Genomic DNA, 72,089 nt, shown 5'->3' on the forward strand with positions numbered 1-72,089 from the left:
ATATTAATGTATTTTTTTTAGCAGCTGGTTTTGTTGATGTTGGGGAAATCCAGCATGATCGAAACAATGGTTGAAATTGTGATTTTAGAGACGTCATAAATTAACAGTGAGCTTTGTAAGCAATGCAAGAATGAAGATATTCCAGCTTCAGAGTTGATAAAAATCATATCTATGATGATCAATCATAAATTGACGGAGCTGACACTCAAATGATTTGTCAGATTCATAAATAAAACTTCTGAGTTTGTTATGAAGTCGCATAGGTGTTCTTCATATAAAAACAACTATTTCAAATTCTAACATGAAGATCTACACTTCTTCCTTGCCCAATCATTCAAGTTGTGAAGGTTTTCGAAGCTTATGAGATTTTTGGAACAACTCTCCTAGGAGAAGATGACAACAAACTTGAAAAAACACTGCTTGTATCGTGTAATTTGAAAGGTGATAAACCCTTTAAAATATTAATTACTGAAGAAATTCATCTATCAATTAGAGAATGAATCAATAAGTTTGTTGAGACAACATTGTCCTAACTAAAAGCGTAATTTACATATATTTACAATATGTTTGATGTGAACTGTTCTTGGAAATGATAGTTTGGACATTCTATTTATACTATTTGTTAAACTTTTTATGAAGAAGGGTTGACGAGAAAGATGTAACTGGAGGAAGAGTGTTGATCTTGGAGTTTTGAATTTTATAGCTAAGTAAAACATGGGTTTTGTAACTTCATTTTACTGGTATAGGAATGCAATTGAAACGGTATTGGAACATACATTACTTTTTTGTTTGTTTTAGAATAAATAATGTGTTCTGTATATTCGATTGATACTTGTTCTTTTTGAAGCATATTTGATGTTATATATCTCATTACCTCCGGAGAAAGCAAAATATGAAAACAAGGAGGACAACTCCAGACAATTTATTTCCATATTATCATTCAAGGAAGTGTACAGTAAATCGAATATGCATGACATAAGGTACCAAAAATGAGATTTTGGATTGACAAAGAAATTAAAGAGTATGTTCTTGGTTTTACTTTCTGGTAATACCCCTGGGTTTCCGCTTGGATTAGTTCTTGATGCATCAACTGTCAAAGAGGCATACATTGGGTGTTGGGTGTTCTATCTTCTGCATACTGGGTGCATATACATATAATTGACTCAATAAATCCTCAAGACATGTGCTGAAGTTCATAAAGCTTTTTGACTCAATTGTTGTAATGATACCATTGTTGCTACACTACTACTTTTATCAGCAAAGAAGTGAATTACAATGGATAAACAATTTTTTGGAAAAGAGGAGCTAAGTTAATCCATTTGCTATATTTAAGTGGATTAACTTGCCTCAACAGGAAAAAAACGTAATGTTTGCTATGTTTATCCTGCCCTTCTTAATATATTATCTTCAGTCATTATCGTTTATTGTTTAACTTATCTTCTTAATATGTGTTTTATATGTAGCGATGTGGTATATATTGTTCTGCATTTGCGGAGTATTTCATTGAAGCAAGGAGTTCCAGATGACAAGAACATGTTTGGGATCCTACACGTCTTACGATTAGATATGCAGCATTACTATACATTTATTAGTAAAAGAAGCAGTTGAATCTTTTGTTAGTGAAGATGAGTCTCACAGGAAGATAGATAAACCTTCTGTTTCACAAAGCGAAAGAGATTAAGAACAAGAAATAATTTTTGTTTCTCTTTCAGTAATTGCTACATACTTTTGGTATGAAATGCAGATTATTATTGCTACTTATTATATAGAATTAAAGACTATTTATGTGAAATTTTTTATGAAGGATACAACCGTTATATTACTAATGAAAGAAGTGCAAAATGTGGAAATTTGGTATCTAGAATAATAATACCGTAATTACTAATTTAATATTTGTATCTCTAGTAATTAACTGTAATTCACTGGAGATTTTTAGTGTAAAACCACATTCTGTATTTAATACTGGATGGCTCAATACTCCAAATTTTATGTTATTAGATAATTTGAACATATACTGGAACGAATATAATCGCAGTATATTATAATGGAGAAGTGGAACAAATAAGTGGAAAATATATGTAATTGAATAATTTTCTTGGAATTAATGAATTTAATACTTTAGTGTCCTGTATATATATTATATTGAGTTTGTTTGGTTCCTGTATATTTTAAACAGGAATCTCTTACCGGTTAAGCTTGGTTGCAGTATATTATATGGAAAACTAGCATCGTGTTATTCGTTGGTATATTAATATTTAGCGTCCTTGTATAATTACTGTGGAGTTTATATTGTAAAAACCACTATATCATGTAATTATTACTGGAAAATGAATATTGCTGAATTTTATCCATAATTCATTCCAATTTTTTATTACATGCTATAGTATTATGCTGGAATCGTACTCTGAGGAATATTAATCCAGTATATTATAATGGAGAAGTGGAAAATAGCTGGAAATTTGAGTGGTATATTAGAACCAATTTGCTGAAATTAAATTAATGTTAATTTTTAGTTTCCTGATAATTTGGCTGGGAGTGGTATATTAGTATAACCAACTATATCCTGTACATTAACTACTGGAATGGAATAATGCAAATTTTTCTTATCTATTATTCATCCAATTTTTATTACCTCCTAAGTACATGCTGGAAATCGCTACTCATGAAGAATATAATACAGAATTATAAATGAAGAAGTGGAAAAATAGTGGAAATTGTATCCAGAATAATTTGCTGGAATTAAATAATTTTAATATTAGTGTCCTGTATAATTTTACTGATTTTATATTTGTACAAAACACTATATTCCTGACATGTGTACTGCGAAATGAATATTGCTCATTTTTTTGAATCTATATTCATCCAAATTTTTTATTACCTCGTATATTATATGCTAGGAATCGCTTACTCATGAAGGAATATATTAATCCAGATATATTATAACTGGAGAAGTGGAAAATACTGAAAAATTTTCTGTAATGAGAACAATTTACTAAAATTAAATATTATATTTCATTCTGATATATTTACTGGGAGTTTTATATTGTAAAACCACTTATATCTGTAATTTTACTATGGAATGAAAATAATGCATATTTTTTTATCCTATTACTCATCCAATTTTTATTACCTTGCTATAGTACATGCTGGAATGGTACTCATGTTAGGAATATAATCTCATATATTATAATGAGAAGTGGGAATAATAGTTGAACATTAGGTTTAATACTTAGAAACATTTGTGAATTAATAATCTAATTTTTGAGTTTCCATGTATAATTTGCTGGAGTGTTAATTGTATTAACCACCTATATCCTGTAACTTTACTACGCGAATGGAAATAATGCCAAAATTTTTTTAATCCTTATATTCATCCAATTTTATTACCTTCCTGATACATGCTGAATCGTATCATGAAGGAAATAATACAGAAATATAATAATGATGAAAGTGGGAAAAATTAGTGAAAACTTGGTATCCAGAACATATTGCTGGAATTTAAATTAATTTAATATTTAGTGTCCATGTATTAATTCTGGAGTTTATATTTGTACAAACACATATATCCTGTAAATGTTACTGGAAAGAATATTGCTCATTCTTTATATCCTATTACTTCCACATCTAATTTTTTAATAACCTCGCCTATATTCATACTGCTCGACACCATCGCTATCTAGAAGATATAATCCAGTATATTATAATGGAGAGTGGAAAATTACTGCAAATTTTGTAATTAGAACAATGACTCACAATTAATAGATTTAACTCATTTCGTTCCCTGTAATTATACTTGGAGTTTTATATTGTAAAACCACTATGATCCTGAATTACTCACCTGGGAATGAAAATAATGCAGATTTTTTTATCCATATACTCATTCCATTTTATTACTGCATAAGTAATGGCTGAATTGGCTTACTCATGTAGGACAATTATAATTAGAATATAAGGAATAAGTGTATAAAATAGTTGAAATTTAGAGTAATTAGAACAATTGCTTTGGAATTAAAATAATCTAATTTTTAGTTTCCGTGTATCAAATATTACTGGGTGTTATATTGTAAAACCAACTATCATCCGTGTAGTTACGACATTAGTGACATTTTTGTAATCAAATCAAGAAAGCAAAGAAAAAAAATACACAGTATTAATATTTTGAAAAACAAAATATGAATATATATTATTCGGATTACATCAGCCCAATGCAAGTTTATGTATATATTCAATCATTTTTTTCCTATTATTAATGTCTTGATAAGGATGAACTACAGTAAGAATTTGGTGCAATTTTGTTCTGTATGCCCATATTTTTTGCAACGACTACATTTCTTGGTTCCTTTTTAATTCTGTACGGAAACATGTCGAATTCTTCTGTTTCTTCCTAGCAGTATACTTTGGCAGCTGGAGGCTTAGTGATTCCGGATTAATTAGTGTCTGGTATAACCCATGTGTTGCATCAACCTTACAGATTTTACTTGCCCTTCATACGTTTCAACCAAAAGTCCCTTGAAAAACCTAAGGTGAGCAAAGGCCGATTTCTTTTGATGTATACTCTCAATTGCAGCAATTGCATGTTCACATGGCATTTCATCTAGCTGAAATTCAGAACAATCACATGTTCTTTTGTCTAGATCAACAATAAATTCCATACCACCTTCTTTGACATTGAATTTGAGTCTATCAATGGGCAATACTCTAAATATAAAAGCTGGTTGAATTTTTGCTTCCAATGTTGCTTCTGCCCAATTTGATATATCACGGAATATTCCTTCTGCAAGTGTCCTTCTTTCATAGAACCAGCTTTGCAATTTTTCTTGTATGAAATCCATCATTGTTAAAATTGGCAATTCTCTTGAACGTCTTAAAACATTATTCATTGACTCAACAATATTTGTTGTTAACATATCATATCTTCTTCTGGGACAATGTGAACGAGCCCACCTTCCTGGCGGTTCCTCCATCAAATAATTGAAAGTTTTCTTATCAACAGCAGCTATTTGGGACATGAAGTCATCAAATTCTGATTGAAGGTATACTCTTGCAGCACTTTGAAAGAGATTTATCACAGTGTTTCTCACTCTTCTTTGCTTCAGATTCTTTTCTAAATGATAGATGCAAATTCCATGCTAGCACTCAGGGAAAACCTTTGCAATTCCATTTGCAATAGCCTTGTGTCGATCTGACAAGAACATTAAATCATTACGAATCCCAATTGCTTTTCTTAATTCCCTGAAATACCATTCATATGATTCATTATTCTCTTTATCCACTACTCCAAAAGCTATAGGAAAAATCTGGTTATTTGCATCTTTGGTAACACCCACTAATAGAACACCTCTATATTTATTTTTTAGAAATGTTCCATCAACAGCAATTAGTAGTCTACAATACTTCCACCCAGAAATTGATGCCCCATACATAAAAAATATGTAAACAAACCTGTAAAAAGAAAAGTAAATAAAATTCAGTTAACTTACACAGTATAATATACTGGAGATAAAGCTCATGCCACACGTCCTGTAAAATTTACGGGCATCAAACAAAAATTAACTATTTTATAATATTCTTCCAGTATAACATACTGGAGTTCCATTAACATCCAGTATAATATACTAGATAAAATAAACTAAAAATACAAAATTTTAGGTTGCACAGAACTCACCCAGTATATTATACAGGACAAAAAGCTTATAAAATACAGATATCCTGTAAAATATACTGGATGACAACCACTAACATCCTGTATAATATACTCTACAAAATCAAATACAATAGATTGAAGAGAAGTCACCCAGTATAATTTACAGGAAAGAAAGCTTTTACAATACACACGTCCTGTAAAATATACGGGAAGACAAACACTAACTTCCTGTTTAATATACTGCACAAAATGAAATAAAATTGAAATACATAACTTAATATTTTGTTTCCTGTATATTAAACTGGAGTTATATACTGCTAAACCACTATGTCCCGTATTTAATAATGGACATAAAAAATCACTCAAAAAAAGTAATAAATAAAAAGAACTCATCCAGTATAATTTACAGGAAAGAAAGCTTATACAATACACACATCCTGTAAAATATACTGGACGCAACCACTAACATCCTGTATAATATACTAGACAAAATAAAATACAATAGATTGAACAGAACTCACCCAGTATAATTTACAGGAAAGAAAGCTTATCATAAATAAGAAATTCCTGTTTTCTTCATCTCTCACAATATTTGTATATGATCCTGGATTTTTTTGTTCCATCATATACAAATATGATGGCAGCTGCTCATAATTGTGTTCAGTTGTTCCTCTTAACAAAGATAACCCCTTTTGAATAGCATGCCATGCTTTTCCATAACCAACATCAATTCCATGTGCTTTTCCTTAACAAAGATAACCCCTTTTGAATAGCATGCCATGCTTTTCCATAACCAACATCAATTCCATGTGCTCTTTTCATCTCTGAAATGATAAACTTAGGTTTTACCTCAGTAGCTATGTCTCTTAAGTTGTCAATCACGTAATCTCTAATCACATTTGAAGTTGCTTGCCTTTGATCTGATTTTCGAATATCAACTGAGCACTCATGTGTTCTCTGAAATTTAACTATTTTAAAAAGTGTTGATTCCTTAATTCTTGAACCTCGAACAGTCCAAGTACACTTTTTATCAGTACATACCAAAGAGTATGTCGTGTTACTTGACCTGTTAACATAGAACTCAAAATGCTCCTTTATAGCTGCTAAGCAAAAACATCTAATCATGGCATTTTTATCTTGAAAAACAGAACCAAGTTTTACATCATCCAGTGATGCATTTTCCTTCAATATTATTGATGGAGATTCTTTTGCCTTTCCTTTTCCTTTCCTTTTTCTTCCTTCAATACTTTGTAGTGATTCAATGTGCTGATCTTCCACAGGAATAACAATTTCTTTTTCCATTGTAATATCATAAATTGGATTCTCCTGCTCTTCTTCAACTTGAGATATCAGCAACACTTGCTCTTCCGGACCATATGTGTTTCTGTGCAATAACTGTTGATTATCAATTTCCATTATTGCATTACCTTCTAGTTGTTGATCTGGTTTTTCTGATATTTCAACAACAAATTTCGAATCTTTATAGTATGGATCATTTTTTAAAAGAATCATACACATAATAAGATCTTCATCTTTTGTCACTTCTATTCCCTTAGAAGTACCTAGGTTGATATTAAGCCATACATTTGCTTGAAACTTTTTGTTGTCAAGCTCTATAACTTCAAAAATTTTTCTAAGGAATTCTTCAAATGAAGTCCCATCATTTACAGGAGGAGCTTCGTTTTATGATCCAAGTACTTGTAATCTGCTGTCCATTTGCCATCGAACACAATAATCAAGAAATTTGTATGCATCCTGTATTTAATGAACCCAAATAATTAGATATCTAGAAATTATACTGTTTAAAAATATAATATTCATCCAGTATAATATACTGGAGAATAAGCTTACATACATGTGATGTCCCGTAGAATATACTGTATTAAAACAAAACTCAATTATATTCTAGTCTTAGAACTTATCCAGTATAACATACTGGAGAAAAAGCTTAGACACAGGCGATGTCCCGTAAAATATACAGGATTAAAACAAAACTCAACTATAATCTAGTCTGAAAACAGAATTCGTCCAGTATAACATACTAGAGAAAAACATTACACACAGGTGACATACTTTAAATTATTCTGGATTGAAATAAAACTCAACTATATTATAACATAATATCTACATTAACGAAACATACTTCAAGTGAATTACAATACATTTTTTTATGAGATTTCCAATATAATAAGCTGGAAACGTCCAGTAAATTATATTCTAGTCTAAATAGAACTCAACGATATGCTACTCTAAATAGAACTCGTCCAGTATAACATACTGGAGAAAATTTTAAACACAGGTGATTTCCTGTAAAATATACTGGATTGATATAAAACTCAATTATATTCTACTTTATGCAGAACTTACCCAGTATAACATACTGGAGAATAAGCTAACACACAGGTAATGTCCCGTAAAATATACTGGATTCAAACAAAACTCAATTATATTCTAGTCTTAGAACTTATCCAGTATAACATAAAAAATATTACACACAGGTGACGTCCCGTAAAATATTCTGGATTCAAACAAAATTCAATTATATTCTAGTCTTATAACTTATCCCGTATAACTTATTGGAGAATAAGCTTATACACAGGTGATGTCTCGTAAAATATACTGGATTCTATCAAAACTCAATTATATTCTAGTCTTAGAAATTATCCAGTATAACATACTGGAGAATAATCTTACACACATGAGATGTCCCGTAAAATATACTGGATTAAAACAAAACTCAATTATATTCTTGTCTTAGAACTTATTCAGTTTAACATACTGGAGAATATGCTTACACACAGGTGACGTCCCGTAAAATATTCTGGATTCAAACAAAACTCAATTATATTCTAGTGTTAGAAGTTATCCAGTATAACATATTGGAGGAAAAGCTTACACACACGTGATGTCCCGTAAAATATACTGGATTCAAACAAAACTCAATTATATTATAACATAATATCTACATTAACGAAACATACTTCAAGTGAATTATAATGCTTTTTTTATGAGATTTCCAGTATAATAAGCTAGAAAAATCTTCGCTTTAGATATTAATTTAGAAACGTGCAACAAATTATACTGACGCTATGTTCTACATTGAGAAAATTAGACAATAACACAGATTAAAGCATTAAAAACAAATCAAAAATTCGAAAAATTAAATTTTTTTACTGATACTTTGAATTTTATGGTTTGAATTATTGATCGTAGAAGAAATTTAAATAATTAGACAATTTTAGATAGAACTTACTTCGATTTGCAGATTGGCGACGGAAATTTTGCTAAAACTTCGATTTGCAGATTGACGCAGAACGATTTTGCTAACACTTTGATTTGCAAATTAACGCCGGAAGATTTTGCGAATACCTCGATTAACGCCGAAATATTTTGCTAATATTTCGATTTACAGATTGACGGCGAAAATTTTCCTAATAACTCGATTTGAAAATTAATGCCGAAAGATTTTGTTAAGTTTTGTTAAAAGAAGAATTTAAGGTGAAGTCGCGTAAATTAATAAAAAAATAGGGGTATTTTAGTCAACAAAATATTACCGCACTAAATTAGTGGCTAAATTTCGTTGACCGGTGATTATGTGGCTACATTTGATTGACCAGGCGAAAAACTGGCCATTTTTGGATTTTTCACAGAAAAAATGCCTAATTACCAGCAGGATGTAACTTCATAAATGCATGCCCTATGTCGATAACCTGCTGGATCAGGGGCGGATCCAGCGTCGCGGTTTCGGGTTCATTTGAACCCAGTATTTTCGGCACGGAATATAAATTTATGCAAACTTACACAAATGTCCCTAATAAATCTCAACTTACTAACCTCTACCCATTAGTCATAGACTTACCAAAACTAGCCAATAAAAATTAAAAAACCAAATAATAGGGTTCTTTCTCTCAAAGAATCACATGCAAAAATCACCTTCCATATTTTTAAGCGTGATTAGCAACATTAGATACAAGACGAAAAAGAAATTTCATGGACGGTGTAGCAAATAAGGTGATGAAATACAAAAATCTATACAATATTCCAAAAATCTAAACAAAATAGGAACTTTTTCAATGGGTATAGTTGAAATTCATTAAATTATATAGAAGTCAATATACAAAATTTGAGGAAGATTGGAGGTGATTTGGACTAGTTTTGTATCAAAATTCGTAATTAAATCGAGTTCAAAAAAGTCTTCTGCGACACATGTATCACACACACAGGTATACATGGATATACATGTGATACACAATTGATACAAATATGATACATATGTGATACACAAATGATACGCAATGTGATACACATATCATTTTTTTTCATGTTCAGCTTTTACTTCGAATTTTCAATTCAAACCACCTCAAAACTTCACCAAATCATCCCAAAATCGAGATTCAAGCTCCTTAAGTTGTGCCCAATCTATTCTAATAACACTCACTCAAAACAAAGCAAAAATTTGATATTTTTTTTGCTACAAATAGCTAATTGGCTAATTTGGCTAATATTAGTAATATTTTATCAATTGGCCAATTTTTGTAATGAGCAATTTATAAATGGACATAGCTGGTAATTTCCCTAATAATTATCTAAAATAGGAACAAATTGTAGATATAAATCCATAACTTTAACAATATAACGTGTTCAATACTAAATTTTTTAAAGATTGAACCTATAAAGTTCAAATTTTTGATCCACCTCTATGCTGGATATAACTTTATGGGACCTGTGATCGAGTTTATATATATCAAATTGGGAGATTCTGATACTCATTCATGTGATGAAGCTGGTATAAATCATCTATTATTAGGAGCATTAGTGTCATTGATCTGAACTCAACAACTCTAGGGACCTTTCTTTTTCCTTTTTGAACTGTAGGGACCTGCATTTCAAATTTTATAATGAAGTACTACAAGTGAGTTTTTAGCCAATATTGTTCCTCAACTATGGAAGTAGGTATATTTTTATCCCTTAAATATACCCTCATAATATACAAAAATGACCCATTTCTAAATTTGATAACAATTTTGCTTAAATTTACAATTCTACCCTTAATGAGAAACTTTTATAACCACACAAATAATCTGGGCCCCTTTTTGACTTATTTAGGACCACAAATTCCAAAAGTCTTCATTTTTTCTTAAACTCCGTGCCCAGTCAAACAGGTTCACGTAAATTGGAACGGAGGGAGTAACATTTGAAATAAAAAAAAGAGTTGATTCATTATTGAATCCAAAAAATAACCTGCTAGTTGCCTCTTGCTAATTAGCAAGGCAACCCTTGGGTCTACTCTTCTTATATATTTACTTTAGTGATCCTTACTCTATCCTATCAGATTTGGCTTATTTGACTATTGTTCATTAGAGTTTTTGAACAGATTACTATATATATTGAGTTTAAATAGAGAAGTCTTCAAAGTTCACGTAATTATGTTTGAAATAGCATAAAGGAATACTCAATCTTGTACAAACTAATACTTACATTATTTCAAATTTAATGTCTTAATTAGTTTGAATTTGTATGAGTACGAAGAACCGTGTTAAAATTATCTAACCATCCAGAAGTTGAAGTATACGCTTTGTTATGATCAATTAGTATAAACTTGTTTATTTTTCTAAAATATAAGAGTAAAATAAGTAAATTTTATGTCAATTTTGAAGGTTACTCCTTTGCGGAAGTTCTTGCTACCAATAATATCATCGTCGAATGTGATTCTTTACCAAACAGCAATCGAATAAATGCTGAAAATTAGGATCAGTCACTGCACATAATTGAAGATTATTTGCAGGTACTGCATATATTTTGGTAAATCGCCTAGGTTCTCCGTTCTTTTTGAATGTGTATTGATGTGTGGCTATAATTCATAGTTTAGCACATTATGTGCCTTGCATTTTACATGCTTTAATGATAAATTATACTTTGTTTGAGCGTAATGGAGTCTATTTTATGTGTAGGTGAATTGGAGATGAAAGTAGAGCTAAAGGGATACTTAAACGTCGAAAGTGCGCTCGAGAACAGTGAAAAGGAGAAGCTAGTCAAAAGCCAACTCAACCAGGCTTTAGCCTGGCGAGGCCAGCTTAAAGCCAGGCCCAACCAGGCATTAGCCTGGCGACGCAAGCTTAAAGCCAGGCTGAGGCTGGCGTTAGCCTGGCGACGCCAGGCCTAAGGCCAGGTCCAGTCCGAGTTTTGAAGGCTTAAATTGTTTCCCGGCTTGACTAGGAGTTGACCTACACGTTAGGGCTTGTCCCAAACATATAAATAGACCCCAAAAATGCCACTTTGAAGGACTTTTGGAACCAGAGGCAAGAATAGCTCGTGGAACACCACTTGGGAGTTAGAATCATCGATTTCTACATCCTTTATCTTTACTCTGTAATTTAATTATGCAAATTACTTTGGATATTGTTACTATGAGTATGAGTAGCTAAACTTCTAATCTAGGGTTTTGATGGAACCTGTTGAAGGATGATTTTATCGTTACGTTAATATAGATTTGCCGTAGTATTCTCTCTATTTGTTCAACTATATGCTTATTGTTGTTGATTGAAGGGCCCTCAATTAACTGTTCCTATTTAGTATGTATTACTCAGGAGAGAGTGCATATAAAGGTAGTTGTTGAACAACATCACTCCTTACTTATATGAGGGATCGATACGAAGGGTTTAAATGTGGGAATAGGGATAACGAAACCTTGGGTGCGATCTAAGTGAGCTGTACATAAGGCTAGCTAGCGTAATTCGGGAGAATATTTCTAGTATACTGTTGTAATTACCCGGGAGAGAGTTACGACAGTCAGAGTGCTCATGATCGATAGAGAAGACTTAGGCAAATTTATAGCAAACGTAGCGGAAAGGATTCCGACAATAGGGAAAATCAGAACCTTCGATCATTCCAATTCTTGTCTACAACTCGTTCGTAGTTAGTTCTTAATTATTGCATTTTCATTACGTAATATTTAGTTAGGAAACATCCAATCTATTACTTAAATATTTCTGAAGATTGAATACGTGAATTTGTGTGAGTTCAATAGTTGTGATTGATAGGTTAATTTCCTGCGGGATTCGACTCCGGACTTGTTAACCGGAATATATTTGCAGCGGCCGCTTTGTCCTTTTATAAGGCATAGTTAGGCGTGATCAAATTTTGGCGCTGTTGCCGGGGAATTAACGGTGTTATTAATTACAGCTAAAAGAAGTGCTAAAATTCTTGGTGTAGTCAATTTTCTTCAATTTGAACTGAATACATTGAAATTATAACGTTTGTAGTCTTGGGTGTTACAGGTACATGCCTAGAAACTCCTCAAGAACTGGTGAATTGTTCGAAGCATTATCAGATCCAGAGAAAGTTTTCAAGGCATTGAATCGTGCAAACAAGAAGGGCAAACAGCAACAGAACTCAACAGATTAAATCGAACCAGACATGGAAGACGATAATCTAAACAACAGAAACAACATGAATGACCCGAACAATCAGGGTGTGGTGCCTCTTGTTCCAGAAGCAGCATTGTATGATTGGGCGCAACCCACTACTGACAACTTAGCAACCGCAATTGTAGTCCCTCAGATACAAGTAGAATCATTCCAAATCACAAATAACATGATACATTTGTTGCAGAACAAGGGACTGTTCTCAGGGTCATACGTTAAAGATCCTCGGCAGCATCTGAAGAATTTCCTGTCGATCTGTGCCACGCAAAGGCAACAATGTGACAACAGAAGCAATACGGCTGTTGTTGTGTCCATTCTCAGTGACGGGAGCGGCTCAAACTTGACTAAATTCACTCCCCGTAAACTTCATCACTACTTGGGAAGAATTAGTCAAGCAATTTGTGAACAAATTCCACCCACCCAATAAGACTGCTCAACAAATTAATGAGATATTGAGCTTCAGACAGAAACCAACAGAGACATTACAAGAAATGTGGGAGAGGTTCAAGGGTCTGCTAGTTACGTGTCCACACCATGGTATTCCGGAGCAGATGTTGGGGCAGAGGTTCTACATGAGATTGGCAGATAGCTTGAAGGCCAATGTTGATGCTTCAACAGGTGGAGCATTTTTTAGCAAAACATTGAAAGAAAGTAAGATCCTACTTGACAAGATGGCCCAAAACTCAGGATGGACGACAACAAACGCTCTAATCACTCATGTGGTTCACTCAGTGGCTTTAGACCCAACTAACTTCATAGCTGAAAATATGGCCACTCTAATGACACAAATGAGTATCCTCACCAAAAAGGTTGATGAATCAGGCCAGAAGGAGCAGGTACACATATTTGATGCAACCAATGGGGGCTTATGTACATCATGCATTAATCAACCATATGTCTGCTCGTGGAGTGCGGAAGGTGAGAACCAGCAATATCAGGAGAACATGAATTATGTGGCCAACTATGGGGGACAGAGACAAGGTGGTCAGAATTGGGGTCAGTAGAATCAACAATATAGACCAGCTCAGCATCAGTACAACAACAACAACAATCTTGGGGCTATGCGACCACAAGGTCAAGTGGTGCCTTACCAAAGGCAACAGGGTTACAACCAGCAAAATCAGCAGCAGGCTTATCAACAACCTCAACAACAACAGACTCTGAGACACGAAGATGGGTTTGCTAAACTTGAGGGAATGATGCAATAATTGATTGGGTCCACTGGAAAAAATAACTGAAAGAGTAGACTCACATGAATCAGCGATAAAGAATATTGAGATCCAATTAGGACAGATTTTGATGACTTTAAATAATCGTCCCCAAGAGACGTTACCTGCAGACACACAAATTAATCCAAAAGAGCAGGGCCCGAAACAACTTATGGCAGTGAGTCTATGAAATGGTAGAGACCTAGATCTGGAGCAAGAAATTGCTCATGAAAGCAGACCTACTGAGACACTGGTGCCAGTACCCATTGAGATAAATGATTCAGTAGGGTTAACTGAGGTGACGGTACAGCATGCACAAGTGAACGCCAACAAAGAAAAAGAGGTTGTGAAAGAGACTGAGGTAGCACAGGAACCAATAGTAGAAGCAGTTCCTGAACAAGAAAAAAATCAAATCACATGGAAGAAGCGACCTCCAGCACCATTCCCACAGAGATTGGCCAAGTATTAGAAAGATGAGCAGTACAAGAAATTCTTGGAGATGTTGAAGCAAATTCAGGTAAACATTCCATTGATTGATGCTTTAAAGGAGATGCCTGATTATGCGAAAATGATGAAGGACTTGATGTCCCGCAAGTTCGACTTTCAAGAACTGGCCACGGTTACACTGACTCAGACTTGCAGTGCTGTTTGACGAGACCCATAGCTGGGAAGCCGTCTGTCCCAGGGAGTTTCACAATAGCATGCATAATAGGCAACTTTGTATTTTCTAAGGCACTGTGTGATCTGGGAGCAAGCATCAACCTTATGCCCCTAGCTATCTACAAAAGGCTAGGAATTGGAAGAGCTAGACCCACGTCCATGTTACTTCAGCTGGCTGACCGGACAGTGAAGAAGCCATCTGGTATTCTAGATGATTTATTAGTAGAGGTTGGGAAGTTTGTGTTCCTAGTAGATTTTGTCATTATTGACTGTCGGGTTGACGAGGAAATTCCCATAATTTTGGGAAGACCATTCTTCGCCACTGGGAGAGCTTTAATTGACTGTGAAACTGGAGAGCTCAAAATGAGATTAAATGATGAAGAGATAACATTCAACATGCAGAAATCTATGCGGCGACCAAGTGAATTTGCTAATTTCTCTCTAATAGATGCCGTGAATGTAGTTTTGGAGGAGGAAGATGAGACATTGAATACTAAAGACCCTCTAGCAGCCTGTCTCATGAACTTAGATGAAGCCAATGGAGAAGACTTGGCAGAGTGGGTACTTGCTCTTGAAGGCCAAGGTTTTTGGAGAAGGGAGCTCAAATTTGAGCCTTTGCACTTAGAGGAAAGAAAAACTCCTCCAGCTAATCCATCGATAGAAGAGCCATCAAAGTTGGAACTGAAGCCACTGCCACCTCATCTCAGGTATGCGTTCTTAGGACCTAACTCAACTTTACCTGTTATTATCTCATCTAGTTTGTTAGATGTGCAGGCAGAACAGCTTTTGCAGGTACTGACGGAGTGCAAGATTGCAATTGGTTGGACCATTGCAGACATTAAGGGTATCAGCCCGGCCTTCTATATGCATTAGATTTTACTGGAAGATGGGCACAAACCTTCCAGAGAACATCAAAGAAGGCTGAACCCCAGCATGAAAGAAGTGGTGAAGAAAAAAGTGATTAAGTGGTTAGATGCGGGAATCATATTCCCCATCTCCGATAACAACTGGCACAACTGGAAAATGAGACAATGGCAACAGTTAGTTAGCAACGGTTACTGAACCGTTGCCATAGAAACCTATGGCAACGTTTATAACCGTTCCTGTAGGCCGTTCAACCTATTAGGACACTTATTAAAATAAACCGTTGCCTTATCAGAATAATCGTTGCTATACCGTTATCTATTGTGACAGTTTGCGTAATCGTGGCAGTAGGTTAGTTTGTGGTAACGGTAATCTGAAAAAATATCCTGTGGCGACGATCAATGTTTCCCACCTCGTTTTCCCTCCCTAAATTTTATTAAACCCTATCGGTCCCACATTTTTTTTAAGTGGCCTAATTTTGTTATTTTCTTTTTAGCCCCAAAAACACCCAAACCCCTTATTCTATAGGCGCTTCATAAATATCGAAATACGCAAATATCAGATATTACCATCTCTTCTCCTTCTCCATCAATGAGATAGCCTCCTTCTCCAGCGCTAGCTGTTCACTCTTTGATTTTACCAACTGGGTTTTCCTCTACTGACCCAAATTGAATTCTCTTAGGGCTTATGTTTCTCTTGCCCAAGACTCCTTTTGTCCCAACAGGTTTTTTTTTTAATTCTTTGTTGCTTATTTTATTCTTTGTTGTTTATTTTATTCTCTGTAGCTATATCGATTAATAATAAGGAAAAAGCTATACTGGGTTTTCTTGTTTCTTGTTGATTCTTTCTTCCTTACCATCTTTTTTTTCTAATAATTTTTGTTTGAAAAGATTAATTTGGTTGGGGGTTGAAAATTTGCTGACAATTAAGATTTGTGTATGGAGTAGATGTTTTTTGGTAGTCTACTGCTATATGCACAAATAGAGCTGTGAGATAGTGTTGGTCGAATGATTGGATTGTTCTTATGTAATTGACTGAAGTATCATTTTGAGTGATATTATTTTGTTTTTCTGCCTAAGTGATATGAGAATCATAGAAGGTAACAACATGAGATTAGTATAATTTTGTACTCCTCGTTTAGTCTCTCTATTTGTTTAAAACTCAACGAAGGTAAAAGAGGCAAACTTGTTCAACTATTTTCAAAGAAGTACGTTTTGCTTGGGTAAAATTGGGTTGTTACAAGATGAGATTAGTATGGTAAAATCATATACAATCTTAATTGGCTTGTATCTTACTAAAGTAGGATGTATGCTCGTTTCTAGTTAAAAATTTGTTCTTATCTTAAAGAAGAAAGACCTACAAAAGGAAATAGGGTAAAAGAGCCGGATGTTTTTTTACTTTATATTTTTTAAAGATTATGAGTTAACCTGTTGTCATCTACTCCATACAATAACATTGTCACTGCTATGTCTTGATGTGAATCGACAACCTCTCAGTCCCTTGTCTTCTCTATCTGTTTGAAGTTTAGTTTTGTTAATTTATAGCAGAGTTAGTAGTTTTAGTTAGGGCTCAAAATCTGTTGGGTGGAGGTTGTATGTCTTTTTGTTGTTAATGCTGCTAAAGGAAGAATGTTGGTTAAAGCAGTCACTCATTTATAATAATTCCTTAGCGGCAATATTACTTTTGCATACATTTAACTTCAAGAAAGTCCAATTTTCCTTCAAATAACTATGTGTTTGGAATAGAGTAGTATCTTCAACTAATTCTGTGTTTGAAATAGAGTAGTAAAAGGAAGTCCATTTTTTCTACAATGACTAATTTTCTTCCTCCTTGAAATTTTTTGTTGAAGATACTGACATGGTATTGGATTATTTTTTTAAAAATCTCTTTGTAAGCATATGATACTAAATTTTTGGATGTTGGGTTTAGAAAATTTCTAGATACTGTGTTCTATTTTCTTACTTACATTTTCTTCTTTTAGCAAATGTGTGTGTGGATATTTCATATTGTTTACACTAACCTAACTGCACTAAATTTGTAGGGAAAATATGATATTCATGAAGATGCAAAAAAGTGAATTTTTGACTCAATTAAGAATGCTTGGAGAAAGTATAAAAATCAGCTAAAGAAAGACCATTTTGAACCCTATGAGAATGACGAGCTTCGAATGGAGAATAGGCCGGTTGATGTTCCGGATTCTCAATCCATGCGTTAACTCATATACCATTTTTCTCCTTGGACTACCAAACAAGAAGGTACTGAAAAGCACAAAAAATAGACTTCCAAAGATTGCAAGTTCAAGAACTGGACAACTAATTTAGATGTGCATATGGATTTCATTGACTAACTGAGATGTGCATATGCATTTAAGTACCTGTAGAGCCTCTTTAAAGTTCTTTTTCAAGTTCCATCACACTACCAATCATATTTAAGATATCTACTTGCAATTCTATTTGTAGCACAATGCTACTAGTCTACTAGTAATTCTGGTAAAGCAACAGATTTTATGGTTATGTTTACATTTATTTGCAGCTTGCTTTCGTTTTACTGTCTGAAAACTTGTTAGGATAAAGAGTGTTTTACTTATTTATAGGCTTTGTCGTTGCGTAATTCTGTGGTTTTGTATAGTTCTTTGTGTGTTGTTCTGGATATTATAATCTTGCCTATTTATTTGTACCAAGAAAGAAAATTTACTGAATGCGTATGTTTTTGGGTTTCTTGTACTGGCAGCTGCTCTCTATACTATTTTGGGTGAGAATTTGGTCTGCAGAGCTGCTAATAACTGAATGCATATGTTTCTGCAAAGCTGCTAAAAGCTAAAAAATTTGCTAATGTTATTGCGTTAGTCTAAGTATGGTTCTTGTGCCACATTTTTTATTAAAATGTTATTTTTAAGCTGTTTGTATTCTCTCAATTTGGCATTGCTGTGACCTTTAGGTATTTTGTTTGGAAATTATGGGTTGAAGTTGACAGATAAGCTGCACTTATGTTCATTAGGCATAATCCCAACTGCAGTAGGTTCATATCACAACAGTTTTTTTGTTGCTAAATGAAACTGTAAGTCCATAGCAAGCTGTAGTCGTGAAAGATAATGAATGACTACTGTGTTTGTCCATCTTATTGCAACTTTTTAGCACGATGAAATAATTTATTACCTTATATAGCTATACATGTTCTTTACTCCCATTTAAGTGGAACAAGTTCAAGAACTCGAAATGTGTCCGAATGGATCATTGATGTTTGGGTGAAGTGATAATGCTCGTTAAAAAGTGTGCCCTTTCCAGTATTATCATAATTCTTTGGGGCAAATAGATAACATGGAGCTTCCATTTTCGTGCTGTCCATGTTTAGTCTGATATGAGCTATGTCTCAATATTTTTTCGAAGTCAATATTGCAAAAATTCTGTTTCGATATGTATTTTGCTTGACTGTTTTTGCTATGCTTCGCATGGAATGTATCCACTTTAGATTGTTACTTGCAAAGAAAATAAAAAGTGCTATTAGTTTGGTTTGCTACCGAAACTGTTAGATTGTTCATTTGCTTATGTTTTTATATTTGAGTTGGTTCAAAATGAGAAAATCACACAACTCTCAATTTGCCTGAATGCATATGCTTACAAGTTTGGTTTTGATGATTTAGATATGTTACTGAACTTTGGCTTCATTTGTGTGAACTTGTTTCTTTCTCCTGAAAACTTTGTGCTTTATGCATTGTTCATGGACTATACCCATTCTTATAATGGTAAACCAACCCTTGAAAGGTAATGACTTTATTTATCTTCTTTTGTAGGTGGAGCAACTGAAGAAAGGGAAGATGGAGATAATGAAGATCTAGACCTTACTTAATAATAACTTTGAATTATTGTCGATGTTCTAGGAATCTTTTGTTATCAACATTTGAAACTTTAACTTTTGATTATGAAGTATTTTATCTTTTTATTTATACAATTTTCAGGTTATTACAAATATTTACATTTGTAAATGTTATTTACAACCAGGGCAATTATGTCAATTAAACTGTTACAATAGCCTAATAGAACCGTTGCAATAAGCACAAATGTTGTTGCCATAGACAATCTAAATTGTTCCAATAGGTTTTGCAAACCGTTCCAAAAAGTGCGACTAACCGATACAATAGGCAATTCAAACCGATGCAATGGAAATAAAACCATTACAGTAGCGTAGTGAAACTGTCATAATATCTATAAATAAACTTAGCAATAGCTTACATAATCATCGCAATAAATTATATGGTAACGGTTACAACCGTTGCAGTAAACTCTATGGTAACGGTTTTAAACCGTTGCAACTGAAATGAATACTCGTTGCTTCAGACAGAGGAAAAACCGTAGCGATAGATGGCACTATAGCAACGGTTTTCTTAACTGTCACAAGAACCGTTGCTATAGATCTATTGGCACGCGAGCGGATGGGACGGTCGCTGAACCGTTGCAATACAACTATAGCAACGGTTTACCTATCATTTGCAACGGTTTTCCTGCCGTTGCCATAGGCCCATTTTCCAGTAGTGTGGGTTAGCCTGGTTCAGTGTGTATCAAAAAGGGGAGGTATGATGGTAGTGAAAAATGAGAAGAACGACTTGATCTCTACACGAACAGTCATAGGTTGGTGAATCTGTATGGATTACAGGAAGTTGAACTTGGCTACCCGGAAAGGCCATTTTCCACTGCCATTCATTGATCAAATCCTGGATAGATTGTAGGGAGGTCCCACTTTTGCTTTTCTAGATGGGTACTCGGGGTATAATTAGATCTCTATTGCCCCGGAGGACAGAGAGAAAACATCGTTCACCTGCCATTCAATGATCAAATCCTGGATAGATTGTAGGGAGGTCCCACTTTTGCTTTTCTAGATGGGTACTCGGGGTATAATCAGATCTCTATTGCCCCGGAGGACAGAGAGAAAATATCGTTCACCTTCCCTTATGAATCTATGATTTTCGAATAATGTCGTTTGGCCTATGCAACGCACCTGCCACATTCCAAAGGTGCATGATGGCCATCTACACGGATATGGTAGAGGAAATAATGGAGGTCTTCATGGATGACTTCTCGGTAGTGGAGAATTCATTCGATGATTGCCTTATGAACTTGAGAAGAGTACTGGAGAGGTGTATCGAGACAAATCTGGTACTCAACTGAGAAAAGTGCCATTTCATGGTACAGGAAGGTATAGTCTTGGGGCATCTAGTGTCAAGTAAAGGCATTGAGGTAGATCGTGCAAAGGTTGATGTGATAGAGAAGCTTCCACCACCCACTTCCGTCAAAGGATTCAGAAGTTTCCTTGGGCACGTCGGTTTCTATAGGAGATGTATAACAGATTTTTCCAAAATTATGTAAATTGCTTGAAAAAGATCACCCTTTTGTATTTTTTGATGACTGCAGGGTAGCGTTTGAGGAATTGAAGAAGAGACCGATAATAGCACCTATCATAGTTGCCCCTGACTGGGAGCAACCATTTGAGCTGATGTGTGATGCGAGTATTCTATGGGAGCAGTGCTTGGGCAGCGAAAAGATAAAATCATGCATCCAATATACTACGCAAGTAGAACGCTGAGTGGAGCCCAGCTAAAATACACTGTGACCGAGAAGGAGATGTTGACAGTGGTGTTCGCATTTGACAAATTCAGGTCATACCTGATAGGCTCGAAGGTAATTGTTTATACTGACCATGTTGCTCTTAGGTACTTAATCGAGAAGAAGGAGACAAAATCGCGCCTGATTCGATGGGTGCTACTGCTGCAAGAATTTGATTTGGAAATCTATGACCGAAAGGGAACGAAGAACCAAGTAGCTGATCATTTGTCTAGGCTGGAAGGAGCTGAGAAGAAGGTTGAGGTAGAAGTGATTCTGGAAACTTTCCCAGATGAACAACTACTAGCCACGAGTCTTGAGGAAGCGCCATGGTATGCAGACATTGCAAACTACCTGGTGAGCGATATTGTTCCTTATGACCTTTCCTCTGTCCAAAAGAAAAAGTTATTTCGTGATTGTCACATGTATTATTGGGATGAGCCTTATCTGTTCAGGATTTGTATTGATAACATGATCCGGAGATGTATCCCCGAGATAGACCAGTCTTCTATTTTGCAGGCATGTCACGCGTCACCATATGGTGTCCATTTCGGGGGAGTAAGAACAGCTGCGAATGTCTTGGAGTCAGCCTTCTACAAGCCAACATCAAAGATGTACATTTATGGATAAAGGGTTGCGATGAATGCCAACTAACCGAGAATATTTCCTGCCGACATGAGATGCCTATGAACCCAATTCAGGAGGTAGAAGTGTTTGATGTATGGGGAATCGATTTCATGGGGCCTTTCGTCAGCTCATATGGCAACAAGTACATACTCGTCGCTGTGGACTATGTGTCCAAATGGGTGGAGGCTGCAGCGCTCCCTAAAAATGATGCAAAGGGGGTAATTGGTTTTTTGAGAAAGAACATATTCACTCGATTTGACACTCCAAGGGCAATAATCAGTGACGGAGTCAGGCACTTTTGTAATCGAGCCTTCGCGGAGTTGTTAAAGAAGTATAATGTACGCCACAAGGTGGCCACCCCATATCATCCACAAACGAGTGGGCAAGGGGAAGTTTCGAACAGAGAGATAAAGAGTGTGTTGACCAAGACTGTGATGCTACCAGAACGGGTTGGGCGAGAAAGTTAGATGATGCACTTTGGGCTTATTGAACCGCTTTCAAACTCCAATCGGCATGTCGCCATACAAGTTGGTGTTTGGGAAGGCGTGTCACTTACCCGTGGAGTTGGAGCATAGAGCTTGGTGGGCGTTGAGACAGTTGAATCTCGATATTGAAGATGCGGGAACAAGTAGAGTCACGGAGTTGCACGAGCTTGATGAGTTCCGATATCAAGCTTTTGAGAGCACAAGATTATACAAGGAGAGAATAAAGATGATACATGATAAAAATATTATTGAGCAGAGTTTTATACCCGGAGATACGGTCTTGCTATACAACTCAAGACTGAGGTTATTTCCGGGCAAATTAAAGTCAAGATGGTTAGGGCCATTTCGTGTGGTTGAAATTCACCCCACTGGTGCCATAGAGATTGCTGTAGAAAATGACTCTTGCAAGTTCAGAGTCAATGGGCACAGATTAAAACATTATGTGGGCATGGATGAAGCGAAGGTAGTGTCAGTGACCCATTAGATCGAGCCTTCGATGTTGAGCGTACCTTAAATGCGCTTACCTGCGTCGTGCCACGACGTTAAATCAGGCGCTGCATGGGAGGCTACCCATTGTACTATTGTACTCATCGTGCCACGACGTTAACTAAGGCGCTTTTTGGGAGGCAACCCAATTCGTAGTTGATTTTTAGTGTAGTTAGAATTTTCTTTTTGTTTTTAGGTACTAACAATGGTGAGTTTGGGCGAGTCGAGCAGGGTTTAAGCGTCACACGAAGCCAGGGTCAACCAGGCCTTAGGCTGGCGACGCCTGGCTAACGCCAGGGTCAACCAGGCCTTAGGCTGGCGACGCCTGGCCAACGCCAGGTAAGTGTTTTCAGCCCTCTTTAAGTTCTTTCTCCTTATTTTGGTCGAAATTAACCTCACATACACGCCCCCACACACTGAACACACTACAAAGCAAACCATAACCTCACTTAAACCAACACACAACAAGCTCTACAAGAAAATTCACAAGAACACAAACACGTTGCACAAATTGCTTGCTCCCCCACACACAATCACCAGCACATTACCATCCACATAGAAGTCAAGCCTAGTCTTGCTAGTCTTTCACACTCATCCAAAATTCTCAGGCAACCTACTCCCCACAAAGCTTCAAAGGTATGATTCTATCTCTTTCCTTTGTAATTTCGAGTTGGGTACAGGTATTGAGTTGGTGGTTGTTCTTCATTGTTGGTATTTGTTCTTCATTATGGGTGGTTGTTCTTCATGGTCATATTGTGTTTGTGTGCTCCAATCCCATGAACCCCTTAGGAATGGTGCTGTGATTATTAAAATATATGGTAATACGGAACCCCCAAGCCGATTTGGGAGGATGAGGCAGTCCCTCATTTCCACAAGAACTCCCATCGCACTAGTGCTTGTCAAGTGTTTGATGTAATGCCTCAATGGCATCCTTAGTCCCCTTTGGAGCCAGAGTCTCCGGGATTAATAAACTAGTGTTATGTAATCATGCACCACATTAAAATCTTAAGTCTGGGGTGGCTCACGGGTAGCCCATGTGTTGTGGTTTGATTCTAATGTTAAGAAAATACGAGGTGAATTCTGAGTAACCTCGGCAAGTTGAGGAAAATTATGCGTGTAGTATGTAATGTAGCGTTATCTGACTACTACTCATTTGTGTAGGAACGAAGATGCCTCCCAGAAAAGACACAGGCAAAGGAAAGGCCACTTCAACTGCCCAAGCTAAAGCAAAGGCGACCTCCGCACCTCCTCCAAAGAAAAGAAAAGAGGGAGAAACTACCTCTAGTATGACTGGTGCACAAGCGGTGGCAGCTGTAGCTCCCATGCATCATCAACCCCCAAGGCCAACAGGAGTTTGGCATAAAAAGCATACCTCCGCATACGAGGGATTGGTACAAGCGTTGTAGGCCTAAACATGTCCATCCGGAGGGAGCTATCCAGGAACGCATCGTGAAAGCGAAGTATCCAGCGATTTGGAAAGGCATCCAGGATTTGGGGTTAAGCTATGTTTTTAAGAACACGGGGGACATCAATCTCAACCTAGTCAGGGAATTCTATGCGGGGTTTGACCCACAAGACACTGAGGAGCTGGTGCCAATCCGTGGACGCTTGATACATTTTTCAGCCAAGGCCATATGCGACTTTTTAGGTGCTCCAAATGTTCCTGTGGAGCCATTGGAACAATTCATTCGCTGGCCTACATATAGAGAGCTGAGGCACACGCTCTGCGGGGTCGACTCTACTGCTGCATGGGTTCAGGACAAGCTAACAAATCGTCACAGGAGGTTCCCTAAGAAGGAGATGAAGGCGGAGGCTCAGGTGTGGCTCAAGTTGATAAACGCACGGCTCCTACCGTGAAATCATGACACGCTTATAAGCGTGAGAGGACCTGTGTGCTATATTTCCTTATGACAGGGCAGAGGGTAAATGTGGGTCACCTGATCCGCTACCAGATGGCATCAGTGAGAACGAGTAAAAAAATTGATCGAATTCCATTTCCTAATTTCCTGACTCGGTTCCTACAGCATGAGGGGGTTGAGGAAGAGCCTGAATTTGACCACACTATCGATCAGCTCATCTGACAAACAGACATCACTAATCTCCGGCTGAAGGACAAGGCTGGTACGCCTTCATTGATAGGTGCTGAGCGCAATGCGCGTGATGATAGTTTCATGGCCCATCTTTATAGGATGATGGATTTGCAGCTGCGGATAAGGGGTCGCCCGGCTACATCTGAGGAGAGAACTGAATTGGAGCAGCGATACCCGCTCAATGCTCATGCTCAGCAGCTGGTTGGTGTAGGAAAGGGATACAGACTCCCCGCTAATGAGGATATCAACACACCGGAGCAGTCTGAGGCTGATCCAATGCAATCAGATGGTGAGGGAGATGATGATGAGGAGGATGAATATGATGAAGAGTGGAGAGCGTCAGAGGATGACGACGCTGCTTGATCAGGGAGTTTTCTTGCACCCTACTCTTTTTATTTCTTGTTTTGTCTAATTATGCATGCACTAAGGACAATGCATGATTTAAGTGTGGGGTGGGAACTTGTAGATATTAGTAGTTGTTAGCTTTTTTTTATTTTTAGAATTTGTTATAATTTGTTTTGTTTTTGTTATTATTGTGTTTTTCTTGTTAGTTGTTTTTAGGCAGAAATTATAAATAAAAAAAAACATAAATATGTTGGACTCTTCCTGACGATACATCTCCTAGACAATTTTCTTGAGGGAAGTAAGTCTAAAGAAAATACCAAAAAGATTTTTTTTTAGGTAGTGTAGTAATTCCCCCTTGGTTTTTCTTTGGGCCGGGGTTGTTTCCAAGGATTTTTAGTTGAACCGGGTGTAGGTAGTTTTAATTTTTAGAAGTAGGAACCACGTGGCTATGCATTTAATCGCAGCAATATCTCTGAGCTTTGTGATGCCTTGAGAATAGTCAATACTCTGGTTGTGACGCTTAGGCTCAATTTTGACTCTAGGATAACTACCTTAAATTGTGGATTCTTAAATTTGCTTAATTGCTTTGACTGGAGTGTCGCGATACGAACCAATCCTGAATGAGTTATGTGCCATGTCTGTGTGAGGTTTGTATGTATTCTGTGCATTGCATTTGATGTCTAGAACTTGCCCCGTGTGTGTGCAAAGCGAAATAGTAGTCTTGTTCATTCTGAGAAGTGATATAGGCAGTTCTTTGTTAATCCAGATATATATAGAGTACCCACCTAAATGTTATGTATCGTAGTTAACCCCTTTGAGCCTATAATCCTGTTTCTTCGATAACCACATTACAAGTCGTACCCCTTTGTTTGAATCAACCATTTGAACCTTGTCACCTCTCATGAGCACTTGAAATGTGATGAATTATGGAAAAGTTAAAGTCTGGGGTGGTTGGTTGGCTTTTGAGTGGAACAAATGAAATAAGGAGAAAGGTGCACCGTATGAAAAAAAATGTGTCAATAAAAGCCATTTGGATAAAAAATATGGAGAAAAGAAAATTAAATAAATAAAAAGAAAAAAAAAAAAAAATATATATATATATATATATATATATATATATATATATATATACATACATGTAGTAGCTATAGTATATGAGGAAAAAAACAAAAAAAAAATAGTTCCAGATGGTGGTGGCTTTTGATGTATTGGTGCTTAAAGAAGTAGGGGGTAAAATATAGTGAAGTTAAGGTGGAATTTTGGTTTGACATAAGTATGGGCTTGAAGGTTAAAGTGTTTGTATTAAAATGCTTAAGGGAGGTGTAGTCACTTATATCCAAATGTATCCTACCCGACCCGCAGCCTACATTACAACCAATGAAAGTCCTATTTGACCTTAGACTGAATGAACTCGATTACTGGAGTATTATACTAAGAGAAAGCTTATGGTACGTCATTTGGGGCATGTGAATGTTATTTCTGGGAGCGAGTGAATTTTTCCTATCTTGAGTTCCTACGTTATTAAAATTCATGGTGTGTGGAACTAAGCTCTTTGATTGGGTGAGGGCACGTGATTCATAAAGGAAAGGTAATGTTGTTGACCTCCATGTTAGAGTAAGTAAGTGAATTGTGAATAAAGCATGGTATTTGTAAATTGATTATTGAGGCGAGGATGTCACACCTTTGTGCTTAAACTATTTTAAAGATTCATGGTATAATGAGTTAAGGGAATTGCTTAATGGGTTGTGTCCATGAGTGTAGTTTGATTGCTCGAGGACGAGCAAATGTTTAAGTGTGGGGCATTATTGTGTGGTTATAATTCATGGTTTAGCACATTATGTGCCTTGCATTTTACATGATTTAATGATAAACTACACTTTGTTGAGCGTAATGGAGTCTATTTTATATGTAGGTGAATTGGAGATGAAAGTAGAGCTAAAGGGATACTTAAACGTCGAAAGTGCGCTCGAGAACGGTGAAAAGGAGAAGCCAGGAAAAAGCCAGCTCGACCAGGCTTTAGCCTGGTGAGGCCAGCTTAAAGCCAGGCCCAACCAGGCATTAGCCTAGCGACGCCAGCTTAAAGCCAGGCCCAACCAGGCGTTAGCCTGGCGACGCCAGCTTAAAGCCAGGCTAAGGCTGGCGTTAGCCTGGTGACGCCAGACCTAAGGCCAGGTCCAGTCCGAGTTTTGAAGGCTTAAATTATTTCCCGGCTTGACTAGGAGTTGACCTACACGTTTAGGGCTTGTCCCAAACATATAAATAGACCCAAAACTCCACTTTGAAGGACTTTTGGAACCGGAGGCAAGAATAGCTCGTGGAACACCACTTGGGAGTTAGAATCATCGATTTCTACATCCCCTTATCTTTACTTTGTAATTTAATTATGCAAATTACTTTGGATATTATTACTATGAGTATGAGTAGCTAAACTTCTAATCTAGGATTTTGATGGAACGTGTTGAAGGATGATTTTCTCGTTACGTTAATATAGATTTGCCATAGTATTCTCTCTATTTGTTCAACTATATGCTTATTGCTGTTGATTGAAGGGCCCTCAATTAACTGTTCCTATTTAGTATGTATTACTCGGGAGAGAGTGCATATTTAGGTAGTTGTTGAACAACATCACTCCTAACATATATGAGGGATCAATACGAAGGGTATAAAGGTGGGATTAGGGATAACGAAACCTTGGGTGCGATCTAAGTGAGCTGTACTTAAGGCTAGCCAGCGTAATTCGGGAGAATATGTCTAGTATATTATTGTAATTACTCGGGAGAGAGTTACGACAGTCAGAGTGCTCATGATCGATAGAAAATGACTTAGGAAAATTTATAGCAAGCGTAGCGGAAAGGATTCCGACAATAGGGGAAATCAGAACCTTAAACATTCCAATTCTTGTCTAACCCGTTCGTAGCTAGTTCTTAATTATTGCATTTTCATTATGTAATATTTGGTTAGAAACATCCAATCTATTACTTAAATATTTCTGAAGATTGAATACGTGAATTTGTGTGAGTTCAATAGTTATGATTGATAGGTTAATTTCCTGTGGGATTCGACTCTGTACTTGTTAACCGGAATATATTTGCAGCGATCGCTTTGTCCTTTTTATAAGGCATAGTTGGGCGTGATCATGTATTTATAAAAAACTTTATACGATCCCTATACTCTCCTTTTCTAATATTTAATTTATATCTAAAATATATTATTCTATTAATTTCAATTTATGTGACACATTTTCCTTATTAGTTCGTTCAAAAACGAATGCCACATTTCTACGTTCGAAAACAATTTAACTTTAAACTTTCTATTTTACTCAGTTTAACTTTAATAAGAATCTTTTATAGTCACACAAATTATTGATATGGCCCACATAAAGATTTTACCCTTTAAACTTTCAACACGGAAATTTCAAAAATTCTTAAAATTCGATGCCGAGTCAAACTACGACATCACGTAAATTGAAATGGAGGAATTGCTATTACTATCCTCTAGTATTAAGCAACAGAAAGTTGAACTCTGTGACTGATTTGCCCATGAGTTGACATACTCCACATTCAACAAGTACTGCACAAAATCTAGGTATCTTTAAAGATTCCATGTAACAACTCCAACTACGTACACTGATTAATATTACATGACATGCCCATGCTTTAAAAAATGACAAACATTAACTTTTCATTATCTTACATGCATGTAACCTCAAGGTAATATATTCTTTTCATTCTACATGCTAGATCGGTAGATCCTACAGCTTGATTTAAAACAAAAATAGTTGATTGATTAAATGGACTTTCGCGGTATTATTGTATTCTATGTCCAAGATTTTTGCTCATGTTGTCAAAATGCTAGCACTTAATATTTTCTCAAGGTGATTTTCATACTAGATTATTTTGCTGTTAACTGGGAGAAGATGACAAATGTTGTAATTTCATATGGAATAGTTATGCATTTGTTTGATCTACGTCTTTAAAAATTACTTATATTTCAGAAAAGGAGTGTTCGTGACCAATTTGCACATCAGAGGCCATCATTACATATCAGTAACTACTGCAGAAGATAACAATTAATCCTTAAAGAATCCATCTAACTGCTAACAGCTCCAATTTAATTTACTGATGGATACATATCGTATAATTCAACAAAATGACATACATTAACCTCTCATTATCTCACATGATGACATGAAGCCTCAAGGTGACATTTTCATCTAATTATTTATATGCCAAAAAGATATTGTTTCTTCATTAATTCTACATGCTCTTCTGTAGCTTGATTTAAAAAAAGAGTTGATTGATAGATTGGTTAAAAAGGTGTGATCACACTATGTGTATATTAGTGTTTCTATGTCCAAGATTTTTGCTCGTCATGTCGTCAAAATGCGAGGCAGTATTTTCTTAATGCAATTTTCATACTAGATTCTTTAGTTTAATTTGTAGCATATGACAAAGTGGACAAAGAATGAGAGAGGGAAAAAAGTGTAATTTCATATGGAAGATTTAAACATTTGTTTGATCTACTCTTTATAAGGCACTGCTGGTAACAAATCTGCACATGAGTTGCCAAACTACACTGATTGTTACACACTCCATTTCAGGGGTGTACCTATATAGCCTTCTAATACCGGGTTCAACCCATAACTTTTGACGCGGTGCATGAGTTCATGTGTAATAATCTACTACAATTGCAACAAATAGTATATATGAACCCGTAATTTTAAAAAATACTATGAGTCAATGATAAAAACTTTAAAGGTTGAACAATAGAGCTTGAATCTTGGATTCGCCTCTGCTCCATGTAACCCATGCTCCAGAAAACGACATACATTAATCTTTCACTATCTCACATAAAACCTCAAGATGACAACCTCATCTATTATTTATATGCTTGAAATTAAGTTGCTTTCCTCTCATTCTACATGCTCATTAGCATGGGGAAAATCATGGAGTCTGAAGCTGAGCAGCCCTTGTTGGCTGCTCATGGAGCAAGCTCCGAGCTTGAGGAGGTTCTCTCTGACTCCCAATTACCTTACTCTCAACGCCTTAGGTCTGCCTCTTGGATCGAATTCCAGTTTCTTTTTCGACTTGCAGCCCCTGCAGTTGCAGTATACATGATCAACAATGTTATGTCCGTATCTACTCGGATATTTTCAGGACAACTTGGGAACCTTCAACTTGCAGCAGCCTCTCTTGGCGATCAAGGCATCCAATTATTTGCTTATGGCCTTATGGTAGTGTACTTTTATTATCTCTGAATTTCTTTCTTAATTGATCACATGTATAAATTTTCTAAACTATTTTTTCCCCTTATTGATTGCAGCTAGGAATGGGGAGTGCAGTGGAAACACTTTGTTGACAAGCATATGGAGCTCACAGACATGAAATGCTAGGAGTTTATCTGCAAAGATCAACAGTAGTACTTTCCTTAACAGGGATTCCACTAGCAGTTGTGTATTTGTTTTCCAAGAATTTACTGCTCGCTCTTGGTGAAGCAAAACCAGTGGCATCAGCAACATCAGTATTTGTGTATGGCCTAATTCCTCAAATATTTGCTTACCCCGTCAACTTCCCTATACAGAAATTCTTGCAATCTCAGAGTATTGTAGCCCCTAGTGCCTTTATTGCTCTTGGGACTTTGTTTGTGCACTTATTGCTCAGTTGGATATTTGTATACAAAATTGAACTTGGATTAATAGGAGCATCACTTGTGCTAAGTTTTTCTTGGTGGATTGTTGTGGTGGCTCAATTTATATACATATTGAGAAGTGAAAGGTGTAAGGCTACTTGGACAGGTTTTCGATGGGAGGCCTTTAGTGGATTATGGCAATTTGTAAAGTTATCGGCTGCTTCAGCTGTTATGTTGTGTTTGGAGAATTGGTATTTTCAGATTCTAGTGTTGCTTGCTGGTTTACTCAAGAATCCTGAGCTTGCCTTGGATTCTATCTCTGTTTGGTGAGATTTTGTAGCCTTCTATTTATTTGTATGCTACCAAAAACTGCATGTCTGTTCATGATCCCATAAGACTAGCTAGTTATCATAGTGGCAACATCAAGAACTTCCACTCCATTTCAACTGTGACTTGATCTTCTTGGCCAACATTTAGAACATGGAAATGATTTGTACTAAGGAGAAATGATTGCAATGGCACTCGAAATGTCCATTGTTTTTTAAATCTTGAATCCGCTTCTATTAACATACGAAATTTAAGTGACTTGCTAGTTGCTAATGAGCTAAAGTCTATCTTTTGTTTTATTTTTATAGCATGACAGTGAATGGGCTGATGTTCATGGTTTCATTGGGGTTCAATGCTGCTGCTAGGTCAGTTTTTAGCTATTTTTCTTTTCTTGATTATCCACTAACCATTCTTTTCGTGTATTATTCCATTTCTATATAAAGAGTAAGTGGTATTTTAGCAACTGATTTCTATCGTAATTGTTGTGCGAAATTGGCCAATTGATGATCAGTGTAAGGGTGAGCAATGAGTTAGGAGCAGCACATCCAAAGTCAGCAGCATTCTCAGTGTTTGTGGTGACATTCATATCATTTCTCATAGCTGTGGTGGAAGCCATAATTGTGCTGTGTTTGCGCAATGTTATCAGCCATGCATTCACTAAGGGTGAAACTGTGGCCAATGCAGTATCTGATTTATGTCCATTTTTAGCTGTCACCCTCATTCTCAATGGTGTTCAGCCAGTGTTATCTGGTAACATACTTGTCTTGTCCTTAATCTCATTAATTATAAGATTTACTTATATACACTTGTAAAGAATTTTCTCGTTATCAGTACAATTTAAGCTATTATAGCAGATTACATGTCTTGCTCTTTAGGTTACTAATCTCAATATTCATGAGTAGATTTCTTTTCTATATTTTCAGGTGTTGCTGTTGGCTGTGGATGGCAGGCGTTTGTTGCCTACGTGAATGTAGGGTGTTATTATGGTGTAGGAATTCCAGTGGGATGTCTTCTCGGATTCAAGTTTGACCTTGGTGCTAAGGTTTTTTAATACACACAATTCATAATTGCAGAAGCAATTTATACATATTTTAAAACAAACACACATGAATATATGTATGTCCATAGCCTGGCTTGCATGACATATTAGCTGGATTAATGGCAGGGAATATGGACTGGGATGATTGGAGGGACTGTGATGCAAACCATCATTTTGCTTTGGTTCACATACCGTACAGATTGGAATAAAGAGGTAACTTACAGTCAATAGTTACAAAATTGCACAAGAAAGTGGTAAAGTTTGTAACTGAATTTGGGGTTCTTTTTTTCTTTTCCAGGTTGAGAAAGCTAGAACACGTCTAGACAAATGGGAAAACGTAAAAGAACCTCTAAACAAGGAATGAAGGTGGTGAAGAACATTAGGACTAAGAATAAAACGAGGAGATGAGGTGCCAAGTAATTCTTGCAGTAACCTGCCAGGCCAAAGAAGTGATCTACAGTTCAGATTACCAATGGTTCTGGCACATCTGCCAAAAGAAAGTTTCACTCATCATTACCTTCGGTCAATTTCCATCAATTAATCATATCAAATCTGTCAAAACCATTGTCTGTATCTGCCAATTTCTTGTTTGAATGTGTTACAAAAGTGAACTCCAATTCTGCAATTAGGCCAACAACGTGCAATCAAACTGATACCATGAGCGTCTAAACAGGAAAAAAATGAAAACACAGAACGCAGTAACGCCCTATGCTTACAATTTTCCTCTTAACACTCATGTACGCCTAGACAGAATAAGAAAGGCAACTACATTGCATATGAAGAGTATTTGCACTACTCACAACAGAGAACAATAACAACTGTTTACAGAAAAAATCTTTAGTTTGTTTCTTAATGTCCAAGTACAAAATGTTTCTCATATCCAGCGTGTGTTCCCTCCTATGAGCGGTTAAAAACAACAAAAGCAGCAGAAACTCTGTATATAATCAATTTATATTTTGAGGCTACAACGGTAACACAGTGACTTAGGGATCCGTATTATGAAGAACACAAAATTTGCATAGACAACAAAATAATACTACCCAAAATAGAGAATGACTTAATTTTATGTACCAGAGATAACTCTCAATAAGCCTCTGGTGGGTGAGACGTACTCAGCCTCAATCACAATTAATCTGATCGTTTGTCATGCCTGCTCCCATATTTGTTACTCGTGCAGCTTAATCAACATCCATGCCATCCTCCCTTTTACTTCTGGGATCCGAGCCTGAACCATCTTCAGTTTTTTGGGGCGATGACTTGTGCCTCATTACATGCTTGCACATCCTGAAATGTGTTTCACAATATTATTGCACAATAGGCAAGGAGAAAAAGAAAGATGCTGGAAAACACAAAAGATGCAGCAGAAATCAATAAGCTGCAGATCTCTCAAGAGTACTTGCTAGGCTCTTCCTAATTGGGTCTTAACCATAACTCCTAACCAATCAATCATAAATTCAAACTAATTAGTTAAGGAGTAAGAGTAGAGTGGCTATGCTCTCAGGGAAGCGACTCTTTTATGTATGTGGTAAGTGTAGGCAGAATGATGACGCCTTCTCAAAGTCTGAAAAAGAGTGATGGCGTACACGTGTGCATGTGGGTGTTCGGTATACCTAGATACATACTAGATAATTAGTATGTATCTAATTATTCCTTCACTGCCAATTAAATAGCATAAAAGAATTTTCCCTGGATTTTCAAAACGAACACAACTAGGGTACAACTCCAGCCAAAGAGCATGAAACAGGTGCTAACGCAAAATTATATCTTCTCTTCAAATATCATCACCTTTATAAAACAATCTAACTGCCTGTCCACCCAAATTTCAAAAATTAATATTTTGCTTACCCAGTACAAGAATATCACACAAATATGAGTACAAAACGACAACAGCTTGGCAGGAAAGAATTGCACCTAGAAACAGATGTGGTTTATTCTTATCAAAAGAAACAGATTTATTTTAAATAACTAATTGCAGATTTAAGAAAAAGGATAACTTTCAAATCTGCTCCATTTCAGGAACGGAAATAATGTAAAATTACTCATACAATATTTCCTTATCTTCTGCAAGTATACAGAATGTACTAAATAGCAATTTGCTGTTTCCTGAGTTGATTCACTACAATATTTAAGATGAGTAATCATAAAAAGAAGAATTTTCAAGATTGAATAAAATAGGTAACTTTTGCCGAGTCATTCTTAAAAACTTGAAAATTGGACCAAAAAAAAACAGATAGATGGAATAACTTAGGCAAATTAACTTAATGAGATGGTTACTGATCATGTCAAGAATGCAACCTAGTAATTTATACCCCTAAACTATGAAGAAACAGATTGCAGATATAAGAAAAAGGATAACTTTCAACTCTGCTCCATTTCAGGAAATGAAATAAATGTAAATTTACTCAGAATTTTTACCTCATCTTCTTGTAAGCATACAGAATGTATTAAATAACAACATACTTTTTAAGATGAATAATCATATAAAGAAGAATTTTCAAGATTGAACAAAGTAGATGACTTTGGCCGATACTTAAAATTTGAAACTGATCACGTCAAGAATGCAACCTAGTTATTTAAACCCCTAAAACTATGAAGACTGGTCAATCAAAACTTTCCACCACTGTGATGACCAGCAAACTAAAACATCGCACACAATGCACAGCCAAGAATGCAATTTGAAACATCATAACCATGTGAATGTGTCAGTTAAGCATGGACTAGCTGAAGGCAGAAAAAAGAGCAAATCACTCACTGAAGGGGGAAAAAAAGAGTAAATCAAGTTTTCAGAACAATCTTGCGGGTACCGACCACATGCAACCATAAGATGTCTAACAACCGTGATGTGAAAAACAAGATTGTTAATGTATCATATGTTCATTAGCCATGTTTGGTAATACAAAGAACATACGCTTCAAAAGCCTCTGTCTTTCTTTTGATTTCACTAGACCACAGTACTGGATCAGCATTTCTCGGCAACGCCTCCTGCTGGTGGGATTTCTCTCGGAGCCATTGCTCTGCTTTATGGCATTCGTTAATGACCTGCAAAGAAAAAGTTCAGTTAAATCACAGTGTCACAAGGAGGTTCCGGTGACCTGTACATGTTATATAAACAAGGTCATACGGCGTCTTTCTCACTGGCTGGAAGTGATCCTGCAGCCATCCGGTATTCCACAATGCTATTTAATAGATTTCGTGTTGCTTGTGCCCGCGTCTCTTCTTCCTTATATCGATTCTCCACGGGATCCACCATCTAATAACAAATGGTTGATTGCGTCACTTCCAAACAGTTAATAGGCATCGGAAAAGCAAAACTAAACTCTACAACTAACACCAAATGACGGAACCTTTTTAAGATCATCTAGCTTCTCCGCATAGACATGTTCAGACTCATCATCTCCATCTTCATAGAGCCATTCTTCAGTCTGTTGTAGATTACAAGAGATACCCTCCCTCTCCGAATCCGTAGCAAAGCTCCGGTATGTATTCAAAAGCTATTAAAAAGAAATCCAAGTAGATGCATAAAGTAAAGGAAGTGGACCAAGATACTGATAACAATTAACTAAACAAAAACCAAATTAGCAAATGGCGTATATCAAAATTGACATTTGGACACAAACGTCCATAACAAAATGACAAGGTAATAAATATTAAATAGTGACAAAAAACTACTATGCATCAAGTCCAACATACGTTCTGAAAGTCAATGAGTGTCACATACTGGTATTTGCAAAACAACCTTAGGAGGAAGAATTAAAAATGCTGGTAGTACTGCAAATTCAACAGTCCATCAAAAATTGAAAAAAGGCGACTAGTCCATCAAAAATTGGAAAAAAAGGCGACTTGTCAAGGTAAGGATAATGAGAAAGTAAAATTTTACATTTATGTATTGACGCATTATCACTCCTCAACCTTCCACTTCAGTGTGAAACTTTAATTTAAATATGAAAATGTTACATACTTTCAAGGTGCATTCTTAACTTAGAAGTGTGAAACAAATCAGTTGAATACGTTAGCACAACTTAACCTACTTCCCTGGCAGTCTTTGAAGAAAAGATCGTTACGAGACTTAAAATTTGATGTTATACCTTATTACGAGTTTCATAGACGTATGCCTCCAGGGTGTTTTTCTTATCTTTAGTTCGCTCCACCTTTATGTCTTGCTCAGCTAAATGGCATTCCTTTTCCTGAGCTTGGGATAGCTCCGCCAGTGTCATTCCCCCATCGACACTTTCACTGACAGGTATATCCTGCCTCTTAACGGCCATACTTTTTCTTGATTCATCTCCCTGCATAAAGAATCACATGGTTCCATTTACAAGTAACCAACTACACACTTACACAGCCAAAATGTTTCCAACCAAAGAATAATAAATGGCACACAAATGGAATAACATCTCACTGACATCCTAGCCTCAGGTACTAGTTTATGACCAACTTATCTAATTAGCTGTCAACGGCTAAGTATACTACTTTTCGGAGGAAAATAAATAATCAATTACCCTAGAATACTCCCTAACTAAAGTAATAGCGAGACTGCAACATCAATGCGAAAGAGAGAAGAGTAACTATGCAGTTTCTTCACTTCCATTAATGCAAATTCACCACATGATTCCTACATGAACTCAAAGACAAGTCGTCAGAGGTTAACAAACAGGACCACCACAAAAGCTCATGGAAACTTTTTTCACTTCATTCAGTCTGGCCTAGTTGTTCAAACTCCAAGAGAATTAATTACTATAGATTAGAAGAAGCAAAATGAATCACAATTATCCCTTCGTTCTAAATAATTTGAAAGAAGAATCTGGATGCAATATGACTAAAAGAATCTGGATGCAATATATATATATATATTAGTCAAGAAATGCAATATCTTGAATCCTTTTGTTTTCATGTTTTAAAATCAGTATCTTCATAAAAATCATATTGTATTCCTTATACAATATCCAACCTGGATATTGTACTCCCATATCCAAAAGATGAACGCAACTGAAATGAGAATGTTGCGATGGATGTGCGGGAACCCTAGGTTGGATAGGATTAGGATATTCGGGAGAAGTTGGGCGTGGTCCCCATGGAAGATAATATGCGAGAAGCGAAGCTTAGATGGTTCGGGCATGTGAGAAGGAGAAGCTTAGATGCCCCAGTGAGGAGGTATGAACGGTTGGCTCTGGCGGGTATGAGAAGAGGTAGAGGGCGGCCTAAGAAGTATTTGGGAGAGGTGATCAGGCAGGATATGGCGCGACTTCAGCTTACCAAGAACGTGGCCCTTGATAGGAGAGTATGGAGGTTGAGGATTAGAATAGAGGGGTAATAGGTCGTAGTGTGTTTCTCTGGTCCGTTCCGGGTTTATTAGGGTTAGTCTGCTAGTACCTAGTCGTTGTTCCTAGATTGTTATTATTATGGCTATTTCTTCCTATCTTCTGCTTTGGTTTTCTAGTATTTGTCATGGTTACTGTTTGTTGCTATTGCTAGTGTTATTGCTTTCTTCCATCTATTTTTTTTCTAGTTCTTACATTGTTGTTATCATTTTTCTGGCTATTGTTATTGATATTTGATTATTTTCTATTCATCATCTCGAGCGGAGGGACTTTCGGAAACAACCTCTCTACCTCCTAGGGTAGGGGTAAGGTTTGCATATACATTACCCTCTCTAAATCAAACTCGGAGTTAGGAATGTTTCAATATTAGGCCTGGTTGTATTCTGACAAAATATGCTTAAAACAAATTAAATTCTGGTATTCATTAAATATATTTTTTGAGAAAAAAACAATAAATGAAGTTATGCCACGTTGTTGAATACGCCCTTCCTACCTCTATTTCGTTCCAAATCTAAAGTTAGCCCATCAAATTTTGAGGACTCTTTCTTTTAAGAGAAAAGTCTACGAGCTCTAAAGAGGTAACTAACACCATTATAATAGTTCATATTATTTTGAGTTTTAAGTACTATTCTTTGAATTATGCGACAACGTCATCTAAAAGTTTAAATGGAATAAAGAGGGTGCACTTTCGAGAAACAAAGAGAGATGGAGAATTGTCCCAGCTTGTATATGGTGGACAGTCTGGGAAGAGAGAAACCAAAGATGCTTTGAAGAAAAGTTCAGCAACATCCAGAAGATAAAGATGAAATGTTTAGCTCTTTTTTATTTTTGGTGTAAAGGAAAACTTTTGGAGGATCATGAATCCATTTTAGATACCCTAGATTCATTGTAAGAAGAACAAGGGTGAAAAGTGTCCTTTTTGTGTAGTTTTGTATGGGCACTTACATTGTAACTATGGGTGACTTCACAATTTTAGTGAAGTCTTTATATTAATATACAAATATGTTACCTTCTCAAAAAAAAAAAAAAAAATTACACACCTCCTCACGTGCAGATCTAATTCTTCTAAGTGAGTCAAGCACATGGAAAGATCTTCCTTGATGGATGCCGGTGAGACTCCAACTTGTGATTTAAGCCAAAGTTGTGCGGGGAACTAGTGAAATTGTGCCTGCCTTCCAATTCTTGATGTATGGCGATGTGAGAAAGCACGGGAGAAAATATATTATTGATGTATATACATATGTTACAATGAGCCCTATATATATACACACATAACATGTCCTACTCCTAATATATATTGGATTAGGGTTATTTATTTACTCCTATTTACATGACTATTCTAACACTCCCCCTCAAGCTGGTGCATATAAATCATATGTACCAAGCTTGTTACATATGTAGTTAATACGAGGACCAGTGAGGGACTTGGTGAAAATATCTGCAAGCTGATCATTCGACTTCACAAACTTTGTAGCAATATCTCCCGAGAGTATCTTTTCTCTAACAAAGTGACAGTCAATCTCAATGTGTTTAGTTCTCTCATGGAACACTGGATTTGACGCAATATGAAGAGCAGCTCGATTATCACACACAAGTCCCATCTGACTAATCTCACCAAATTTCAACTCCTTGAGCAACTGTTTGATCCAAATTAGCTCACATGTCGCCATAGCCATCGCTCGATATTATGCTTCTGCACTAGACCGAGCAACCACATTCTGTTTCTTGCTCTTCCAGGACACCAAATTTCCTCCTACCAAGACACAATATCCAGACGTAGAACGTCTATCAGAAGGTGATCCTGCCCAATCAGCATCTGAGTATCCAACGATCTGCTCATGGCCTCGATCCTCAAACAATAAGCCTTTGCCTGGAGCTGATTTTATATACCGAAGAATGCGAACAACTGCATCTCAATGACTATCACACGGAGAATCCATAAACTGACTCACAACACTCACAGAAAAGGAAATGTCAGGTCTTGTCACTGTAAGGTAATTTAATTTACCAACCAACCGTCTATATCTTGCAGGATCGCTAAGAGGCTCCCCCTGTCCTGGCATAAGTTTAGAATTCGGATCCATCAGAGTGTCAACCGGTCTACAACCTGTCATTCCTGTCTCTTCAAGAATATCTAAGGCATACTTTCGTTGTGAGATCACAACACCTGAGCTAGACTGAGCGACCTCAATACCCAGAAAATGCTTTAGTTTGCCCAGATCCTTAGTCTGAAAGTGTTGCAAGAGATGTTGCTTCAATTTAGTAATACCATCCTGGTCATTGCCGGTAATAACAATGTCGTCAACATAGACCACCAGATAAATACAGAGACTCGAGGCAGAATGCCGATAGAATACAGAGTGATCAGCTTCACTCTGAATCATGCCAAATTCTCGAATAACTGTGCTGAACTTACCAAACCAGGCTCGAGGAGACTGTTTTAGACCATAAAGTGACCGACGCAAGCGACATACAAGGCCGGACCAACCTTGACTGCATACACCCAACGATAACCAACAGTAGATTTACCTGAAGGAAGAGGGACGAGCTCCCAAGTACCACTCGTATGTAAAGCAGACATCTCATAGCCTGTCGCCATCCTGGATGAGACAATGCTTCACCTGTAGACTTAGGGATGGAAACAGAGGACAAAGAAGATAGAAAAGCATAATAGGGTGATGACAAACGATGATAACTCAAACCGACATAATGGGGATTAGGATTAAGGGTGGCCCGTATACCTTTCCGAAGTGCAATCGGTTGATTAAGAGGAGACAAGTCCGCAGTATTAGCAGGGTCAGGTGCAGGACGTGAATCAGCTGGACCCGATGCTGGGCGCGGACGACGATGATATGTCAAAAGTGGCGTTCCTGTGGCAGGGAGTCTAGGAGGAGCCACACTAGACTCCTCAACGGCTGGAATGGATAAGACTTCTATAGCGGAAGGTGAAGGAGGAGCTATAAGAGACTCGGGTAAGACTTCTGTGGCGGAAGGTGAAGGAGGAGCTATAGTAGACTCCTTAAAGGTCGGTATAGGCAAGACCTCAGATATATCAAGGGGGTCAGAAAGGTCAGAAGAGGTAAAGAAAGGTTTAGACTCAAAAAATGTGACGTCAGAGGACATAAAGTACCTACGAAGATCAAGTGAGTAACAACGATATCCCTTCTGAACACGAGAATAACCAAGGAAGACACACTTGAGAGCACGAGGAGCTAACTTATCTTTCCCAGGGGCTAGGTTATGAACGAAACAAGTGCTCCCAAAAACACGAGGGGGAACAGAGTATACGGGTGATTTGGGAAACAATACTGCATTCGGTATCTGATTCTGGATGGGAGAGGAAGGCATCCGATTAACTAAATAACAAGCTGTGAGAACTGCATCGCCCCAAAAACGCAGCGGAACATGAGATTCAATGAGAAGTATGCGACCAGTCTCAATGATGTGCCTATTCTTTCTCTCTGCAACCCCATTTTGCTGAGGGGTATAAGGACAAGAGGTCTGATGAATAATTCCTTGAGAAGTCATAAACTGCTGAAATTGAGAGGACAAATATTCTAAGGCATTATCACTGCGAAAAGTGCGAATGGAAACACCAAATTGATTTTTAATTTCAGCACAAAAATTCTGGAATATAGAAAACAACTCAGAACGATCTTTCATTAAGAAAATCCAAGTACATCTTGAATGATCATCAATAAAACTAACAAAATAACGAAATCCCAAGGTTGAACTGACTCTACTAGGACCCCATATATCAGAGTGAACTAAAGAAAAAATAGACTCTGCGTGACTCTCAATACTACGAGGATAGGAGGCTCGGGTATGTTTCCCGAGCTAACATGACTCACACTCTAATGTGGATAAACTAGACAAACCAGGCACCATCTTCTGAAGCTTGGATAAGCTTGGATGTCCTAAACGTCTGTGAATTAGGTCCGGAGGATCTGTAACTAGACATGCCTTGGAGGATTTTAGGGAGTTAAGGTAGTAAAGCCCTTCTGATTCAAGTCCTGTTCCAATCGTCTGCCCTGTACTGCGGTCCTGCATAATAAAAGAATCATCAATAAAATATATACCACAATGGAGGGCACGAGTCAAACGACTAACAGATGCAAGATTAAAAGGACAGCCAGGGACATAGAGAACGGAATCTAGAGTGACAGAGGGTAGGGGATTCGCTTGTCCAACTCCTTTTGCTTTGGTTTGAGACCCATTGGCTAAAGTAACAGTGGGAAGAGACTGTGAATACGCAATATTTGACAAAAGTGATTTATTACCAGAGATATGATCAGAAGCGGCTGAGTCCACAACCCATTGTCCAGGAGGACTAGACTGGGAAACACAAGCAAAAGAATTACCAGCAACAGAAGTATTAGTCTGAGCAACAGAAGCTACTTGTGGAGATGTCTGCTTACTTGCTCGATACTGAAGGAACTCATTATACTCCCCTTCAGATAAAGAAAATCCCTGGTTACCTGTAGTCTCAGTCTGAGCAACATAAGCATTTTTGGTTGGGCGGCCATGTAAAGAATGGCATACATCACGAGTGTGTCCAAGTTTATGACAATAAGAGCACTTGGGTCTAGATCTTCCAAAACGACCTCCTCCTCGTCTATTCTCCATAGTATGAGATGCCCGATTGTCCACTGATTGGGATACGAGGACAGATGAGTCAAGTGTCTGTGATGAGCTCACTGGGGTGACTAGGTGCTGCAGCAAGGCGAAGTAATCGAGAGAATAATTCATCAACTGAGGGGACGGTTGGACTAGCCAAAATCTGGTCACGTACTGAATCAAGGTCATTAGGGAGTCCAGCGAGTGTAAGAATTAGAAACATCTTCTGTCGTTGCTCTTGTTGTTTTTCAATACTAGCAGAAACTGGCATCAACGTCTCAAATTCTTCCATGACTGCCTGAACTTGTCCCAAGTAAGTAGACATATCTAATTCCTGTTTCTTCAAGCTTGTCATTCGCGATATTACATCATAGAAACGAGATATGTCATTAGTGTATAGATTACGAGCCTTTTCCCAAACTAAATAACATGTCTGGAATGGACGGAACAAGGGCATCAACTTGGAATCAATAGATCGCCACAGGATACTACATAACTGAGCATCGACCTTCTCCCACTGTGTTTTGGCCTTTTTATCACCTTCGCTAGCCTTTTTTGTTAAATGATCTTGAACTCCTTGACCTTTACACCACAACTCGACAGATGAAGCCCAATCTAAGTAGTTTGAACCTCCCATTAAAGGTTCTGAGGTAATCATAACACCGGAACTGCCAGAACTCGGGTTTCTAGACCCGAAAGCATCGACTCCCAAAGACATGGTTGGATTATCACTAAATAACAAAAAAGAATCAACTGAAAATTCTCTGAGACAGATGAAGAAAACACTGTGTTTGCCGGAAAAGTACTGTAGCTGCCGAAAAAATCAGTGTAGTCGCCGGAAAAACTCAAAGTGGTCGGAATTAAAAAATAAAAATATGGACAGGCTCGGAATTGCAGGGCGATCCAACTGTCCTGAAGAAGCGAAGCCGAAAAATGGCCGGAAGAGGCCTCACGCGCCGGCACGTGGGACAGACGCGCCGCCGGCGGCAGAGTTCCGACAGGCGCGTGACGGCGCGTGGCTGGCTATTTTCCGGTGATTTTTTTCTGGGGTTTGGTCGGATCTCTCTTGGGAACCTTGTGGTGGTGTTGGATTTTGCACAACACTGTTAATTAGTGACTTTGACGCAATAAGTCACTTAGGTCACCGGAAAATTGCACGGTGACTGAGTTCTTTCTTCCCGGATATCGCTGGAATGATGCACAACGATAAATTTCACACCGTAGCTCTGATACCATGTGAGAAAGCACGGGAGAAAATATATTATTGATGTATATACATATGTTACAATGAGCCCTATATATATACACACATAACATGTCCTACTCCTAATATATATTGGATTAGGGTTATTTATTTACTCCTATTTACATGACTATTCTAACAGGCGAGATTACTTACCACTCTATATCTAATAGCAAGTTGAATTATGTGAACCGCCCCATTTAAAAGCTTGAACTATTAGAGAGGGGACGCATTATTTGTTTATTTATTTAGGTTCACAGCATATATAGTTTCTTCACATTTAACTGACTATCTAAGCAAATCTTCAGCAAATTCAAGCATTAAAATATAATCAATCTTTGGGATAGACAAGAGTTTCATTTGTAAAAGAAATGGAATATTTGCAACTTGAACGTTGAGTAATTAAAATTTATCAATTGAAAAGTAAAATCAAAACTCTAATCATTTCTCGAAGTGTTGATTGACTGTAAGTCTGTAGCTCGGTTATTTCACTGCCATTTACATTCATCATTAAGCAAGTTTTGCATAATTCATTCTACTACTTTTTGAAATTTACTCGCTAGGAGTAATGACTATAGAGTTAAAACTTCACTTGATAGCAGCAAAAGCTAGGATTTCAACATGAACTTTGATATATTAATTTGGAGACCGTGTCGAATTATTCATGGAATATCACATATATCATCTGGTTTTTTTTTTTTTTTTTTTGAGAAGGTAACATTTGTATGTATTAATAGATAACAGTACATAGGTTGTACTGAAACCATATTTACAAGAGAATCATCTGTTTGTTTATCATATTGACCATGATTGCTACTGTCTTATTCGTTTTGACCTGATCTCTATTCACGGAGTCAAACAATCAAGACCATAGAATATGATTTTAACTTCCCAAATATATTTGACAAAATATAACGAGTCACTTTGTATGTAGTTCTGAAATTTGTAAGTATTATTAAAAGAATGTAAAGTCAGGTACTAGATGGAAAATTGATTGAGCCACTTGTTTTCTTTTCACCATGTAAAGCTCTGGCTGCTTTCAGAAATAATAGGGCACTTATGTTAGGGATCAACTCTCCTACTGTTTTTATCTTATGAAGAATCGTGCCCTCTCAGGTCCCAACTGTTGTCGACCATTTGAAATCACACAAGGCTAAGGTCCTAGAGGAGGACTACTTCGCTTGACTAGGAAAAGCAAAGAACGAGATGAATATCTCTTGTATACACTACTCTAACTTAAATGGGAGGGGTGCCAGCCAGCTTCATACCTCAACTGATCCACTGAACAACCTACGACAGCCTATAAGTATTGAGTAATCATGGTCAGTGGTCACTCGGGCTAGAACAGATGGGCTCATGCGAGTGTTACAGCTTGAAGTCAAATCTAGAATCTTCAGGTTCTTACTTATGCCTCAACAACTCAACCAACCATCTCTATGGGACAAAGTACAAGGTAAATCTCTCTTAATTTTCTCTTTTCAATAAAATTACATATTTAAAAGCTACATAAAAAGGTATTATCATTTTCAATTTTTATAGTTATAAATATAAAAATTGCTTGACAAAAATGTAATAAAAGAAAGAAATGCTTGAACCACGATATAGTAATTCTGTCATTCTTTTTGGAGAGAAGGGACTAGTAACTTTGAATGCCCTCCGAACCACTAGTTCTCTTAACAAAGTGGTCCAAACAGAACCAGAAAAGGAAGCAAATTTAAGCAGTGATTTCAAGAAGTACCAGATGATAATTTAACTAATCTTAAAGCAGAATGTGCAGAGTAACTACGATCAGTACCATGTATAACACCAGAAGTTTCACAATTACTTACCTCCATATCTTCTGCATGAGTATCAGTATTATTTTCCGAAGTAGAATGACTTGTTTGATCTTTGATCAGCTGAAGAGATGACAAAATGCAGTAACAACTTTACATCTTCAAGCAGTTTGATCAGGTGAAGGGATGACAAATGCAGTAATGAATTTCCATATTATGAAATTGATACTTACCCAGGCCGATTCTACTGTAACAATTCCATGGAGGTTCAATTGAATTTTGACTTTAATCTTTGCTTTTTCAGAATGAGGAACCTGGAATGGGCCAATCTGACATAAGAAAAAGATACAGCGTAAGCTTAACTGACAAATTGGGGAGTCAACCTGACATTAAGAATGAGTGCATCAATATCAAATTCTTAGACACTTAGCAAAGGCATGTCTCTGGCATCAATTTTTATCACTTGAACTGCCCAAACAAGATTAATTTTATAGGTGAGTATTCTCCTCAAAAGTCAAAATGATGCATATCAAGATTCAGCAAGGAAGCAGAAGATGGATAACCTGCCTTCTTAAGCAATGAAAGAAAAGACTTAATGCTACAAATATCCTCAGCTTCTAGATTCACCAACCACAGAGATTTGAAAAGACACAGGTGTTTGATAATTCCTTTTACAGCATATGATTAGATCCCCTGATAGATGCATGACCGCATAAAAGACATAATTAAAAGGTGTCCTTTGTTCATATTCAACATGAGAATTAACATTAAACACGCAACATGTTGGTGAGCTCTTAGGGAAATAGGCTAGCAGAAAGCCATCTTCCTATCCTCTAACTGGAATTTTGAAATCTTTATAACAATTATCTTCTCTGTGTTCAGAAATAATGTAATTAAGTAAAAGTATGCTCTCTAACAAATTAAGCTTTCAGATAGGTGGTCACAGAATTCAGCCTAGTAGCAGAGCCAGATGCATCTTTATTCTTGGTTTACCGAATATTAGAACCCTATGTTATGTTATCCATGCTTGATATGTCTAGGCCTGGCTGTGGAAGGGTGTGAAAGTGTCCCACGTTGGTTCAGAGAATAGGTCGTCTTCTCATTATATGGTTTTGGGCAATCTTCACTTCATGAGCTACGTTTTGGGGATTGAGTTAGACCCAAGGTCCATTTTCTTAACATGCTTAAAAAACTAGCACAAACATCGACCATAACTTTTCAATAGTGACAACAAAAAATCATTGTAACCTCCAAATTAGTCTCAGCTGTTCAGAAACTTTTCCTAGAGACTTAAGCCCCAAATGACCTTACCAAAAACAAAAAGATGTAGGCCCTGAAAGACAGTTCCCTTCTCTTATTTTATACCTTGAAGCTTTATCCAAGTTAGACAGCGAGAATTTGACTGATATTTGAAAGGGTAAATGAGGGCAACTAAACTCCTAAAGGAATAGGTCATTGGAGAAACTGAAATCCTACAAATTGTAGTTGACTCCTAGCTCAGCTTCAATGCCATAACTGAATTTGTAGTACAAATTGTGAAATGGACCAGGGGTTTATGTAGTGGCTCACCAGCAATGTCTAGCTTTTAAATCTTGAATCTCAAAAGTTGGCTGATGTACATTAGCTATGAACACGGGCAGTCCTTTATTATTATTTGTGTATAGCCGAGAAATTCCAGATAGCCAATGGCGCACGGTTCGAAACTCGGTGGATAATGGGCCCGCCCTCTACCCTAGACTGTTCAAATTTAGCAGACAGATTAAGTTCGATTTTATGTCTTACTTTTCTGGGGGCACATTGCCGAGCAAAACTGCTTCTGGGACTGGTACAGAGAGGACGTTTTTAAAGCGGGCTCCTCATTCATTAGATAGAGAAGATCACCAAGATTTTGCCGTATAAAGATGCTAAGCTACTGGGGTAGTGCATGTAGATTTTAAACTCACAATGAAACGTATATAATCTAATAATCCCTGCGGACATAAAGTTGACTTATTGAATTCTACCTTTTCTTTTGCAATCTACTTACCTTTTCAGAAATATGATGTTACAGATATATAGAAAAATCCATCAGGAGAAGACTCCTCTTTCAAGGGATCCATTATTGGGTGAAAACCAAGAAGGAAAGTGAACAACTAATTTGGGTTAGAAGAACCCGTAACAAACAATGTTCTGCTGTATATAAGTTCTCAAAGGTGGTTTGATGGGCTGTACCAAACTCGGATTCTGAGAGATCTTTAAGTTGTAACCTCAGCAACTAGAACTAACTAGTTTAGAATAATCCAACTATCCAAAATCATTCCTAACATAATCAAGAAAATTAGATCAAATGTGATTTTTCTTAATGACGAAATCAATGTGATATAATACGTCTTGAACTCCCAAACAAAGCTTGGGAAATAGAAGTGTTTCTATTAGTATGGACAAAGTAAACTGTACCGTAGATCTGCTTATTTTATCGGATACACCTGGTGGCAACTCATTCTGGTTAGTGTAGAAAGCTTCCAAGTAGAAACTGCTGCTCCTTTGCAATGTGAGCACTTTCATGCTTGGAAAACTATGGCCCTTTGGAAACAATATGCCATTTGATAGGGTGCAAACTGGGCCCTCATCAGTTGCAAATCCAATGGAGAAAGGAAATGAATCCTGAACCTGCAAATGAAAGATTTTTTAACTTACAATGTGATGAAACCAATAATCAGATGATAAAATTTCATGCACTTCACAATTGTTTGTGCCAAATCTAGGACTCGGTACACTTATGTTCTGTTACTATAATTCTCTGGACATCTTCTTTATGGTTGCTTTGCAAAAGTAGTGGTTGTGAGATGAATTTTAGGTTTTAGGAACCTATTCATGAGCCATAAGCATTAAAAGGTATCATTATGATGCAGATGTAATAAGCTATCCCTAATGCATAATAACTTTTTTCTCTTTTTGGTACTTATCAAAAAAAATCCTCCTTCTAGTTATTTCAAATGTACTTCTGATTTATTACCAAAAAAAAATAAAAAATACTACAATTAGTAACAAAATGCTTGTAGTAAAGTAAAAGAGTTTTTTTTTCACATAATAAGGAGTGTATTCTACAAATTCAATATCAACAAGTTTCACTCATATGCTTGATCTAGCTATTCATCTTTCCCTACTCAAAGCCTTCGGAGGTCACTCTGCCGTTCCAACTTCCAAAGAAGACTAAGTCAAAAGATGTGCTAGGTCACGATCTCTTACCTGCATTTTAATCTCCCTAAAATGCTCTCTGCCACGATGAGTATTACAAACTCTGACTTATCAAATCTTAACAGGTATGGTTCTCATAACTCAATAAATTATTTCTTTTGGTTTTATGTGTCTTTTAACAGCTAACTATATTGCTCCCCGGCGAAATATTTTGGCTTTCTGAAGTAGTGTATTAGAGCAGGTATTCGAAAGTCGCTTAATTTCTCCATGGTCTTTGTAGTCTAATGAATTTTTCATTCCTTCGTGTCTTCTGGAGTAGTGAATTAGCAACATGACCTGCTGGAGTGGCCATTGCGATACTAAAGTCGCTTAATTTATCCATGGTCTTCATCGTCTAATGAATTTTTCATTTTCTTCATGTCTTCATTCATTACTCAAGTATGCTTTTCTGATATTTGTTCTATTAACTGCTGGAATACTATTTCAGTGATGAATCTTCTACAATGGTCTATAGCCACGAAAGAGGTTGTTTATACAAATAGAGGTTTTTACATCATAGAACTTCAAACACCCGCAGAAAAAGAGAATTGAATTAAAAAAACAAAGAGAGAAAGAGAGAAAAAAAACTTGAGACATTTAACATCATTACCATATTCATCACATTAATTGAGAAACTTAAGTAAAACCAGCTCATGAGAGTATAGAAATTTTTGTTTCTTGGGCCATTAAAACCAAACACCCCCTTTTGACGAAGGAACAATCTTATTCATATAGAGCTTCTAATCTAATTTGGGCAAATCAAATGCTAACAGGAAACAGAAAGCAGTTCACAGCCATACTGATCATAAATATTAGATTACATCACAAACCTCGTATTCTCTAACACGAAATATAGGGCTGAGCATTGCACATTGAAGAGCACATCCACGTGCAACACACTCACTAGCATTTATTGTCCGCCCAGGTTCTTTTCTGAATAGCGAATTTAAAATTCTTCCTACAGCTGGAATTCTAGAGCCTGATCCTACAAGCTCAAGTGTATGAATCCTGTCAGCAGTCAAACCAGAATCAAGCAAAGCTTTACGACAAGGAATGCTTATCTTCTCCAACAAATCTGATGAAAGCTTCTCAAAGTCTTCTCTTTTGATGAAACCTTTTACATCTTTCTCATCCATCAAGCACTCAATATTAAGCGGAGCCTCTGCATTTGCACTTAATACTTTCTTCAGTTTCTCACATGCAGCCCTCAATCTTATAGAAGCTCGAGCATTTGAATAAACATCAATATTATACTGTTCCTTGAAATTTGCAGCAAAATGTCTAAATAAAACCTCATCAAAGTCTCTCCCTCCCAATTCACTATCAAAAGCATGAGACAATATCTTCATATGACCAGGTTCAAAAGATGCTACAACAACTTGTGTATCACAATGACCAACGTCAACAAACACAACATTTGTTGGACCCCCAGCTGAAAAATCAGTCTTGTATATTCCGTAACCCAGTGCAGTGGCAGTGCCGTCATGCATCAATCTCAACGGCTTCAACCCTGCGATTTCCGCTGCATACAGATAAGCACGTCTCTGTAAATCCGTGAAGTACGAAGGTATGCCAATAACGCATTCCGAAACATCCATTTCAAGATTCTTCTCAGCAATCTGCTTCAAATGTGCAAATAGCATTGCCATAATCTGAACAGGAGTGAAACTCTGCTTCTCATTCATGTACTGCAAATGAATCAAAATGCCACCATCTGGTCCCTCTGAGGTCGCGAATGGAAGCAATTTCAGGTCCTTCTGAACAGCAGGCTCCCTATATTTCCTACCAATCAACCTCTTAACCTGCGAAATAGTTGATTTCGGGTTCATAGTGGCCGATGCAGCTCCGGCCGAGCCAATGAACCTTTGCTTCTCACCAAATGACACCACTGCCGGCGTCTCTCGTTTCGATTCATCGTTTAATATTACATCAATGCCACGCTGCTTTGCAAATGCTATAACACAGTTTTCATTTCCAACATCAAACCCAACTACACTCATTTTCAGCCAAACTTAGCTATATATCCTTCCAAAAAACAAAGCTCTATACACAAATCGAACCAGACCTAATACCTAATGTCAAATCATCACATCACATAGCAGAACACAAAAAATTTCAAATTGAACCAATCAAACCTGGAAAAAAAAATGACAAAAAAACATAAATACCAAAATTCAACGTGAAATTCATCAAAATTACGTTGATGCCAAGAAAATCAATAAACATAATACGAATTACCTGTTAGAATACGTACATTCGAATTTATACGAAATACATGGATACGGAAGCTAAGAATGAGGAAGTATATGAATTGAAGGTACCTGATTTGAGAGAGAAACAGAGGAAACCCTAACAAGGAAGAAGCTGGTGGTCGTCTATGGATGCAAAAAAGCGAAAGTCTCCGAATTGTTTGTCAGATGAAAGAAAGCAGAACTTTTTTGAAAATATATTCCTTTATTCGTTGCCTACACCATCGCATTCTTATTTTCTTCTACAATAACTCCGAAAATAACCTTGGGAGAAAAAAGAAAAGAAAAAAAAATCCGAAAAGTGTACAAGGTACTATTTTATTTTGCGTTTGAGTTAGAAGTATTAATTATTCTCATTTTCCTTTTTCTGACCCTTTACTTTAATTTTGGGGAAAAAGAAAAGAAGAAAAACTTTGAAAATTGTACAACTTGTATTTTATTTTGCATTTGAGTTAGAAATATTAATTATTTGTTATGAACAATAAAAGAAGAAGAATATTGCAGAGAAAAGTAGGGAGAGAGAATTGTTATTAATTTCGGGATGAATTACAATGGAATAGAACCCTCTATTTATAGGGAGAGGGTGACTTAGCCACCAAGCAATGAACCTTAGAATCTCTCTAAATATAGACATTCACCATAAATACAATTCTATTTATAACACTCCCCCTTGAATGTCTATTCAACAGATAATGTGCCTCGTTAAAACCTTAACTAAAATAAAACCCAGTGGGAAAAAATTCTGGAGAAGGAAAAAGAGTACACATATCTAACCGTACGCCTTTTGGTTGCCTCGTTAAAAACCTTGCAAGGAAAACCCAGTGGGACAAAACCTTGTAAGGAAAAAAGAGTACAACGCGTATTAACTCCCCCTGATGAGAGCATCAATTCACATCTTTGAGCATTTGCATTCCAATCTTGTGCACCATCTTCAAAAGATCTTTGGTAGAGATTGATGAACGAATCAGCCATATTAACTTGAATGAATATATCGCACCTTGAAATCATCATTCTTGATAGAGATGTAATGTCTTCATATAATGTCGTGGAATGACTTTTCAATATTTCCATAGAGGTATTCTCGCTATCACGTTATCATGCTTATAGCTATAGCAAGATACATATGTGCACAAATTGCATTTAGGATATAGTACTTCAGGACCAAGAATTGTATATGCTTTAAGCGATTTAAATCCTTAAAGGATTGGCATATAAGTTAAGTCATATAAGCCATATAATAGACTTTAGATGCATATCAAGTTTTCATGTCATGCTAGACATATAAGATATCGAAAACTGATTGCACATACCATTGACTTTATACTTTCAAGTGTATGAACTACATATTCAAAACTACATGTCTTTCATATGAAACCAATTCTATTTGAATTGTTTCTTCAGACTTAAGATCCTCATATATATTTAGTGGTATCATAGATGTCGTCGACGAACATTTTATATCGGTTTCAACATTTTTCATAAAGACATAACATCGAGATCTCTTCATTTATATTTTTAGGTACTTGAATCTCTCTTGAGATTTTATGAAGTGTTATGTCATGTGATCTTCTAGATCACTTGCCTCCTTTATTATGATCATTTTGATCATTTGCTCATCTTCTTTATCAAGAAGTTTATTTGAAACCGATTTGTCTATATGCTTTAAGCGTACTATAGACTTTGTCCTTCTAAGACTTATTCTAATAGGAGCATTTTCCATGAGAACATAGTTACTTTCTTTGGGTCAGCAAATGCGTCTGGCATGCTTTGCAATAAATTGCACATGAATTATCCTTTTATGAACTTCAAGTTCATATTATCTTATTCGAGGATCTAGATGTACAAATGATAATTCATTCCACGTAACTTTTTCTCAACTGTTTATCATGTCTCCCCCTCATGTTAGAAAAACTTACTTGTTTCCTCAATTTTGAGAACCCATCTTTGTGCGTTATGGTGTTAATCAAAATATACACCGCACATCAATTATAATAAGATGGAATTATTTGGTTCCTGACCCTGAACCACTTGTGAGGGGAGAAAATAATATACTTTGGTGTATAACGTATATCAAACTGATATAGATAACTTTGTTCTCATAAGCAATTGTTTAGCTATTAAGTAGAGGCACTTAATAAATCATTTTGTTAAACCAACTGTTATGTAAACCAACTTATCAAGATGAACTTCTTGAATAGAAAATCTTGAAATTATGCTCGACATTAAATTATTGAGCAAGTTACCTCGCAAACACCATGTTGCGGGTTAATAATAATCGCACATGTAACCATCTCATAGATGCATCTTATGTGGTATACACGGCAGGTGAATGGGCCCATATTCACCTTTGATATTTTCAGCATTCATGGGATTCAATACCAATTTTAGTTGATCAATTAATTAATGAGAACAAGCAATATAAGAGAATTGGTAAAGAACTTTCTAGTTCTTTAATATTTACCCATGTGAATTCTCTATTATTTTTGCACATCATACTTAAATTGATATGGCTAAACCAATTATGCCAACTGAATAAATTATCAATATCGATAAACTTCAGATTTACACCATGACGTGTGCAATTATCAATAAACTCCAAGTTTATTATGATATGGGTTTTTATATCAATAAACTTCTCTTTATTGTGGCATTCTTTTGTTTGTGTAGTACAAACTGGAGAATAAAGTAAGTAGCTTTTTACGTACATATTACCCCGCTACAAGTTGTAGTAATAGAATATATTAAATCTTTCCTTTATTTATAGTCTCAGTATGACCAACCGCTTTCGCGAATACTTTAGAAACTCAATAAGGTTTTTTGAGACTTACTACAACACAATACCTTATTGGTAAACAATTGTGTTTCTCCAAAATAGTATAATTGGCTCTTGCAAAGCTCTCAATTAATTTTGTAGTACCACATATTCACCAACATCCATATAGTGAATATCTCTTTTAAAGAGAAAGTTATACCATTATGGTTATGGTCAAAATTATATGCAAGATATGTTTCTTGCATTAATGTTATTCTTTAATAGTCACATTACCAAAATATTTTGGCGTACAATAGGTACGTGACCAATGATCATTCATGCCATAATAATGACATTATTTTCTTATATCATCTCAAACCTCCTTCTAGAGGTGAGTGCGTGGTATATTCACTACCACTAGCACGTTCATATTCTTTCAAGAATGAATATGTATTCATAAATCAGATGTTGTCACATTCACATCATGAATTGACCATAGTCATTTGTATGTGCTTTACGAAATCTTATGTCAAATCGATGACAAACATTAACTTCATAGAGTGAAGGATTATTTTGAGAATCCTTATTATTCTCATTACCACGATAATGACTATTATAATTTCGTCTATTACCACGTCCACATCCATAGATACCTTTATGGTAATAATTTTGTCTTCTTTCAAACTTATCACATATTGCTATCACATTCTCTTAATGGGATGAGAATGAAGCAAATTCAATGGGACGGGTTTCAACTACTTTGCTCACAATCATACATGAATTGATCATGGTAAGGCATAGAATTTTACCACTTCAGGTGGTTATAATTTCTTACAAACTCCATTAGAGTTATAATCAAACTTTGTTGTCTTTGCTTGTATATAAAATCAAATTATAGAATTTCAAGAATTTAAAAGAGAAAATAAAGTAAAATACTGACCTTAAATCCAAAGTTTAATCATGAAGGAAGTTTATGGAATAATTCATTATGCTCAATCATAAAGCTTCTACTAATTGGTTAGAGTCTCGTGCTGATAATGTGTTATGAACAATAAAAGAAGAAGAAGAATATTGCAGATAAAAGTAGGGAGAGAGAATTGTTATTAATTTTGGAATGAATTACAATGGAATAGAACCCTCTATTTATAGGGAGATGGTGACTTAGCCACCAAGCAATGAACCCTAGAATCTCTCTAAATATAGACATTCACCATAAATACAATTCTATTTATAACATTATTCTCGTCTTCCTTTTTTTTACCCTTTACTTTAATTTCTCTCTTCTTCTTTTGTTTTCCATTCTTTATCCCTTTTCTTAAGTGGGAAGCTGAAGGTGAAAAAATGTCACGACCCAAACCCAGACCCGGTCGTGATGACGCCTCTCGTGGGGACAAGGTCAGCCAACTAAACCCAATTCATCTCTTTATAAACAGTTAAACAGTTCATAAGCAGTTAAAATATGATTTAATGATAATAATTAGCGGAAGTACATCCCGTCATAGCCCAAACCGGGGTGTCACAAGTCACTAGCATCTATTGGGGTATAAATACAACTACAAGGTCTGAAATATACAAAACAGGACTGATAAACGAACAAGGAGAAAAGCGGTGCTGCGAACTCTGACAGTCACCTCGCTAAACTCTGATAACTCTGCCTCCGATCAGTCAAAACCCGCTATCGGGTGCATAAATACCTGCATCTGCACACAAGGTGCAGGGAGTAAAGTGAGTACTCCAACACAGTGAGTAATAAAGGTAAATAACAACTGAGCAGTAAGAAATCACGTAAAACAAACCATCATGCTGTGTAGAAGCAATGTAAAAACCTTCTGAGAAAAACAATAAAGCTGTGAAATCTTTGGAACATCTTAGCTCAGTTTAAACCTCTTTTAAAAATGACTCTTTCAACAGTTAGGCAAATGAATGCAAAACAGTTAGTGCCGATAAGCATAGAAAATCCGCCCCTCGGGCACAAATACCGCAGTATAACAGGTAAAATGACAAGTAAATATGAAAGATGAACACATAAAGGTTCGCCCCTCGGGCAATATCTCAGAACAGAACCAGCCCCTCGGGCTCACTCTCAGAATAGTATCAGCCCCTCGGGCTCACTCTCAGAACACTCTCAGCCCCTCGGGCTCACTCTCAGAACAATGGTTACCCGCGCTCACTGTGAGTGTGCAGACTCCGGAGGGGCCCCTTACGGCCCAAGCGCTATATCAAGCCACCTCGTGGCATCATCTCTCGGCACTCGGCCTCACATCACTCAAGCCACCTCGTGGCGTATAAAAATATCTCAGGCCCTCGGCCTCAAATCACTCAGTATATCCTCACGTATGGCCCTCGGCCTCACTCAGTCCGAAAATCATCACAAGCCCCTCGGGCATTAGTAAAACAACAGTTATCAGCCCAAACATCATTTAAAATATCATTTAAGTCTCAAAACTGGGTAAAAGTGGCTGAGTTTGTAAAACAGTAGATATCAACAGGTTTGGGTTCCAGTAATAATTCAAAACAGTGAGGAAATAGTGATAGAAATCCCCGAAGGGTTCAAATAACTGGCACGAAGCCCAAATATGGCAGTCAGCCCAAATCATGATGATAACAAGTAAATTTCAGTCAAATACACAATAAATTCATCAATCGGGACGGACCAAGTCACAATCCCCAACGGTGCTCTACCCCACGCTCGCTATCCGGCGTGCAAGTCACCTCAATATAGCACTACGATGTGCAATCCGAGGTTTCATAACCCTCAGAATATCATTTACAATCATTACTCACCTCGAACTGGCGAAATCTCTAGCTCGCGATGCCTTTGCTCCTCAAATCGGCCTCCACGCGCGTCGAATCTATCCAAAATCAGAACGAATACATCACAATATGCTAAGGGAACAAAGCCCAAGCGAAAACAATCAATAACGGGCACAAATCCCGAAATTACCAAAACCCGAGCCCCGGGCCCACTTCTCGAAACTCAGAAATTTTTACATCAACGGGTTCCTTATTTCCTCACGAGTTCATACATACCAAAAGTTCTCAAATCCGACCCCAATTGGTCCTTCAAATCCCCAAATCAAATTTCAAAATCCCAAGCCCTAGTTTCTTCCATTTTTAGCTTAAGTTCCATGAATTTCTAGGTTAATTTCACAATAAAATCACGTTTTAGGTTCAAAAATCTTACCTCCAATCAATCCTCCTTGAATCCCTCTTTAATCACCTTCAAAAAGCTCTCAAAATGCTCAGCTATGGAGGAAAAATGACTAAAAATCGCGGATGAAACGAATTAAAACATTCTGCCCAGGCCTTTTTCGCATCTGCGCCTCAACACCCGCTTCTGCGGTACCGCATCTGCGGTCTCTTCCTCCGCATCTGCGGAAATCACTTAAGGGCCATTTACCGCATCTGCGGTCCACAGGTCGCATCTGCGACCCTGCAGGTGCGGCCCCTATACCGCGTCTGCAGTTCCTGACATTCCCTTCCAAAACCGCTTCTGCGGCCTTTCCCACGCATATGCGGCGCCGCACCTGCGGCCCCCAAACCGCAGGTGCGAAAATATCAGAAGCAGCAACTTCAACAGCTGCAACCCAATCCAATTTTCTCCGTTAACCACCCAAAATCATCCCGAGGCCCCCGGGACCTCAACCAAATGCACCAACACATCCTAAAACCTTATTCAAACTTGTTCCAATCATCAAAACACCTCAAACAACACCAAATTCACCAATTCACATCGAATTCAAGCCTAAGTTTTCTAAAACTTCCAAAATACGCTTTCGATCAAAAACCCAACCAAACCACGTCCGAATGACCTGAAATTTTGCACACACATCCCAAATGACATAACGAAACTACAGCAACTCTCGGAATTCCATTACGACCCTTGGATCAAAATCTCACCTACCAACCGGAAATCGCCAAAATATCAACTTCGCCAATTCAAGCCTAATTCTACTCCGGACCTCCAAAACCCATTCCGATCACACTCTTAAGTCACAAATCACCTCCCGAAGCTAACCGAACCATCGGAACTCACATCCGAGCCCTCTAACACATAAGTCAACATCCGGTTGACTTTTCCAACTTAAGCCTTCTTAAAAGAGACTAAGTGTCTCATTTCTTACCAAATCCTCTCCGAACGCAAACTAATCAACTTGATCACATGAAACACGGATAACGAAGCATTAAGAAGCAGAAATGGGGAAAACGGAGCGGTAACTCATGAGACGATTGACCGGGTCGTCACAAAAAAAAAATTAAGAAGGCAAGAAAATATAATTGAATTGTGTAAATTGTCCCATTTGAAGTGGGGTGATTGTTTTGTTTAAATTTACTTCTGGTCTATTTTTTAATTTAGTAAGAATATAAATATTGTATTGGTCTATAGTAACTGTAATTATAAGCATTATTTAGAATGACAAATTACCATTCTTTACAAATTTGACTTCAAAATAACTAAATCCAGATATTATTATTGTGAGAACTAATTAAGTTCAAACTATCAAATCTTATTATTTGAGGCATCTGTTACCCTAAGACGTCAATCTTAGATACTCCAAGCTTCTTATTCATCGTTCTTTACGCTAGTTACCCATTGTCATGACAAAATGAACAGAAATTTTAACGCAAATAGCAGTCCATATAATCTTTTAAATTAAAAATAGTCACAAATGTATAATATATGTATAACTATTCTTAATTCATGTATAGTATATATATACTGACTAGAGAAAATAAATATTGTGGCCGACTATTTCTAAATTAAAGGCCATTTGAAGATTGTATTACGAATCCTTGAGGCTCAGTGAAAGTTGTCGAGCTAGAAAGCAGTTGGCTACATGATGTACCCAATCTATTTTAATAACATTCACTCAAAAAAAATTAAATCTTTTGTTGTTGCTTCAAGCCTTCAAATAGTTAATTGGCTAATATTAATAATATTTTATGAATTGATCAATTTTTGTAATAAACTACTTATAAATGGACATAACTGGTAGTTTCCCGAGTAGAAATGGCATGGGCTGACCACTTTTGTAACCTTTTTTTTTGTAACAACGTGAATATTACCATTGACAACACCAAATGATTACACTTATAGAACACCTAAATCTGACCACAAACTTTTAGGCCTCCAACAAAACAGAAAAATCAACTAAGTACTGATAAACTTGTCTAACTAAACTCCTACATTTTTGTGCTTTCTCACACTTCTGATGTAACTTTACCCTTTATATAACTTCCCTCTTAATTTGTGTAACTATCTCTGCTCTATTTACAGTTCTTCCTTGAAAAAATTTTGTATTCCTAGCTCTCCAGGTATGGTATATCACTGCTATATTAGCTGCAGCTACCACTTCTTTTTTTAATTGCTTTCAATGCTTTCTTTTGATCATTTCCGGCATTTGCTTGATTCCTGCAACCTGCACTGCCTGTCCTAGCCACAAGTTTATATCTTGTCTTACTGAATTGATCCAGCTGCATTCAACAAACGAGTGGTCTTTTGTTTCCAGTTTATCCTCATTACACAAATTACAGTTTATATTATCAACCAGTAATTGCATCCCAATCAGCCTGTCTTTTGTTAGCAAGCTTCCTAGTGTTGCAAGCCAACTGTCACGATCCGAAATTCCCACCGTCGGGACCGTGATGGCGCCTAACATTTTACTTGCTAGGCAAGCCAACATTAGAGATCATTACGCCAAATTCTTAAGTTTTTCAGTGATAAAAATCAATAAGCCATAACAAGGTAAAAAGAAAAGCGCGAAAATCCATAATAGCTTTAATACTTATACACAGCTACCCAGAATCTGTCGTCACAATCCACGAACTTCTATGATTTAGCTACAAGTAAGGTGTCTGAAGGAAATACAACTATTTTCTATACAAATGAAACAGTAAAGGGAATGCATAGAAGGGGGCGCCAGGGTCTGTGGACACCAATAGGCCTACCTTGGGTCTCCGAACAGATAAAGCCAACAGCTAGACTCCGGGTCAACTCGGTCTGGTACCAAAATCTGCACAGAAAGTGCAGAGTGCAGTATCAGTACAACCGACCCCATGTACTGGTAAGTGTCGAGTCTAACCTCAGTGAAGTAGTGACGAGGCTAGGACAAGACATCTATAAATAACCTGTGCAGTAAATCAATATATATACACCAATAACAACAACTAAAGGAACAAGGCAAGAAATATTGGGGAGGGGACATGCTGAAAGGATTACAAGACAAAGAAATCACAAAGAAAACGAGAACATGCTCAATCGATATACCTTTAACGGATAGAAACAAGTAAACACGGTAAAGAAAAGTGCACAACATCACCCTTCGTGCTTTTACTCTCAATCTTACCATAAAAAACAATAGAAACGGCACGGCATCACCCTTCGTGCATTAACTCTCTCATAACATGGCACGGCATCACCCTTCGTGCCTTATCACTCACAGAACATGGCATGGCATCACCCTTCGTGCATTAACACTCACTCACTAAATATTGCATGGCATCACCCTTCATGCTTTAACACTCTCCCTCACCAAAACAATAAGTAATAAAACAGGGAGATAGAAATATCAAGAACAAGTCTTACTTCAATATTTAGTTCCACATTACCAACCTCAACTTTGATTCAATACTCAATCAATACCGAATTCCGTAAAATCTGATAAGAGTTGTTCAACATAACGATTACCTAGTCTAAGCATGAACAATATGATCAAAGAATACAACAGTTACAAGAATAAGACTCACTAGCATACTATGACTCGAAAACAACGCATAGGTGCTCGTCACCTCACCTATACGTTGTACTCAACATCCAAACACGTAGCGAATAGGCAAATAATACCTAATCCCTCAAGCCAAGGTTAACCATCGACACTTACCTTGCTCCAACGTCCAACTCAATGCTCAATTATCGCTTTTCCCTTCACACAAGCCTCCGGACCAATAGAATATAGAAAATTACCAACCAAATGATTCAATTTAAGCCTTAGGAACTACCCACAATAGCAAAGGATTCAATTTAGGCCATTTTTTAAAAAAGTCAACGCCTGGGACTGCTTGGTCCAAACTTGCAATTCGAACCAAAATCCGATTACCCATTCACCCCCGAGACCGGATATGTAATTGGTTTTGGAATCCGACCTCAATTTGAGGTCTAAATCCCCAATTTATCAAATCCCTAGTTTCTACCCAAAATCCCCAATTCCACCATGAAAACTTTAGATTTTAGGTTGAAATCTTTTAAAATTAAGTGGAAGATTGAAAGGAACTAGTTTAGAATCACTTATCTATGATTTGGGGAAGAAAAGGTCTTTGGAAAATCGCTTCTTGCGTTTTAGGTTTTGAATATTTGAAGAATGAATCAAAAATTCCGTCCAAAAGTCATTTTGATTAGTTACAAGTGTCGCATTTGCGACCTGGGGTTCGCAAATACGAGCCCCGCAAATGTGAAGAACCTATCGCAAATGCGAAGGTCTCTCCATTACTGCTTTCATCGCAAATGCGAAGAAAATCTCGCAAATGCGAGCCTGACCTTCCGCAATTGCGACCAATTGATCGCAATTGCGATCACTGCCTTCCCAGACTCCCTTCGCAAATGCGAGGAAAGTTTGCAATTGCGAACACTGGTGGCCCAGCTTCTCTTCGCAAATGCGAGAATTAGCTCGCAAATGCGGAACCTGCCGAGGTCGCATATGCAATTCCTGATCTCGCATTTGCGAGATCAGAGGCCTACACCAGCAATTGAAACACCAGCAATGTTCTAAGTCCTATTTTCACTCCATATCCTATCTGACACTCACCCGAGCCCTCGGGGCTTCAAATCACACATGCACACAAGTCTTAAAATATCAAACCAATTCCATTTTTCATCAAATTTCACAGACAAGTCATAAATGTGATATTTGACCTATACTGGGTTCCGGAACCAAAATACGGACGCGATATCCAAAAAGTCAAACCTTGGTCAAACATTTCCATTTCATTGAGCCTTTAACTTTCAAATTTCGACAAAGTCCGATATCTCGGGCTAGGGACTTCCGATTTCAATTCCGGGCATACGCCCAAGTCCCAAATTATGATACGGACCCACCTGGACCGTCTAAATACGAATCCGGTTCAGTTTATCAAAAATGTTGACCGAAGTCAACTCAAATGAAGCTTTTAGGCAAAATTCCTTATTTTCATCAATTTTTAACATAAAAGCTTTCCGGAAACACGCCTAGACTGCGCACGCAATCGAGGAGGGTAAAAATGAGATTTTAAGGCTAAAAAGCGTAGAATTGAGTTCTAAAATACAAGATGACCTTTCGGGTCATCACATTCTCCACCTCTAAAACAATCGTTCGTCCTCGAACGGACATAGAAAAGTACTTGAGCTGGTGAAAAGGTGGGGATATCTACTCCGCATATCGGACGGACTCCTAGGTAGCTACATCAACAGGATGACCTCTCCACTGCACTCGAACTGAAGGATAACTCTTCGATGTCAACTGTCGAACCTGCCGGTCTAGAATAGCTACCGGCTCCTCCTCGTAGGTCTAATCCTTGTCCAGCTGGAAAGTGCTGAAGTCTAACACGTGTGATGGATCGCCGTGATACTTCCGAAGCATGGACACATGAAACACTGGATGTACCAGTGATAAACCAGGCGGCAACGCAAGTCTGTAAGCCACCTCTCCCACTCGCTCAAGAATCTCAAAAGGCCCAATGTACCTAGGGCTCAACTTGCCCTTCTTTCCAAACCTCATTACACCCTTCATGGGTGACACACAGAGATCCACTCTCTCTCCGACCATATATGCAACATCACGAACCTTAGGGTCGGCATAACTCTTTTGCCTGGACTGAGCTGTGCGAAGTCTATCTTGAATGATCTTAACCTTATCCAAGGCATCCTGTACCAAATCTGTACCCAATAACCGAGCCTCCCCCGGATCAAACCATCCAACCGGCGATCGACACCGCCTACCATATAATGCTCATAGGGAGCCATCTGGATGCTCGACTGGTAGTTGTTGTTGTAGGCAAACTCCGCTAGTAGCAAGAACTGATCCCACGAACCTCCAAAGTCAATAACACATGAACAGAGCATATCCTCCAATATCTGAATAGTGCGCTCGGACTGCCCATCTGTCTGAGGATGAAATGCTGTGCTCAGCTCAACCCGCTTGCCCAACTCACGCTGCACTGCCCTCCAGAAATGCGAGGTAAACTGCGTAACTCAATCAGAAACGATAGACACGGGCACTCCGTGAAGACGAGCGATCTTGCGTATATAAATCTCTGCCAACCACGCTGACTTGGTCAGTCTATCCACAATAACCCAAACTACATCGAACTTCCTCTAAGTCTGTTGGAATCCAACAACGAAATCCATAGTGATACGCTCCCACTTCCACTCAGGAATCTCTATCTTCTTAAGCAAACCGCCCGGTCTCTGATGCTCGTGCTTTACTTGCTGACAATTTAGACACCGTGCCACATATGCCACTATATCTTTCTTGATTCTCCTCCACCAATAATGCTGCCGCAAGTTCTGATACATCTTGGCGGTGCCCAGATGAATAGAATACCGGGAACTGTGGGTCTCCTCTAGAATCTACTCACGAAGTCCACCCACATTAGGCACACAAACACGACCCTGAATCCTTAAAACTCCATCATCTCCAACCGTAACCTATTTGGAATCACCGTGCCGCACTGTATCCCTAAGGACAAGCAAATGAGGGTCATCATACTGCCGCTCCCTGATGCGCTCAAACAATGAAGATCGAGCGACTGTACAAGCTAAAGCACGACTGGGCTCAGAAACATCCAACCTCAAGAATTGATTGGCCAAGGCCTGAACATCTAATGCGAGCGGTCTCTCACCGACTGGAATGTACATAAGGCTGCCCATACTCACTGACTTTCTACTTAAAGCACCGGCCGCCATATTGGCCTTCCCGGGATGATACAAGATGGTGATATCATAGTCCTTCAATAGCTCTAACCACCTCCTCTGCCTCAAATTGAGCTCCTTTTGCTAGAACAAATATTGCAAACTCTGATGATCCGTGAACACCTCACAAGACAAGCCATAAAGATAATGCCTCCAAATCTTCAGCGCGTGAATAATGGCAGCAAGTTCTAAGTCATGAACAGGGTAATTCTTCTCGTGAACCTTCAGCTGCCGCAACGCATATGCAATTACCCTGCCATCCTGCATCAATACTGTACCAAGTCCAATACGAGATGCGTCACAATATACTGTATAAGGCCCCGAATCGTGGGCAACACCAACACCGGCGCCGTAGTCAAAGCTGTCTTGAGCTTCTAAAAGCTCGCCTCACTGTCACGACCCTAAACCCAGACCCGTTCGTGATGGCGCCTCTCGTGAGGACAAGGCCAGCCGACACATTTCCAATTCGACGTTAAACAGCTAAACAGCAGTACAACAGGATAAAACATGATTTAATAATACTAAACAGAGGTTAATATCATAACAAGGCGGAAGTACAACCCAAACACAGCCCAAACCGGGGTGTCACTAGTCATGAGCATCTACTAACTCTAAATACAACTGACAAAGTCCGGAATGTACTAAGTACGAACTAATAAAATAAGGAGGGAGAAAAGCAGTGCTGCAAACGCCGGCAGCTACCTTGCTAAACTCCGATAACTCTGCCTCCGATCAGCCAAAACCTCTACCGGGTGTAGAATACCTGAATCTGCACACATGGTGCAGGGAGTAAACTGAGTAATCCAACTCAGTGAGTAATAATCATAAATAAATACTAAGCGATAAGAAATCACGAAAAGAGCATCAACATACCATATAGAAGCAATTTCGAAACTAGTGAGAAAAGCAATGAAGCTGTAAAATCCCTTAAAACATCTTAGATTAGTTTAAAAACTCTTTGAAAATGACTTTTTCAACAGTTACGCAAATGGATGCTGAACAACTAGTGCAGATAAGCACATAAATCCGCCCCTCGGGCACAAATTCACAATTAAGCAAGTAAATAACAGGAAAATAAGAAAGATAAACACATAAAGTTTGCTCCTCGGGCACAATTTCGACAACTCCGCCCCTCGGGCAATATCTCAGAACAGTACCAGCCCCTCGGGCAATCACATAGAACAATACCAGCCCCTCGGGCAATCACATAGAACAATACCAGCCCCTCGGGCTATATCTCATATCACACTGGGTACCCGCGCTCATTGGGGGTGTGCAGACTCCGGGAGGGGCCCCTTATGGTCCAAGCGCAATAACAAGCCATCTCGTGGCATCATAAACAGGCTCTCGGCCTCATATCAATATCAAGCCACCTCGTGGCGTACAATCTCAGGCCCTCGGCCTCACAATCGAATCAGTGTATCACCGCTGCGGCGTGCAGTCCGATCCCAAAGATATCCTCACAACATAGGCCCTCGGCCTTACTCAGTCAAAATCACATAAGCCTCTCGGGCAACAGTAAAACAGTATTTCTCAGCCTAAAACATCATTTAAATATCATTTGAGTATTAAAACAGAGTAAACATGGCTGGGTGTTGAAAACAGTGGGAAATAACATGACTGAGTTCAAGTATAAAGCCAAAACAATGAGGAAACATCAACAACAATCCCCGAAGGATTCAAATAATTGGCACGGAGCCCAAATATGGCATTCATCCCAAATAATGATGATAGCAAATAGCTTTCAATCAAATACATGGTAAAATCATCAATTGGGAGGGACTAAGTCACAATCCCCAAAGGTGTTCTACCCCACGCTCGCTATCCGGCGTGCAAGTCACCTCAACATAGCACTACGATGTGCAATCCGGGGGTTCAAACCCTCAGAGCATCATTTACAACCATTACTCACCTCGAACCAGCTACATCTCTAGCTCGCGACGCCTTTGCCCCTCGATTCGGCCTCCATGCATGTCGAATCTATCCAAAATCAGAACGAATACGTCACAATATGCTAAGGGAACAAAGCCCAAGCAAAAACAATCGAAAAATACCAAAAATCCCGAAATTAGCAAAACCCGAGCCTCGGGCCCACTTCTCGAAACTCAGAAATTTTAAAATCAATAGGTTCCTCATCTCCCCACGAGTCTATGCATATCAAGAATACCAAAATCGGAGTTCAAATGACCCCTCAAATCCTCAATTTAAGGCCTCTTATTCTCAAGCCCTAATCCTTCATTTTTAGCCCTTAAATTCCTTTAATTTCAGTCTTAATCCATGAAATATTACCATAGAAATGTGTTTTAGGTCCAAAATTGTTACCTTAACAAAGTTCCCTTGAAATCCCTCTTCCAAATCATTCAAAAGCTCTCAAGCCGAAGTCCAAAAATGGTGAAATAACTCAATTTCGCGAAACAGAATAACTTATATGTTCTGCCAGACATTTTCGCATCTGCGACTCACCAACCGCTTCTGCGGTACCGCTTTTGCGGTTATTACTCCGCTTCTGTGGAAATTACTAAAATCGGCCACTTCCGCATCTGCGATCATTCTTCCGCATTTGCGGTTCCGCAGATGCGGCCCCTACAATCGCAGTTGCGGTCCCTGACATTCCTCTCGAATCCGCTTCTGCGGCTAAACTCCCGCATCTGCGACATCGCAGATGCAGTCACCTTACCACTTCTGCGCTCTCTGCCCATCTGACCCTTTTTCGCTTCTGCGATAAATCACCCGCTTCTGCGGCACCGCATCTGCGGTCCCCTAACCGCAGATGCGAAGATACCAGAAACAGCAAAATCTGAAGCTGTAATCAACATCTAATTTCTCCATTAAGCACCCGAAATCACCCCGAGGCCCCCGGGACCTCAACCAAAAGCACAAACATGACCCAATACCTTATTCGAACTTGTTCCAATCATCAAAACACCTCAAACGACATCAAATCTACCAAATCACATCGGATTCAAGCCTAAGTTTCCAAAACCTTCCGAAATACGCTTTTGATCAAAAACCCAACCAAACCACGTCCGAATGACCTGAAATTTTACACACACATCCCAAATGATACAACGAAACTACTACAACTTCCAGAATTTCATTCCGACCTCTATATCAAAATCTCACCTATCAACCGGCAAACGCCGAAATCTCATTTTCGCCAATTCAAGCCTAAACCTACCACGGGCTTCCAAAATGCATTCCGATCACGCTCCTAAGTCATAAATCACCCAACGGAGCTAACCAAATCATAAAAATTCCGATCCGAGATCATATACAAACAAGTCAAACCTGGGTCAAACCTTTCAAATTTCAAGTTACAAACTGAGAACTCTTCTTCCAAATTCACTTCGATTTCCCTGAAAACCAAAACCTATGATTTACATGTGTCATAATACATCACACGGGGCAAGTCATGCCCGAGATCTGCCGATCAAAGTGCAAAAATTCAAAACGACCGGTCGGGTCGTTACATCCTCCCCCACTTAAACATACGTTCGTCCTCGAACGTGCCCAGAGTTGTTCCAAAAGCCAACCAATCGCTGAATAACCTTACCATGCACATACCCAGGGGTGATCCCATGTCACCCTATCTTATATAGGTCCGATAACACATTGTAACTGAAATTACACAATCCAACCTAGCCCATAAACCATAGAATCACATTTTCATTTCTGAAACCATCCATACGATCAAAACCTCACACCTATACTCAGAATAGGCCCGAACCAGCTGTAATAACCCATGCTTGCAACCTCAGGTGTATTTATACGATATACCACATAACTCAAACACATGTAGCGATAACGTCCATTCACAACAGCTACACACAACGCCCGAAGACCGGTAGAAAACCTCTTATCAACTGAAGTTTCATTCCAACACTTTTATATATACTGCCAATGATAACTAAAACACGCAGTAAGCCATAACCATTTCTCAGATCAACCATTCATGAAGCCACTTCTTCCTTGGCAATTACCATAGCAAATTTCCGAGCCGAACCTCGATATTAACCTTTCAACATGCATAATCGAATTCCGTTCGTATTTATTAATGATCCCAATGATCTCTTCTGATCTAACACACTACTCTGGGACATGACACACCAATACAGGCCTAAGCCACAACTTGCATAATACGCCCACCAATAAGCAACGGTCCGAACATACTCAAATCGTGAAAATGACTCAAATGAAACAGCTGCACCTCAAGCTCACTAGTACCATCACAACATAAGGCTGAGAACCCGTCTCACATCATAGAAATAGAACACATGAATTTAACCCGAAAGGTCATATCTCCGCATAGCTTCGCTGCAATGCGCGATCCTATCCAAACACTGCTCCACATGAAACACTCTAGTCACTATGCTCGAAATCGACAGCCACGCATAATTTGATGTCTAGAACCAAAGCAAATCATTACACCCACGGTGAAACAAATAACATATACCACGCAAACCCGATAGGACATAACCGATACACCATTCACCGAGCAATACCCAATTACTCTTCCCGCTCGACTTCCACTATGAAACCCCAATAGAACCGCACCATAGGTGCCTATAACCAACGAATCGCAACACCTCGCAACACCGAAAGGTAACTCATTGATCTCACCAGATCACTAATAAGCTCAATAACAATTGAAACAACACATCCCTCAACGATACAATTCGGAGCCAACCAAGCCGACTCAAGTTAGAACACGGATCCACATTGACCTGCCAACGAACTCCTTATCAAGGAAATCTGAAGCTGCTCCTTCCACTTCTATAACTCTGCCGGTGCCATACGATACGGTGCCTGACATCAATCGATATCGAAATCAACAACCCTGCCCGGTGACATGCCCGACCACATGAAACACATCCGAAAAGTCCCTCACCACCGGAACTGAATCAATGGTAGAAGCATCTGCACTGACATCCATCACGAAAGCCCCAAATAAGGAAGACAATCCTTCCCAGCCGTCCGCTGGGTCTTCGAAATATCAAACCACCCTACTAGGACATGAAATCCGTCGAATCTCGTCACTCAATCCGTGGCATTCCCGTCATAGCCAACATCGCTGCCTTAGCGCAATAGTCCAGAATAACACAACACAGAGACAACCAGTCTGAACCCAGCATCACTACCAAATCTGACCTACCAAGCAACAAAAGATTCGCTCGGGTCTCCAATCCCCGATAGTCACTGTACAGTGCCGATACACGCGACCAATAGCTACAACATAGCCTGAACATGAGAACTCCTAGTCTCCAACTCCATATAGCACGCAAATCACCATACCTGATCCCAATTCCGCCGCCCGAATGCACACCACACCGCTAATACCCAATCATTCCATGAGAGATAATCTAGAATTCCTCTGTGCCACCAAGCAAACTCGAATATCAGCAGTCGATCTAACCAGAAAATGCCTCAATACTACCGAAGTACCATCAACTTAATCATCTGAAGATCCTTCCCCCTAATCATCTGAAGCTCATTTCCCTAATCACCTAAACTGCCCGTGCTGCCTAAGAATTTTTTTTTATGACCTTCCATTCAAAATTGAACCGCAGCCTTACACACGCGATTCCCAATCATTTACAACATACCGCATAACCCATACCATCCTAGGATAACCATAAGAACTCCACATCCCTTCCGAACCGCAAGCAACTATGCCTTCCTCTAGCCAAGAACTTCCAAATTCCATTTGCACAACACTAACTCATCAGGACTGAATCCTTCTAACTCAACCGAGCTACGCATGACACTAAACCCTAGAAGGATTGCCTCGAAACACCTGCGGAGACTCATTACCTCGAAAACACCCAATGAACCAATCATATCCTTACCTTACCGATCTGGCCTACTACCAAGCTATCCCATCTATCCGAGCTCCCTTCTAATTTACCTTCAACTGATACCCCTTCTTGCCATAACATCACATTTCCTCAATCCAGACTTACTACACAAGACCCAAGCATGATATTGCACAGCCTAAGGCTCATAACCCGCTGAATACTCTCTTAAATATCCCTAGAAGCACCACCTTCAAAATACTTTACTCTGAAGAGACATCCTACGAATCTAATTCCGTTACCTTTACCTTCCTGATACTGATACATAGAATCCCACAATTTATAGAAAATACCACAAGCGTTGACATATTCCAATGAAAATGCAGTTTCTAGCCACAAGTACAACTTGCCAATTTCCACTTGTTACATGTAAAACCCAGAACGATTAGAACGATTCTCTGTAGTCATCCACTCTACCCAAACTGCAATTAGCCCGGTCAAAAGAACCGAACAACCTGCGCCTCCTTGGCATTCCTAACACCGGAGTATATAACCTTACCTTGATGCTACCAAGCCACTCCCTTTTCCTATGCACTGAGCATTCTTTATCAACAACAACTCAAGACATTCCGTGATTCTCCAACACCTATGAAGCATCCTATAACCTTTGTCAAAATTTTCCTTTACTCGAGACATCCTCGGTCTCCATCTCCATAAGCCATAACTGATTCACCAGTACGCTTCAAACAGGAACTAACATAGCACATAACCGTGCAATCAGCTAATCAGTAGCAAACTCTCCCCCACTTGGCTCGAAGCCATATATCAAACACATACCATAACCCATCACGCATATACTTAGTTGCTGCCATAATGCCACAGTGAGATTAACTCAATCCCTCATAAGCTCGTGGAACACAGACCATCTGGTATTTCATATCTTCTGCAAATCTCGCATCTACTCTCATAACAATTAAACCCTTTCTCTTAAGCAGCTCAAATCCAAATTGCAACACACATTCTTCACTTGTAAATGAGATCTTCTAATAGACAACATAAGGATTACACCACCTTAGAACACTTCGCAGGATATAACCCACATGCTTGACCTTAAACTAACATTTATATATATATACCTTCCACCGTCATAACCATTACGCAGTCACTTAGTCCTCCTGAGTCTGAACTCATACCGTATCATGAAATTTACTTCACTCCCAACTAAGAAACATGAAAGGATTCATCACACGCCCATAACTCGGGGCTAAAACTCGAATCAAAGCAACTAATAGTTCTTTTATCCTCCAGCAGACCCTTCTCTTTGCTTCCAAATCATACGAATACATCTCACAGTCACATCACACTCATCACATAGCTATCCAGTCATTACTTCCCTTAATAGGGACACAACAGAGCATATAGGTCCAGAAGTACGTGCTCACATAATCAGCACCTCGGTGCTCAAGCTATAGACAAAAATCCGGCCTCAAGTCCTCCAGACTGGCCCAACATCAGCACATAGAGATCACATCTCGCCCCTAAATCAGGGAATCACAAGCCATCGATGCACATCTGATACTGAGCGCTCATGTGCGCATACAAATGCGTGGAAGGAATTTCAAGAGTTTCTTTTCAAGCTGAATAAAGGATCTCGAGGAAAAATACAGACGTCTCCGTACCGATCCGCGAGACTCCACTAAACCTGCTCATGACTCGTGAGACCTATGTAACCTAGGCTCTAATACCAACTTGTCACGACCCTAAACCCAGACCCGGTCGTGATGGCGCCTCTCGTGAGGACAAGGCCAGCCGACACATTTCCAATTCAATGTTAAACAGCTAAACAACAATACAACAGGATAAAACATGATTTAATAATACTAAACATCGGTTAATATCATAACAAGGCGGAAGTACAATCCAAACACAGTCCAAACTGGGGTGTCACTAGTCATGAGCATCTAATAACTCTAAATACAACTGAAAAAGTCCGGAATGTACTTAGTACGAACTAATAAAACAAGGAGGGAGAAAAGCAGTGCTGCGAACGCCGGCAGCTACCTTGCTAAACTCCGATAACTCTGCCTCCGATCAGCCAAAACCCGCTACCGGGTGTAGAATACCTGAATCTGCACACATGGTGCAGGGAGTAAAGTGAGTACTCCAAATCAGTGAGTAATAATCATAAATAAAGACTGAGCGATAAGAAATCACGAAAAGAGCATCAACATGCTATATAGAAGCAATTTCGAAACCAGTGAGAAAAGCAATGAAGCTGTAAAATCCCTTAAAACATCTTAGCTCAGTTTAAAAACTCTTTGAAAATGACTTTTTCAACAGTTACGCAAATGGATGCTGAACAACTAGTGCAGATAAGCACATAAATCTGCCCCTCGGGTACAAATTCAAAATTAAGCAAGTAAATGACAGGCAAATAAGAAAGATAAACACATAAGGTTCGCCCCTCGGGCAGAATTTCGACAACTCCGCCCCTCGGGCAATATCTCAGAACAGTACCAGCCCCTCGGGCAATCACATAGAACATTACCAGCCTCTCGGGCAATCACATAGAACAATACCAACCCCTCGGGCAATCACATAGAACAATACCAGCCCCTCGGGCTATATCTCATATCACACTGGGTACCGGCGCTCACTGGGGGTGTGCAGACTCCGGGAGGGGCCCCTTACGGCCCAAGCGCAATAACAAGCCATCTTGTGGCATCATAAATAGGCTCTCGGCCTCATATCAATATCAAGCCA

At 38.0% G+C, this 72,089-nt stretch overlaps 2 protein-coding genes and 1 pseudogene across 2 annotated transcripts; 1 reads left to right on the plus strand and 2 right to left on the minus strand.

Moving 5' to 3' along the window:
* LOC109217628 lies at positions 4,431-7,060 on the minus strand. Its single transcript, XM_019381896.1, has 3 exons — positions 6,423-7,060; positions 5,148-5,442; positions 4,431-5,099 (listed from the first exon to the last, which is right to left on the minus strand). Exons 1-3 carry the CDS (start codon positions 7,058-7,060, stop codon positions 4,431-4,433), a joined length of 1,602 nt encoding a protein of 533 aa, XP_019237441.1.
* LOC109205753 lies at positions 30,361-32,842 on the plus strand (annotated as a pseudogene).
* Positions 33,192-51,102, minus strand: LOC109205744 (heat shock 70 kDa protein 16). The gene is made up of 10 exons (XM_019368491.1): positions 50,912-51,102; positions 49,421-50,725; positions 47,811-48,023; positions 45,608-45,703; positions 45,429-45,497; positions 36,507-36,707; positions 35,766-35,912; positions 35,543-35,671; positions 35,330-35,460; positions 33,192-33,705 (listed from the first exon to the last, which is right to left on the minus strand). The coding sequence occupies exons 2-10, from the start codon at positions 50,588-50,590 to the stop codon at positions 33,600-33,602; spliced, it is 2,262 nt and encodes a 753-aa protein (XP_019224036.1). The 5' UTR covers positions 50,591-50,725; positions 50,912-51,102; the 3' UTR covers positions 33,192-33,599.

The sequence above is a fragment of the Nicotiana attenuata genome, chromosome 2 (assembly GCF_001879085.1).
Source record: "Nicotiana attenuata strain UT chromosome 2, NIATTr2, whole genome shotgun sequence".
NCBI lineage: Eukaryota > Viridiplantae > Streptophyta > Magnoliopsida > Solanales > Solanaceae > Nicotiana > Nicotiana attenuata.

Excerpts from the sequence above, each read along its gene's own strand:
- LOC109217628 (XM_019381896.1), bottom strand. The coding sequence starts at position 7,060 with ATGGAAATTGATAATCAACAGTTATTGCACAGAAACACATATGGTCCG. Across the intron at positions 5,443-6,422 it reads GTTGGTTATGGAAAAGCATG|GTTTGTTTACATATTTTTTA; the intron begins GCATGCTATTCA and ends TTCTTTTTACAG. Across the intron at positions 5,100-5,147 it reads TTGCAAATGGAATTGCAAAG|AATCTGAAGCAAAGAAGAGT; the intron begins GTTTTCCCTGAG and ends CATTTAGAAAAG.
- LOC109205744 (XM_019368491.1), bottom strand. The coding sequence starts at position 50,590 with ATGAGTGTAGTTGGGTTTGATGTTGGAAATGAAAACTGTGTTATAGCA. Across the intron at positions 48,024-49,420 it reads TTCGTGTTAGAGAATACGAG|GTTCAGGATTCATTTCCTTT; the intron begins GTTTGTGATGTA and ends TTTCATTTGCAG. Across the intron at positions 36,708-45,428 it reads CTCATGCAGAAGATATGGAG|GGAGATGAATCAAGAAAAAG; the intron begins GTAAGTAATTGT and ends TTCTTTATGCAG.